The 57,134-nt window shown below is 42.0% G+C and overlaps 2 protein-coding genes across 4 annotated transcripts; both read left to right on the plus strand.

Moving 5' to 3' along the window:
- The first annotated feature begins 3,239 nt into the window (after nt 1-3,239).
- Nucleotides 3,240-9,847, plus strand: LOC112558283 (uncharacterized protein in proB 3'region-like). Of its 3 annotated transcripts, XM_025228649.1 has the most exons (12): nt 3,241-3,538; nt 4,261-4,382; nt 4,658-4,779; nt 5,181-5,318; nt 5,572-5,609; nt 5,795-5,934; nt 6,437-6,510; nt 7,015-7,111; nt 7,224-7,344; nt 7,872-7,939; nt 8,214-8,352; nt 8,710-9,847. In XM_025228649.1, exons 3-12 carry the CDS (start codon nt 4,662-4,664, stop codon nt 8,791-8,793), a joined length of 1,017 nt encoding a protein of 338 aa, XP_025084434.1. In that variant the 5' UTR covers nt 3,241-3,538; nt 4,261-4,382; nt 4,658-4,661; the 3' UTR covers nt 8,794-9,847. The 3 variants fall into 3 exon arrangements, with proteins under 3 accessions (XP_025084435.1, XP_025084434.1, XP_025084433.1); XM_025228650.1 differs by lacking the exon at nt 4,261-4,382 and having other exon boundaries at nt 3,240-3,538; nt 7,224-7,329; XM_025228648.1 differs by lacking the exon at nt 4,261-4,382 and having other exon boundaries at nt 3,243-3,538.
- A 10,323-nt stretch (nt 9,848-20,170) lies between these two features.
- Nucleotides 20,171-50,464, plus strand: LOC112556673. The gene is given in 38 exon segments (XM_025225885.1): nt 20,171-20,355; nt 22,267-22,450; nt 30,126-30,191; nt 30,490-30,723; nt 30,974-31,088; nt 31,244-31,406; nt 31,635-31,728; nt 31,925-32,045; nt 32,290-32,503; nt 32,808-33,030; nt 33,276-33,440; nt 34,502-34,644; nt 35,049-35,165; nt 35,565-35,646; nt 35,955-36,010; nt 36,198-36,347; nt 37,429-37,543; nt 37,857-38,075; nt 38,259-38,458; nt 38,706-38,898; nt 39,226-39,366; nt 42,662-43,099; nt 43,241-43,436; nt 43,703-43,985; nt 44,507-44,845; nt 45,015-45,094; nt 45,275-45,377; nt 45,533-45,686; nt 46,558-46,731; nt 47,123-47,150; nt 47,153-47,257; nt 47,456-47,656; nt 47,779-48,063; nt 48,384-48,516; nt 48,893-49,052; nt 49,166-49,362; nt 49,733-50,008; nt 50,328-50,464. Coding segments are annotated over 36 exon segments (6,066 nt in total). The 5' UTR covers nt 20,171-20,355; nt 22,267-22,279; the 3' UTR covers nt 49,941-50,008; nt 50,328-50,464.
- The last annotated feature ends 6,670 nt before the right edge of the window (nt 50,465-57,134 follow it).

Genomic DNA, 57,134 nt, shown 5'->3' on the forward strand with positions numbered 1-57,134 from the left:
TCCCTTGATCATCCGACAACAAGACTAATTTTCATGAAAATTTAAGGTATTAATTAATATAGTTAAAAAAAAAAAAAGAAAAAAAAACAGCGTTGATGTCTGTTCATTGATGTATACGATTAAAGTTACCTTGTAGCCTTAATCTCTTTTTCTTCAGGAATAAATAGAAAATATTGTTGACGGTTTCATCCATGAAAACCCCTTCTCCTCCCCTTCTGTCTGTGCTGGTCAGAGTCACACTGGCCTTGGCAGTTAGGTCAGGCCTATACTACAGCCCCACTCAATCCACCCACACATGCCACCTCTCAGACTACTCCGGGTCTGTTTTTTTTTTTTTTTTTTTTTTGGGGGAGGTAAAAAATTTATTTTACCGATTGTGGAGTTTCGGATTACTAAATTTTCTTCACATACATGAGATTATCAGGTTTTTCAATACTGTTACTTTAGCTCTTTAATCTCCGCTTGTACAAACCGTTTATTATGGTGAATATTGCAGCCGTTGTCCTCGCTGAACACTAATGTATCCCATAATGGTTATTTATGTCCTGGTAGTTGTACAAAAGAAAAAAAAATGGTTAGCACAGCATTGAGTAGCTTAGATCGACAAATGAAAGTTTTTAGCAAGCTTCTCTACGAGTAGAAAATAAAATAATCTCTTGTCTCTTTGGTCTGTCCTATACGTTCTCTGATTTTTCACTGGGACAAATTAATGTGTCTCTCTATCTTAGTATTGTAATCGCGTATCTACCGCCAGACCACAAGGAGGGAAAGCTCTTATCACCCCATGATCAGGAACGCTGAGGACACAAAATGACTTTTTGATGATCTGCTGATCTCACAAAAGACCTAAATCGCTCTCCCTCGACATCGGATGCTGGAGTTAATTCCGATCCTGAAGCCCGATGCAATGCGCGCAAAGTCAAGGTGACAGTTAAAGGTATAGTCAAGGCTGTGACGGCGGTGATAAGGCTATGGCAGGCTGTGTGACGTCAGCGAGGGAGAAGAAGTTTTGGTCATTGTTAGGATTTGAACTCAAGTGCTCGGTGGTGTATCGTTAGTTGGATTAGTGATAACAATCAAGATGGCTATAAGGGGTATAAGCAATGCTCAATCAAATCATTGCATCGGCAACATTCAACTTTTTCTACTTGAACAGACACAAAGATAGACGAGATTCAAACTGATCCTACTCGTTACTAGATTCTAAGCAGTTTTATTTTGCCTTTACAATCCCTTTAAAGCCTGGCCTGCTTGCCTTAAGGCGAGTACGTGCCACGGGTGCACGCGGAGATCACATTTACATACGTCATGTATAATAAAAAAGTCAGCAGCTGTAACAGCGGAAATGACCTTCAAATGTACACTGAAAACACTGCAATTTGTGCTGCAGACACTTTCCAGAGCCTTCCACGGGGACAAAAAAGACACTGAATCCTAATGCAAACAGGACGTTTATTACTTCAAGTCAACGCCATTCTCTTGCTTTTTTGTTTTAGTTCAACCAGTTGCATCATCTTTACAGCGGGATGCATGCCCGTTGGCGGTTTCCTCAGATCGAGTATTTAGATAGCATGCCTTTTTCAGTCACCGAACTTTCAAAGTAAGATCAGTATATCTTAAATAAAACGTCCAAGTGTTAATCGTTTAATCACTTTAGGTATAGCTAATTTGATAAACTATACATTTATCGAAAACAAAAGCATCGATCCTTATATATCCTTTTGTCAATCGAATGAAAGCTACGTGCGTACTTGTTCAAATAAATTAATGGTTATACGCGTTTTCAGTAATTTAAAAAATTTAGAATTAAGTTACAAAATGTCTGCATTATTAAAAAGCATAGAGCAGAGAGGTTTCATCAGCTTTAAACGGAAAGGTCACGCGGAACCAGATTACTTAAGTTGGCATTGCGCATGCCCAGACCACGCCTTCGCGTTGCATTATTGATATCTGCAATGCGGCAGGTCAGCGGGGTCAAAATGATGCAAGAGAAACTTCAAGCTTAGGTTCTTAGATATATATATATACGGTCTTCTTCGAGTTGTGATTATTCTTTCTTTAAAGCCGCGGTTCTCAACTTGTGGGGCGATCGAGCCCCAAAAGGGAACGTGACTTGCTCCTATCAGAGGAGGGGGGAGAAACGCGCGGCTTTATAATTAAAGCTTCATGATCGAAAGCTTGGTCTATGAAATTTAATCTCGTGCATGTCTTCCTAATCAGACTTCCAGATGAAAGAATTAAAAATTCCCCTTAAAATATCGTTTACATGGATTATATCAGGCATGAGTACTTTAGCGCTATAATTTCTTCAACAACCTAATTATAGACGCAGTAAGATCGAGTAACACACGGAAGTTATATACATAAATATATATTGATCAGAGACGGTATAACGTCTCTGTATTAATCGATGTTTCGGAGAGACAATTATAAAAGGTCTGATCCAAACATGAATTAACGCTTTGCTGGCTCAAATGTATATATATATATCGCAGCTATATTCCAAATATTTCTATTCCAAATAGAAATGGCAATTCTGACGTTTTATTTCAATGTCAGAGCATAAATAAGCGTGCCAAAATAATTTACCGTTATATATATATTCTCGTGTCTGTAACAGTATACCTACATCTCTCCGTCTTATAGATACGTACAAATGCAATGCTCTGTTATTCACCGACAGCAAGTTACAACAGCAGGAAAAGAAGGCACCAGTATAGTACACTACCAATCTAGGCTTCGTAGATTAACAAGTGGAAAAGAGAACACAAACACAGTTCACGACTAATGCGGACTTATTGACAAACATGCTAGCCACCAACAGGAAAAGAGGGCACAAACAAGAGTAGATTAAACCTGCAGCACCACAAAACACTGAGCCTCATCCCACACCTTCTCAATCCCTCCAATTCATTACCTCAGGAAAAGGGACACAGCTCTCAATCAATCCTCACTAGGATGAATAAACTGTGCAGCGGTTAGTGGTTTTCAAACATAAGAACCTAAGATATATCAACGGCTTGAATCTTCCACAAGAGACAGATAACAAAGGTGTTAAACAGGACCTAGCACAACAAAAAAAGAGCAAGCCAAGAAGTACAAATGTGACAAAACTTAAGCAGTCATTGTTTTTGCACAACTGGCCAAAAGCTGACAGTCAACCAGTTATCTCAATTACCTAGCTGCTTGGAGTGGGTGCATGCGCATGTTGGACTAGGACAATCTAAGTCAGAGGGCAGAAAAGACAGGTACTAGGCGTGAGGCAGGAGAAGACGACATAATACAAGGGCTTGTAAAATGCCCTAAAATATATAATTTTTTTTTTTACTCACAGTACCTTGACATGAGTCAAAGATTTTTTTTTCACTTTAGTAAAATTGAAAGAAATTCCGGAACTGATAGTATTCGCTTTGGGGTGTAAATCCATGTGTGTGCTGTGCGTTGGGTTATTTTTATTTATTTAAAGGGAGGTAATTCCACTGGCGGCAGTTGGGATCAGCGTTCGTCAGCAGTCGATCTGAAGTCAGTGATCAGTCGGGTAAGCCTCGTCATTCCCTATTTGTGACAAGATGATTATGATAAACAAATTACATGTAAATTTAAAAAGAAGGTTACGCTGCGTTTCACAGTTGTTTTAAGAGCAGATCAGCCATTGGAGTCTGTTGACGAGTCGTGTTTGTAGGTCAGTCAGCAGATTCAAACTGAGTCTGCATGCGAGTATAGAAACTCACGCCTGGCTTGTAGAAGAGCTAGACAAACCCATATCAATCATACAGGTGAAGTTTTCAGGTCCTTGTCAAACTTGTAGAAGACCTAGACAAGCCCATATGGAGCGAGTATCCAGCTTTGATCTGTAGCAAACCTGTCGAAAAGGGACACAACTCTCAAGCGCATCGAGCGGAGCAGACGACATGGCTTACCTCCATTGCTTGATTGTATTCACTTTAAACACCTCTGTGACCGCATTTAATGTTTTTATCTTGCCCACAATTGCCTTCCTGGCGCTGGGTTAGGTTAGTAACCACAGTAACAGGACGTATGACATTTATTGTTGTTTAAAAATAAATAAATACATTAATATTTCTGGGCCGGGCTTGGAGTCTGCTCGCCGGTCTGTATCAGTTAAAAACTTTGTTAGGCCTCGTAGAGCTATGTAGCATGTAGGCAATAATGTTTGGTTAGAACCTAACTGTAGGTTTACATTTGGTACTGAGGATATTATAGACAATTTTCATCACACATTTACAAATGTATTTTCAGCTATTTCCCGCAGAGAATTACATTTACTGGTATTTTCATCCTGCTCTGTAAATCAGCACGTGTTTGAGAGATTTTAACTGCTGAAAGTACAGAGAAATAAGCTGGTCTCGGTAAAGTATCCGGTATGTTCATACATAAATCAGATTGTAAGTTAGAAAGAATTAGAAGGTAAAAAAACAAGTGAACGTTTTTAAGGTTCTATGCAGGCAGAATTTATTTGTCTGTGCTGTTACTTGTGTTGAGTTTCATCGTCGAACACAGCAGAAACTAAAATCAGCCTGCTCTCAGAATGTTCCCTCTTCCACATATTTCTCTTTCTTTCGGGTTGTTATTATTATTAAACCTTTGCTGCACGCAGTGCTGAGTTCTATCCTTGTCTGTCTTTTTTTATTTTTAGAAGTATGACTTCATCAACGCCTGTGATACACATTGTGGAGCCGGGACACAGCTGCTTCACTGAGATTTTTCGAAAGCTCGCACCGGAGTTAAAAATCAGACCAATTCCACTTCAAGATATCTGTAAGAAAATGTCTAGTCTTCTTATTTCATCCCAGTCAAGAAGCAGAACATGTGACAAGAGAAATTAGGTGCTTAGACTCGAGGCTGCTTAGCTGATTAGGACTTATATAATAAACTTTAAACTCGCTGTCCACCTTGCAGTAAGCCAACTCAGCCAGATTACCTAGACATTTAAAGAATTATATAACATTACACTCAAAGTGACTTTAACTGTATTTACGTAGGATTATTTGAAAAAGTTTACTGATTTATTTAGAAATTTGAATAAACGTTTACCTTTGTGGTATGCGTGCGTATTCATCATCATCATCAATCATCATCATCAGTCATCATCATCATTTGCATGCATCCGTGTACAAACTAATGATGGATTTAGTCGATTACTCATTTTCCTTTTTCAGTTTCCATCTGCAAACCTGAAGACCTTGGAAATCCAGAAGAGATTGAAGTACTGGTATGCTTTCCGGTATTTTTACTAGGGCTGGCTAAAGCTGGAATTCATCTGCCTAATCTACGCTGGCTGCACACCCTGGCAGCAGGTACATGCAGTATTAAGATTAATATTCTAGAGACTATCTGGTCACTATGTACACAGCAGGGCCGTATATACCTTTTTCGTCTATTCTTAAAGATCCACCCTCCTACAACTAAAAACAAACAAAATAACAAAATAATCTCCGAATAACTGGGGCGTGGATGAATTCTTCTTTATTGCTGAAAAAAGATAGACGGAAATAAGATGTGAACTGCTAACAAAAATGAAACGATAACGTCTTTTTCGCTTGCATTCAGGGTTAGACAAGCTGAAGAGATATCTGGAAGTATCTAAAGTAAGTGCATTTAATCTTCTTTTGTAGACCTTCAGTGTAGCAACCACATTTAATGTCCTCGTAAATGCTTTCAGAAGTTAGAAGGAAAGACAGATTAAAGGGAGAGAAAAACAGGAGAAAGAGAGAGATAACGTGTGTGTGTGTTAGAGAGAGAGAGAGAGCTGACCTTTGAGCTGATGTTCCAGTCAGATTCCCGCTTTGTCTTGACCTGGGCGCCACACATCAACGCAGCGGCTGTTGCTGAGTACGTCATTGGCCAGATCCTCTGCTCCAGACGACATTTCATCGAGTTCTATGACCAGCAGCGGGCGGCAGTGTGGAACAGGTGAGGAAGTCCTGGTTAAAGTGAGGTTGTCCCCGGGACAGTCACATGCGTAGACGGCAATGCCGACGCTCTGTTACTAACACGTTTTCTTGGATTTAGGTGCAGTCTATAGCACCCTCGCTCTGTTCCTGCTTTCAGTTGTTTATCTGTTTGTCATTCCGTCCGTCCGTCCACCCGTCCGCTTGCGGACTGAACTTGCTTCATTCGCCCAGGCTGGTTAAGACAAAAGCTAACGTCACTAATGAGTTTCCCATTATCGGCCTTAAAAAGTTGTAAAACTTAGTCTGCAATCAGTTAAAATACCATCCACTCACTTCCCCGGACTTAGGACCCGTGTACAGTATTGCTATCGTAGTGTGGGCTGAATAGATGAAATCAACGTTTTCTTCAAACGTCAATGACCTCGTTGGATAAAATGAATGGGTACCCTGTCATTTGTACCCAAGGTATGGGTCCTATTGGATCGCCTATACAGCTTGCTTCTTGTTTTATTTTGTTCCAGAAGAAGCAGCCAGACTGAGTCCTTGAGTGGGGCCACAGTAGTCGTGCTGGGAGTGGGAAACATTGGTTTGCGTGGTGGGTTACCCCTTGATGGCTAACTCGCTGCTGTTGCAAATACCCCCCCCCCATATAACCGTATAAAGGACTTAAATAAATCCATTATGCAACATTTAAATTTTGGACTAGACATATGAATAAAACAAAAAATTGTAATAATTGTAAAAGATCCCCCTCTTTGAGAGGTCAGGGTTTGCATTGTGTCTATTGTCAATCGCTAGTGCACTTCGTTCTTTCACTTATCAGCAGATATACTTCGGTTGGAGTTATTTATTTGGGATTTTCTTCCTCATGCAATGATCAAAACTATTGCTACTTCTTAAGACGTGTAAACTAATAGACCAATATATGCCAGATTGCTTGTCATTTGGCATGTGTTGTGAAACTGCAGCTGTTACGCAGGTCAGAGTTAATAATTCTCATTTGTGGAGTAGTTTCTCAACTGTAAATGTTCAAGCAAAATGTAAAATTCGATACTGTAACTTCCTGCACACATTCCCTCTCTTCTGTGTCATGCTACAGTTGCAAGACTATGCAAGGCGTTTGAGATGACTGTGCATGGTGTCACCCGCTCAGCAGTGACAAGTGGACAGGGGTCGCCACATGTCAACGTGTACTGGTAGGACAATTTTTTTCTAATCTTAATCTTTAGCCACAAGAGAATGTCGGGCAGGTCAAAGCATTTGTTTCACTAATATTTTATATTTTTATTTTATTAAATATTGGCACAGGACTTCTGAGGAGATGGAGATGGCTCTGGCCGAAGCAGATGTCATTGTGAGCTGTCTCCCTTCCAGCCAACAGACAGTCAGTCTGTTGGATAACGACAGGTTACAGGTGTGCAAAGAAAAGGTATTACATCTGGCGAGATTTAGGACGTTTTCTCTGCCTTTCTCCTTCTTTGTCTGCCTCTGTCTTTCTGATATATATATATAATCAGGCAAAAGAAAGCACATAATTATGTGCTATCTAGCATTGCCTATAACTTACCCCTTCGGTAAATGCTGTTGCTCTTACACTATTTTGTGAAACAGAAAGAAAGTTAAAATGTTCAAAGTACAGATGGAATTTGAGAGATCAGAGGTCAACAGCAAAGCAAGTCCTTAGGACAGGCAGGTTTTAAAGCTAAACAGGGGCTGAGGTCGGAAGACTTAGGGTTTCTAATTTCACGGTTTTCGCTAGCGAATGTATAGTTACTATGGTAACAAAGGATGCCTAATTGTGAAGAATCGGTGCTGAGGAAGACGAGGTATATGTGTGTGTAAATTGACAGACAAGAGCAGAAGTGATATTGCTGACTGGTCTCTGAATGCTGAATGTGTATTGAAATGCGTAGTATTGGACGATCATTTATATCTCGTCTTTTCCTTCTAACACAGAAGCCAGTTTTCATTAATGTTGGAAGAGGCGATTTGATATCTGAAGAATCTGTGATCAAAGCAATAAGGTAAAGCGTTCTATTTGCGCGCGTTTGTCAGATTACTATGTATACAGGTGTACGTGTGTGTGTGTGTGCGTGCGAGTGCATGCGTCTGTGGTGTTATTCGCTTGATACTCAAACAGCCGTCTTAATACAAAAGTTTTGATGTCATCAGTTCGGCCGGCATTAAGTAACAAATAATAATAATATCAATAAGCAGAGTTATATAGCTTATATATTTAAATAACTCACAAGTAAATTATATTGCAGCGGTTTCCGCTATCTGTTTGTTTGTCTGCAGATCGAGATGGATCTCCAAGGCGGTTCTCGATGTTTTTTCTGTCGAGCCTCTACCCGCCGACAGTCCGCTGTGGAAAGAGCCAAATGTTATAATCACACCACATGTAGCCATGGATTGCAACACCCATACGAAATCGCAGGTGCCTGTACTGCTAACACAAAATTAGTCTTTGTGTTTTCTTTGTCAGCAACCCTGTTTTACCTTTTACTTTATTCCTTGTTGCATTTTGCTCATTTCTCCATTCCTCCATCCCTTACACCTGCTCCGCTTGGACGTTTATACATCCTGGTTCCTGCATATTTAATGCCTTCTCCGGAAGCCTTTCTTCTTCCAATCACTATGCTAACACCTCCATTTGGATTTGGACCAGCACATGATAATAATCTTAAAATGATTTCACTGACGACTCTTGAAAACGATTACATGTAGACTGGCACAGGCGATCACCACTAACAACAAGAGGTCTAACATTAATTTGTATTCTCTTGCTGTGCAGATCGTGAGGCACTTCTTGGACAACTACAAGCGCTTCGTGAACAATGAGCCTTTGATGGATTTCCTTGATGTTAGAAGCATATAATGACTATTTGTTTGTCCTTACAAAGATAAGATAATGGTCATGTGATATACACAATGTTGCTGACAGCTGTGTGGTTTTCACCATCATCACATCAACAAGTGTCCAGCAAACTGTGCGATATACAAAGAAATCATGATAAAATTCAGAAATTCCAGAGAATTCTTAAGAACGGTCGAAATGTAAGATTGCATGATATAAAGTTTTCTGTGATGCACCTCTTGCCTTATCCTTATCTTGTAATCATCATTTGTTTTGTCCTTAGTTTTGTAACATGTGTAACTAGGCACACTTCCCAAGCTGTAATTATCCACTGGGATTAATAAAGTTGGTCATTTGTCTTTCTGCAGATGTAGCAATATTCTTTTAACTATAATGTAATCTACAAAAAACTGGATTTTCTTTTTCTTTTTCTTGATCTGATGCCCAGAAGAAGTTAGCGCACCATCCCACGTTTGCTGTAATTGTAAACAAGTATGATATAAATATACATAGGAAAACCAAGCAATGCATTACACACAAAGGGTTCCTGCCACCTGGGATTTGAAATATCAAATAACTGCCTCCTTTAGATTCATGCATACATTGCTGTATTTCACTGCTAAATTCTTTGAGCTCATGCCTTTTCAAAACTCAGCGGGATGTGCATCGGTTGGCAGGAAAGGACTTTCACCTTGGTGTACTTTTACACTATGGGATGGTTGGGGGTTGGGGAGAAAGGAGGAAAACTGAAAACAACTCCCAACCCTGCGGACAGGTGTCACATTCAGAGCGTAACGAGATGAGATCCGAACCCTGAGTTTCTCACTGAAGTGCTGACAAGCGAGTGTTTTGACCACTACACCACAGGCGCCCGAGGTAGCACTGAGGGGGACAAAGAGGAAGATAACATGATTAGATTGATGTGTGGTACACTTGTTTCCAGCATGAGTAAATCTTTGATGGCACACTTTGTTACCCTTTTGTGGAGCAAAATATTTTATGGTGAGTTGAAGGTCTTTGTGTAGATATTTGTATATACAACACGGTTGTCCGACCACTATGTGGTTGTTTCCCTTTCCCCAGAATGCTTAAAACAGATTATTCGAGTCAGTGAGCAGAGGCTACCATAATGACACCATTGTGATTATAGCCGATAAACGAATTTATTAATACACTTTTTACAATTATTTCATCATTAGTTATCTAGTTCTTTGTTGTGATTTGTGCGTCTGTTGGAATTATGTTTTGTCATTTATATTACTTTTCTTAGTCATGACATTTTAAGAATTAAATTACAATAAGAAGTATTAAAAACTAGACAGCAGACAGCACTTAGGCAGAATGAAGAAAGTTTTGAAGAATACAATAATTCTGCTGTCAACATGTTTGTTATAAAAATAGTCAACTAAAATTGTTAAAATATTTCAGCATTTTCTCCTGAAATGCGAACACTAGCACTTGGGGGACGGGACAGGTGGGTGACATTTGGGACATAATTATTTCTACCTATGTTACCTGTAATAAACCTGCTGTCTATATGTTAAAAATAAATTTATGGGTTGATGACGAGTGTTTTGTGTGGGAGTGCGTGGGTGTGTGTAGGGGCGCGTGTCTCGTAACGACCGCGTGTGCTTTGATGTGATGGGGTCACCGAGGGGCTTCACTCGTGTAAATGTGGAAAATTAAGAATGAGGAATGAAAAAAAGAAACTTTAGCTGTCTGATGTCTGTCATTGACTGTGAAGGTGTAGTGTTGTAAGTCCCAACCAGACCGATAAAAGGTGTAACCTTTTCATGTGAAACCTGCTGAGGTGAGTCATGTCCTGGTTTTAATTTTTGTTTTTTTGGTAAGTTTTTGGAGTGTATTTTTAAAACAATTGGAGAATAGTATTATTTTATTGAATATATATTGCATATTGTTAGATTTTAAGAGGTGTAATTTTCTATCCAGATTTCTTTTTCTTTTATTCTGTTATTTTCCTGTGTTATTTGCTGGTTGGTGCGCTGGATCAGAGAGAGGGCATTTCATGTTCTGTGTTTTCGTGTAAAGATTAGCGTTGTGCTTGTCATTTTTTTCTAATATTATTTTCATTTCCTACATTCAGAATTTTTTTTTTTTTTGGGGGGTGGTGGGGGGTGGGGGGTGTGTTTTTATCCAGCCTGGACGTCTGTAGAGCCGTAAGGGACATTAACACAACGATGCAGGGGAACATTGTTGTTCACAAGTCAGTCCCTTCAAACCTTGTCACATGACTCACGAACCCCTACACCTGCTTTTAACAAGTTTTAAGTTTTTAAAGCTAAAGTTAAAAGTGGTATGAGAGTCCAAGTGACGCAAGACTGACGAGTAATCAACTGGCGTAGGAACTAGGTGGGGAGGGGGATCCCCCCTTGGCATAAAATACTGAGAAGGGCAAGAATGTGAACGTCGTTCACTGTCAGCATGGAGTCCCCCTCCAAATCTGAACATTTCTTACGCCACTGTCATCTGTTCCCAACTTATGTTTAATCAAGTTTAACTAAATGACACGACTGTATTATTCTACAAGTATCAGCCTCAAGTCGTGAGCAGTGATCACCCACCGCATCTGTCTCTCCATCGTCCTGTCGTATCGTTGACCACATCTCCCCCACGCTTGTCGTCCCGTCTCACCTCTGCGCTAATAAAAAGAAGAAAAAAAACATACACAGATAAAATCCGCGTAGGATGAGATCAGGACCATGCCGACCTTGAGTATGTAACTGCGTGCACTGTATGCCACCATGTTAATTAGCGAAAGTTTCATGCCGTATCATGTTTTCTTTGTGTAGGGTTGTACATATAGTACGACATATTGGTTGTGACAAGGCAGCAGTGTGACGCTGAGCTACATCTTTATGTTGGAAGCTTTCCTGAACATGAGTTAACACAATAGAAGGTTTATGGAAACCCCTATAATATAGTCTATTCTACTGGGGACCCGAGCCCCATGCACGAAATCTACCGTTGCATGAGCTGCATGAGGGATACATTTGTTTCTCCAGCCCTTCAGTGCAGCAGGGATTGTCAAGATCCTTATTGGCTCGTAGTCGGGGGCGTTGGTGGTGTGTCTGAAGATCTTTACGGTTGACTCGCAGGACCCATTGTGGAGTGGACAACAAGGCAGCTCATTGCCCTCGTCACGACTCTCGTTGTGATGGCCGCCAGAGTTCAGCAAGTCCACACAGAGGTGATCATAAACTAGGGAATGGCTTTATGCTCTTGCTAACCTCCCTGCGTGACAAGAAGCACCTGCAGGAAGTAGTCTAATGGCGGCATTTTCAGGAAAATTAAAGTTAGACCACCACTACCACCTCCTCCTCCATTACCACCGTTTTCATCATCTTCATTTTCATGCATCGTAAAAGGGAGATGCATGCATATTATCTGATATTCAATCTCTGTCACACTTTTTGATGTCATCATCGATTTTATTTATCATTTACAACTGCGGTTTTCGGTTTATGTGAAAGGGAGCGAGAGACGGAGAAGTCCAAACTTTCACTAGTTGTAGTTGTGATGGCGTCATTGGGGTTTCAGGGAAAGGAGATCGAGAAGGTTGATATTCCAATACAAAAGAGCACAGCTGTGAGGACGGTATGGTGGTATCCTTCTTCTTGATTTCAGCAAATACAATCCATCTTCACAATAGTAATGAGAACACAACCCAAAGTCTACTTTCAAGAGATGTGTTGTCCTTGCACACCCAACTTGCGACGCTGAGTCCACGTCTTGCCAACGACAGTTTAAACCATCATAATGCAAATATTTACTTTACCAGCTCACCGGTATCAGAAGGAAATAATGGTAGTAATTTCTAGATAAGGTTGTTTGCATGGTCAGACCACCGATTAAATTACAAATGGTGAGAGGCATAGATAAGGGCAGGAAAGTATCAGCACTCTTCATGTTTCATAAGGTCGCTGATAAAGTTCTCTCCCACCATCTCCCACTGTGAGGACATGTATGTGCCGCCATTTTGAAAGTGATCAGTCTCTGGTGATTGTGGGGGTTTATCTCAGTAAAGGAGAAATTAATGGTCAAAGAAACTGGTCAATGCGGTAAACAGGATAACTTCTCTGTACATGTGTGGTGGAGAGAGTAGGGAGAGGGGATTACAATTTTTAAAATGAGCCATCGAGTTATTAATGTTTAACTGAAACTAAGACATCTTAGAATCAAGATTTAAAATTTCAGGGAAAAAAAGAAGACGCTGGGCATAGACACTAGCAGCAGTAGAAGCAGTCAGCTGTAGGGGTTAACCGCGGTTTGTGAAAGGCGGAGCTCAACCCTTTCTGTCCGCCAACATTAAACACTGCCTCCCCTCGTAAATCACACATATCAATTTCTTCTGGCAGTTATCCTAGTCAGTCCCGAGCGGGTCTCTAACCAGAGACCTCATGCTCTTACAGTTGAGAACACCAACCAACAGACTACTGAGCGCCCAGACAGGTTTTTTTTAAAAAAATATTTTTGTGTCCTTTTTATATCGGGTTATCTTACAGATAGAGCAAAGTGTGGCGATTGTGGTGTGATAGTGTGTGTTTATGTGGGTGTGATAGTGGCTGTGTATGTGGGTGTGATAGTGTGTGTGTATGTGGGTGTGATAGTGTGTGTGTATGTGGGTGTGATAGTGGCTGTGTATGTGTATGTGGGTGTGTGTTTGGTGGGTGGTTGGGTGAGTTATTGCCCGAGCGGACAATTCTTGCAATTATTATTACATTTGACTTTTAAAACCGCGTAGATAAAATCTCACAGGAAAGACCACAAATAAAACCGAGAGTCAACAATTTAAGAAACGAGCCTCAGATTTATTTCCTTGAATGCAAATAAACGTCGTTAGTCCACTCCTCGCCATATTTGGCAAGAAGATTCATACCGATCATATCTCAGTTAAAAGTTAAAATGTTTCTTGCCGCCGTATACCGGAGAATGTTTGTTTTTGATGTTTGCTTTCTCCATTCTAAGATCTTACCGTTGTCTCCAAATGGATTTCTAACACAGACAAAACTTTGACATTCATCTGTCACACAGAATAAACGTGGTCAGCTTCCTATTTCGCAATTTGCGACTGGTCACGACGAGAGAGGGCAGAGAGAGAGAGAGAATGAGTCACGTGATTGCTTTAATTAAATCCTCGAGCAACCGTCGCGAACATCAGCTTTCGAACTGGGAAGCAACATCAAAAGTGCAAGTGTCTGAGTTATATGCTGACTCTACTGAGCTGAATGCGAATGAGTTGACTCAAATAAATCAGCAAAAAAGATGACAATAAAATGACAGCTGGAGGAGTTAATTATATAAATCAATGTAGCGGAACCCGGCTATCCTGAAAAGTATATTTCTACATATAGACATTCTTCCTTCTAGGATATACTATCAGCCATATGGGGGAGTGGAGGGCTTCCTCTTTGTCTTGAGATGGGCTCAGCCCTATCAGAGAGGACAAGAGCCCTCGACAGTCGGAACTGCACACGTCATCAAGGAATGTTTGTCAAGATGTTTAATAGCTTCCTATCCCCAACAGCCTAACGCACGAGTGTTTGTAAAAAGAAATAAAAACTTTAGTATATGTTTGAGTAACAACTTGATTAGCACTCTCAAGCGTATATTTCAGTTGATGTTTGAAATCATTTGTGTACAATGAGAACATGTTTCATGAAATTCTCGCGGTCAGTCTCGCACACAGAGGCGGAGGTAGAAATCAGGATGATGGGAAATATTTTTGGATTTAAACTAATTTCGGAAACCAACGCGATTCTGGTCAAACATATAATGTAAAAGATTTATTGGTCATTTAGTGTAAACACTTTTTCTCCGCGTGGCTGCATGTAAAATAGTTTTCCGATGGCAACACATTCACCATCACACAGTGAGCAGCATGACTGAAGCAGACTGATGACTATGAACTTGTACAGGACTGTACAGTTGGGTGAGTTAAAAACCAACACGTTGCAAAAAATAATCTTAAAATGTGATTTCAGCTAATAAAGTTGGCTGAGGCACTGACAATGGCAGGGGAGTGGAAGGCGATTACATGACATCCACCTGGTGTGCTGAGGTGTGCTCACCTGTCTGCACCACATCACCACACATTAAAGTTCAGTTTGTGATCGCCTACCCAGCCCATCCCAATACTTGCTATCATCACACCATCTGATGACAGTCTGGCCATGCAAGCTAAGCAGGAAATAACATCAAACGACAAAACGACTAGGTAAGCAGGTCCCGGGGGTCGTGGGTCTGAAGGTTCAAACTCCTCTTTACACATTCGTGTCAACACATTCAGGCTTTTCACGGTGCACTTATAGACTTCACACACACACACGCACACAAACACTCACATCACACACACACACGCACACATTTTTAAGAACAGAAGTGGTTAATAAACAGCACATCACAGTGAAGCCTGATGGTGTGAGAAAATATGGGAAAGGGTTTGTCGCCGTGCACAGCATGAATTGAACTATCTACCCCAGCTACTTATAAATATCACTCACTCACTCTTCGGGTGAGGGGTGGAGGGGATGTGAGTCTTTGTGCGCCTCACAGTGACTACCATGCCACTACATAACATGGGCAAAGTTTTGTAGGTCGGTCTGAAAGAATCAGAAGAATGGTATCCGTGTGAGACAATAAAAACCATACAATTCATTGTGTGACATAAACACAGTCTTGTGAATGCCATCTTTTCGCACAAAAGGCATTGAAATGGATACGCAAAATAAATAAACCCTGGTGCAAAAAAAAGCAAGAGGAAATAAACAGAACACAGAGGAGGGAGAGAGAAATATTATGATGTTTAGTTTTGTTACTTGTATGGAAAAAGACCCTCTCATCCTTTGCTAAAGTTGACTCCAGATTAAACACTGCACTATTGTGTGCTTGTGTGTGGATGTGGGATGTGTGTGAATGTGTGTAGTGTTGCCTACTGTCAATGAATTACTAACTAGTGGGAAAATGAGCTCTACACGGGTATCGAACCGATACGCCTCTCAGTTTGGACGCCAGAACTCTAACCAAGCGGCTGTCTGCTTTCCCCATCCCTACTTTGAATGGATTGTGATCCCCTAAGCAACTGTTAAATCATTTTGTAACAGAACTGGTAGTGCTGGTGAACGGACTTGACACATATAACTGAAGACATATGTCGCTCTCAGTTCATGGTGTTTGCTTCCTGTCGCCGAGGTTGACACTCAGCAGCCATACAGCAGGCACTAGTCACGTGACTTCAGTTTCATGGTGCATCGCAATCACAGCTCAGGTAGGTGTCCCGCGGAGACAGGTACTAACCTGGGTAAGATCGGGTGAACCTGCCGAGCCGCTGAGGCATGACGGGTAGACATACTGACTGCTGGCTCACCAGGAAGTTGAGATGTCAAGGGGTGGCAGCTATGCGAGGTCATGCACACCCAGGGTTGACATCAAGTCTACATAATCATGTTCTCCACACCACAGCATTCACCTGTGCAGCTACAAGAGGCGGAGTCAAGCCATTCACCGGTTTACAAGTCAAGCTTAACACCGAGGTTGGAGTGGAGTACAACAGCATGCATTCTGAGAAGTTCTCCTGATGCAGACTGTACTACAAACCATACAACTGTTTGTGTGTGGGATGGGTGGAGAGAAAAAAAAGCTGTCCAAAAAATATGTTAATGGTAATATTATGTTAATCACTGATTGGCTGTCAATATTGTGTTTCTTTCACTCGTGGTGGCAGCATGATACAAAAATCACCGTGCACCACGGAATAATCACAGAGCTTTAATTTAAATTTATAATAACAACTGAAGGTGTTGCACATTAACTGACAGTTTTATAAGAATTAGAGAAAACCTTGCCACCTTCTTGTTGGTTCCCCACGATGCTGCTTACATCGGTGTAGAGCAGGTTATCGGACTCCATCTCTACATTCAGTTATACCTGGGGGACTTCAGGGGACATTCCCTTTCCCTTTGTTCACACACTTATCTGATAAAAAGCAAAGTCAAGACACAATCTTTACATTTTCATTGCTCTTTGTGAGGAAGAGGTTGAAGTGAGGATATTAACAGGTATACTGTACTTAACGACTTTAGTGCTCTTTAAGGCTCTAGTGGTGGTGGTGGTGGTGGTGGTGGTGGTGGTAGGGGAGGGGACGACTTTTTCTACTGATTGGATAAAAGGCAATGTAAGGCAAAATTTTCCCAGATTCTCTAGATAGGTGCTTACAAATATCGACATGTACGAAAAAAGAGAAAAACACAAACACCAGGATTGGACATACAGATGTTTAAGTGAGGGCAATGGAAGAGATGAGATCATAATTTATTTGGGTGTGTCTGTGCTGGAAATGGTCTTGGTTTAACCCCTCCTGTGCATGGTGATATTTCTGGGTGGGTACCTCAAGAAAAGAAGGATGTGTTTACATTATCTTGCACTGAGCTTTATTTAGTCAGAAAAATATATGGACCCACCCTGTCCTAAACATAGGTTTGAAAAAAGTACCTAATTCTTGACTTGCAAATTGTGTTTCTCTTGGAGTTAAACTCCTCACACAAGAGCTCGTTTTATGAATTGCATCTTACATATTACTTATGTGGAAGTACAAAACACTTGATTGACAGGTGAGCCAGTAGAATCGATATGCAAAGTCATTCAACCCAAAAATAGAAGTCGATGGAAAGAAATTAATAAGCCTTCCTCCAAGTGATCACCAAAGTTTTTGTTGGTTTTATTTCTAGTCTAAAGAGCTCAGTAAAATATTTTTCACTCAGGAAAAATGACACTGAATATCAGAAAGTTCCACAAAGTGTTCATTTTCATCACAAGCTTGTAGATCAGTAAGGTGTCCGACATCAAATGTTGAAAGTTTTTCGGTCCTTTCTCACCTTTTTGTGACAGACGACAGAATGCAAACAAAGTTTTAGTCAACAGCCATTTGGTACTCAGTCCAAGTCTTTATTCACTGAGGTCTTCCTCTGTTTCTTCTTCTCATGGATTTGCTTCATACTGTCACTGGCGAAGTGCTGTTGATATGAAATGAAGAAAGAAAGAAATACAAGGATGCAGACAGGAATAGGTTAGTATAAAAATCTTCAAGCTCTCGCCATTCACTGCTATACTATCCTGTACTATCCTGTACTATCCTACATTTTGGACTCCGTGCTGGGCGTGGTTGTCGCCCTACGTCAGCATTGTACTCTTATGGACAAAGGAGAACCAGGAAGAGGTGCGGCATACACAAACTGAGAATACCACCCGTAAGTGCTTTCCAGTTCTAAAGACCCCAAGACATATACGACCTCATGAATAAAACTAGAGCAAAAGTATTAAATTAAATGGGCTTTTGGGAAGTGATGTCACGTGGTTGAGTGGTTTTAAGAACCAAGAGGTCTGCTCTAACGATTGCCTTGTAAAGTTATCAAACATTGAATTGTAAATGTGAAGAGCTTGGAAACCCGGGTGGCTGAGTGATCCATCTGAAAGTGCTTGAAACAAACAGACTACTCAAAACATTTTGTCTTAGGTTGCTGCGGGGGAAATAACTGGCCTATAATTCGACAAAGGGCAAGAAACTAATGTGAGCACCCGGCCATGTCCTTGTCTACTACCCAGTACACGTACACTGAGCAGCTGCTTAGTGATGCTTGACGAATTATATCCCGCGGTGTCACATGACCTGGTGTCATGGAGCGACAGTAGTGCACACCTGTAACTTACCTGTGTCTTTTCTAGAGCGCTGTACTATGACACACACACACACACGAACACACACACACACACACACGAGCACACGCACGCACACACGCACAGACATACGGCATCGTTAATGCCAGTGACAGTCATTATGACATGGAGGAGATTCAAACATGTTTACTATAAAGAACAACATGTCCAACAACAATCTAAATGCAAATGGACATCTTCATAGAATTTGAACCTGGGTACAAGGCATACTCTTTCCAAAGAGTCCTGACTCTATACATGTATAGGTATTTATACCTCCGAGAGAGAGAGAGAGGGAGACTCGTGACTATTATTTCATAGTCAAGACAGGGATTATTTAATATCTATATACTTCGCTACTTGTGTGGGTCCTTAACTTCAGCCTATCTCTTGCTGTGTTTTGTATTTGTATCTGTGGCCTTTTGTTTACTCTGTATACAATAAACATTGACATAGTGGCTGAGGTTCACTATAGACAGTAAGCATTGATATAGTGTCTACTCTGTAGACACCAGACTTTGCTATAGTGGCCCGAGTTCAGGTACACCTCCATGGTGATGAATATTCATGAGATGAGACACGACGATCAGATACTAATCGATTCATAGTGTTTCACACCTGTCCTGTGTACCTGTACCTGTACTTGTACCTGTTAACATTCCGCATGCTAAACTATACAGTCCCTTCTACAGGTGTGCTTAGCCTCAGGTGCGCATATTACTCACTGGTTGTGTTTTATAAGGTGTTAAATCTTGAGATATTATTTATCCCTCGGGTATTTGAACGTATGAAGCTGTCAATCATATGATCACTGCTCTGTTTTTGCGATTGTTTGCTGAAATTCACACAAGCTGTTCAAGTATTTTAAGGTGCGGCGAGCTGAAACGAAGCCTTTACCAAGAAATGAGAGATGGATGGGTGGATGAATACTAGAAGGATAAGTAATCACAGACGAAGTCGAAACTTGAAAACGTATAGAGATTATTTGTCTAATTTTAAACATATTCGTGTGTAGAAGGAGGAAGAAGATATCGTGTACACAAACTGTACCTGGGTGGATATTCCTGATATCCGTTTCCCCGCCTACAGATGCCAGGTGGGTGTCTTTGTATGATGAAAGCCCTGAGGACCTGTGTATGGACAGCAAACACATCCTTCATGCTCTCTACTTTTCTTCCTCGTAAGATTGCCTTCACTGCTTCTAAATTAATGTGAATGTTTATGTGTTGAGAGGAAATATAAATTCTATCATTAATTCAAGCGAAGGGGACCTTATACCCGTTAGATGAGTGGCCACGTAGAGGATAGGGGTGGGCGCTCGTCCACGATCAGATAAAGGAACTTGGTGATGAGGTGTGGTCATTGATGATCAGAACTTATCACTCCTGTGACAAAGTCAGTGAGAAAAAGCTGCCGCAAAAATAAAAAGACAAGAAAAGCACGGAGGACACTTACCTGAGGAGCAGATCCTAAATATAACTCATGTCCTCGTTGGTCCCGCCGTTGAAGAGTGGGGGCCGTCATAAGGCTACAGGGGTGGGGTGTGGGGTGTGGGGTGGGTGGGTCTGGGGGTGCATTGTCGAGTTGTCGCACCCACTTGTGACGCACAGCGCGTGAATCGTTCAGGAAGTTTTCTGTTCCAGTACACTTCATGCGTGTAACACCGGCGCACACACACTCTACCTGGGGGAGAGTCGGAGTCAATCAAGTCAGTTCTTATCGGATACACAGGTGAACACAGTCGCCACGTCTGTTGTACAAAGTGTTGTTGGTGTTTGGTTATTACAGTCTACATCAGGCCTCATCGTCATGACTGAGAACAACGGGCGGCAAGCGCCATAAGTGAAGTTAACGGTAAGTCGTCGCACCGACATCCTGTTGGTCTTTCTGGGGTTGAACTTACCTGATATTTTGACAGACAAACTTATCGGTGAGCAGGTAACAAAGAAAATAAACACCGCTGGGGGCTGGCGAGGCCGACGACTGACACAGGGAGGGTTTTATTTTATTGTGAACAGAACATGCAGGGCCGCTTGCCAGTGATTTATTTTGTAGGTGTGCAGGTGCTCGTCGCAGGTGACAATGAGCGAGAACAATTATCGAACATGTAGAGTTTCCAGTCTTACTGTCTCTTGTACCACCTTGTTAATGTCCTAAACAACTTGTGCTCCTGTCCCCAGTGTGTGACAATGACAATGACAATGATCACAATAATAATGATGACAATGGCAATGATCAACTTTATTGGTCCCAGTGATGGGAAGGTATTCTTTGAAGTGATCATGCTCGACTTGAGAAACGTGGTGGTCTTGACATTTCTTGTGTTGTTTGCTTTGATATATTAAGTATGTTTGATATCGTGGGAAAGGAAACTGAAACCACACACTCAAGATAAAGAATTCATTGGAGCTTTCTACATTTATCCACAGGCCTTCTTCAGCAATGAGAGCACGTGACTGTTGTAGGCTTTGAGATGGTCAGGTCCCTGACTAAATAAGACTGTTGTAGACTGCCGGCAGTTGCTCTCTATTGAGAAAAGGCTTGGCAGTCCCAGTGTAAGTGGCTTTCATCCACCCCCTAACTTCTAGGAACCCCCGAGCTTCGCGGTTCAAAATGGTGGCATCATCCGGGAAGAGGAAACACCCGTTATATTGCAAATCTTCCTCCAGCGGCGAGGACTCCTTCGATGTTCTTACATTCCTACTTTTAGTTTTATTTCCTCCATTTCCCGCACATAAGCTTGGTGACAATGATGGCCCTGGGTGTGATAGATGGTCCCTGACTCCTACAGCTTGTCAGTCTTGTCTTTGGGTGCCACTGTGCTGAGAATGGTGTTACACATCCTGACATGGACACTGACTTCAATTTTCCATGATCGTATGAAAATGGCTTCTGTGACACCTTTGAGGTACGAGATGGGGACATTTTGTGAATGAAGGGCTGGGAGCGGTCTTCAGGCTTCCAGGTAAATTCCATGTACATCTGAGGTAGTCAAAATGTCTGAGCACTTCGTGCTGAAGGTGTTGAAGTTCTCCATCCATTCTTGGTATGAAGGAAGCCCCGAGTGGACTATTGTCACGATAGTGCGTGAAAATTCCGGGTGGACCCGTGCATCCGACGATATTCCAATCGGGGATTGCCTGCATACGAGACCAGAACTCGTAGCCAAGGCTTTCTCCTCAAAATCCTTCATGAGAAGCTTGTTAAGGTTAACGATCTCATATGTGATGGATAATTTGTATACAACAATGGATTGGAGAAACATATCTTCCTTCTGTGTCTGAGAGGCCTCAGAGCTTCGGCAAGTCTGGTGTAAAGACGATACATCTTCCTTTACTGGTCCTCGGGTTTAGTGTCATACAAATCTCCATCAGTTTAGTATTGTCTCTCCATCGGCATTTGGGTAGGTCTTCCTGTCCTCCAGTAGTTGCAACACCTGATTGTACAGGCACGTGACATGTCAAGTGTGAAGCAGCTTTTGTTTGCAGGTATGATCATGACAGGGTTGTCCTTCCCTGTACTGTGACACCTTGGACTCGGGGAAGGGCTTAGTCTACTTCAATATGCTGATGCTCTCCAACAGAAGGTCCTTCTGTTGGGTACCAGTGTCGATGTTGTTGCTGTCATTGAGATCAACTCAACGACTGGTAACCTTTCCGGTGCCATCGCATAGTTAAAGCATTTAATGTCTTGGACATTTTAGTCTCAGAAAATGAGTTGTCCTTCTTTCTTCTTTCATTTTTTCTTTGATCGATCCGGTTGCAGGTAGCAGCGCTGTATGGACGTAAGAATGGACATACCGCTGGCAGACTACGGCGATGACGATGAGGACAGCTACAGCAGCAGCCGCGACACCTCCGTCAGAAGCGACCTGTCAACCCTCTCTCACCTGACAGTGGACTCCGTGCTCGACGTGCTGGAGAGCCGCTACGCCGAGGATGAGATTTATGTGAGTACCCACCTGTACCCGTTACATGAGTTCTTCACTTCTCCCTGCATAGAGTACCCGTACAACCTGCCGAGCCATTCGTGGGTGTATAATGTAGGGTAAGGACAGGTAAAGACTCATTTCTGGACTAGGGGCTCGGAAAGAGGATTGGAGTTAACCAATGTCCAGGATTAGGGGTGGGCTAGTGGAGTAGGGTAGTAGGGTAGAGTGAAGCACATACCGAGCTGAACGTGGAGAAGGAGGACATTGGAGACAGGGTGGGGAGAAGGACAATGAAAGAGGGTGGGCTAACAGGGTAATGTGAAGCAGATGCTGAGTTGAAAATTGAGAAGGCGGACGTTGGTGAGAAAGACAGTTGACTTTGACTTTGGAGAGAGAGAACATAAGAGGGGGGCAGTGAGAAGGCGAGACAAAGATAAAGTGAGGACAGGACTTGCACCTACATGGTAATGAGTTGCCGCGGTATTCACAACACGCTTGTATCGAATTACATTAGTTTTCTCACTGTGTCTTACACCGGTTTTCTCGAAACACCTGTACCTGTAGAAGTCAAGGTAATCATAGGTAATCATAGCAGTGATGGCAGTTGTTGTGATTCCTGTAATCAGGGTAATGGGGGTGATGTTAGTGACAGATATTTCACGTCTTCCGAGGCACTTCAAAATTTATCTCAACAATATTTACTGGGTGTGAGGGTGTCGATAAGTTGATAACGGAGAGGTAAGGAAGGGCAAAGGTGGGTGGGAGGGCACTTGACCAACTTTGTGCTCAACAGGTGGACGAGCAGCGCAAATGGAGGATATGGGGAAATGTTCACAGTCTCACAGCCTGGGGCAGATGGAGGGGGAAAGGGAGATGCAGGGAAGTACATGCATGACGTATCACGAGCACGTGCGTGCGTTACCAATGTCGCCTTGTGTCTGGAGACGGACAGCGCGAGGGCAGGACACGCGCACCGCCACCTGGAACGATCACGTCACACTGATGACGTACAGATTGCAGGTGTCTTCTGGACACGTGACTCAGATCACGTGATCCTGCAAAATCCCAGCGCTTCCGCAGGAATGGTCTGTCATTGGCCTCATTCAAGCTTTAAATAAACACAGATCAGCTTGTTTCCTAGAAATGTCTGCTCAAAACAGAACGTGCTGTTTACCCTCGAGTCGACATGCACCCAGAATCGGAAGTCCCTCTGCTATCGTCCCAAGTACTCGTGAGAGTGAGAGATGGACACCTTTGGATGACAGGTGTACGTGGGCGATAATTTTCGACTGAGAGCAGCCATCGAAGGGATCAAAGGTCAAGGCACGAGGTTTCTGGATAACCTTTGAGCACTGAGGGGGTGTATAGATGTCAAGAACGGGGACAGCAATCAGATGAGATTGTGTCAAACATGAGAAACATCCTGAAGGTAGAAATCCCCAAAATAAATTGACCCTCGGAATTACTTTCTAGACATAAAAACCCCAAATCAACAGGTAGCTCGTTCACAAAGATTGTCTTCCTCTTTGTTCTCGAACAGAGGTCAGTAGGGAATTGAACCTTTGGAGGACATAATAACTCATGCCGACAGGCCCATTCCTCCTGATTGTAGACATGTCTGACTTGTGATTCACTTTGTCTTGTTTACATTCTCAGACACGCCCACTTGATATCTATCAACATCCGCTGTTAGCTGTCAATAGCTTTGGGTTTCAGGGTAGGTGCAGTTTGCCCACCTCCACAAGTTACATTGGTGATGTCCTGGTGGAGGTTCCTGAATGTGTCGTATCTCGATAGTCCCTCCCTTCCAGTCAAACTGTGCTTAGCGAGTACACAGAGAAAGACTGTGGGAGGAAACTCGATATATGAGAGAATTGTCACATGGAGAAAACTGAGCGTTTAGCTGCATAGGACACAGCGGGGTGCACGGGTGGACGGGTGTACGGGGGTACGAAAAGCAGAGTGAGCATGAAACATTTAGTGCACTACCTTCATGGTACACTGACTCAAGACTGATAAAGATCACAGATGAATTCAATGTACAGCATTCCGATGAAGGGCAGACTGGTATGTTGTATATCGGGGAAACTCATTCGCTGTAAGATGATTCTCACCTGTCTTAACTACAATATACTCTGTTGGTAGTTTTGTGTACCACGTTGAAATCATAGGTAAACTGGTGTAACTAATACAAGACTAGGATATAAGTTATCAATGTATCGTCTGCTCATGTTGTTATCGATGTATACGATGCAGTCCGTAACTCAATGGTTAGCGCCTGTCACCAATACAGTGAAGATTGGCTTTCCCTGGTTCAGATCTTGTCTCGGGCTCAAACAGCTTTTTTTCCCTCTGCGTGTGACATTTGCTGACAGGGCTAAACTGCTTTGCCATGATATAACCTTAGTCGCTGGCTTGGCACTAAACACCAATTCTCTCTCTCCCTCTCTTCCCCTCTCTCCCTCTCTCCCTCTCCTTGAACATTGGATATCTTCGACTGAGTTAATTACACACCGCTGTACATAATTAGTGTTCATGGTATGCAGATGTACTGCGCACATGCACCAACTTAGTCACGTGACTTTCTACAAGGATGTAACCGTAACTTGCTGGTGATTAACAGGCATACCTCAGTCAGGATGTGACAGGGTGCACCCTTAATGTCCATGTCAAATCCCGCCATCGTATCGCAAGAACATTTCATTAAGAATTTAAATATAGCACAACGGTCAACATTAAGCTGACGTCACGGGATTCGACTACAGGGAAGCACGAACTTGTATGACTGGACTGATGGCAAAAGATTTTTTTTCCCCCAGTTAACTACTAAAACGAGGCATGAGACTACAAAGCTTCCGGTTTAGTCACATTCTTTGTTTAGGCTCGCCGAGACTAACAGCGGAGAACTTGGCAAGAGGCTAAACGTTGGTCTTGGCAGACAGACAGTAGTCCACCTGTACATGTCTGTGGGGGAAGGAAATAGGCAAAACATTTCCCAGTCAGTGTTTGAAAAAACAAAACTTATATCGTGACTGACATGTTAGTTCTGCGCTGCAGGTTTCGTTCCGGTGAGTTGAAGCGGGTAGCAGAACACCGTGCGCACATCTACACAAGTCAGCCTCTTGCCAGAAGAAAGCACACAACCGAGACAGAAGTAAATAAAAAAAAAAAAAATCCACCCAGCGCAGACATCATTTAGCAAACTCAATCTCAGTACAAAGCCAGCCAATCAGAGTCAAGCTCAGGAGAAATAAGCCAATGGGTGAAGTGCTGAGGAGCTGTGGCATTCAGACGCCGGGGATAAGTACCAAGCCCTTATGACTTGCACTTATATTTTGTTGGATTAAATTTTTTTTTATATATACTTATCATTACCCAATAGGAGTTGTGCAAGGTGTGCAGTCAGTCATACAGTACATTGCATACAACGAGCGCCACCTTGCCAGTGAGTCCACAAAGTCCTTCACAACGGCTTTGTGTCTTGTGTTGCTGTTGGCTTTTCTCAGAAATGGTGGGTGGTCCTGTTAGCACCTGTCACCAGTACAGTGAGGTGGCTGCAAGGGGTTCAGGTCTCGTGTCGGTCATGCTGTTCTTTCTGCATGTTGTATTTGTTTACAGGGCTGGCTTCTTGCCTTGGTTGCTGGCTCGGAGTAGGACATCAATCCCCCAACTGTCTGTAGCCCCATTGCCTAATCAGGATCTGTGAAATATCAGTCTGATTGCTAGGAAGCTAAAAAAAGTATCCATGTTTTTTTTTTAAAGTTAAGCGTGGAATGTATTAGTTGGAATGCAGCAACAGTCCGTGTCAAGGACTGAGCTGGGTGATGTCAACACAAGTTGGGCGATGTGGTCAACATCCTACCTGTACAATGTCGTGTGGTACACCTGCATCCAGTTTCGCTGTTACATAATTTTGTTCAGGATAATTTAGGTCGTCTGACTGCCTCGTGGTCGACATCCAACCTTTAATTGCGGGTACTTCTAAATCACGGATCTGTTATGCAGGTTGGCTCAGTGTCTTGCGTGGAAATTTCATTTCTAGGAAAGGTATGCTGCAGATCTTTACTCCAGTAAACATTTCCAGTCTCATGGAGCTTCACAATGTATATCACCGTTCCTGAACATGTTCTCCAAGACTTGAACAGTATTTACCTTTCCTCTGTTCTCAAGACACGCTTTTACATACATGAGTATGAACAGAAAGAGGTCAGCAATGTAGACATTTGTAGGTGGATACCTTTAGGTTGTTAGCCCTCAGCCAGGTGAAACATGGAACCAGAGTTTATCAGGTTTATCGTACCCAAGATCTGGAGATGTTTGTGTGCATGTGGATGTTTGTGTGCATGCGGGTGTTTTGCATGCATGGACCATGGGGTGTTTGTGTGCTCGAGAGGTCTGCACCCAGATTCGTAGAAACATGACCTTAGCCGAGCTTTACTCGATCATCAGAATAATTTGCACTCCACCTGTCTTTTAATTGCTGAGTCGAGCATGATGAGTGATACCTAGTCCACGATGTAGTTCGTGGATTATTATGTGTTATTTTTAGCACTGTGTCTGACACGTAATCCTCACGTAAGACAAAGTCTGACACGTGAGAGAAGAGGTTGTGTGGACAAGGAAGTCTATTCTCCTGTGCGTAATTGTAATGAAAGCCGGAGAACTAGGTCTTGGCACAGTGCCTGGGATGGATAAATGTGGAATGTACCTTTGTGGGGGGTTGAATGCACACACACCACACACTACACACACACCACACACACACACAGTAGCGTGCGCGAGACGAGATGTGAACTCCAGCCCCCCGATTCTGTGTATAACCTCTTCACCCTGTGCTACTGAGGTCACCACTGAGTCTGACTCAGGTTGAAGTAGCATGGCAGTGTTCGTTAAAGACCAACATCTATAGTTTGTGTTTTTTGCAGATACTAAAGACATAGATGGATATAAGTCTAACCGGTAAATTTTAGCTTCCAAAACCCGTCCTTTGGCGAGGAATATGAGACAGACAAAGAGAAGGGATTTTAGTCATGAGCAGACGACAGAAACAGTGCCAGCATGGTCGGTTGAAGAGATGGTAGCAGAAAAAACACACAAATATATACAGTGGAGTTTGTAGAAGAGTTAGACAGAATTTATACAAGAGCTTGTAAAGTGCACTAAAATATGTTTGTTTGCTAACAGGGCAATGGCACGAGTCAAAGATTTTTTCACTTTAGTAAAATGTAAAGGAAGTCCCGAATAGTTTATGGTTTTGGAAGTTGAATTTTAATGTTAGTTTGATATCGCCTACATCTACTAATATTTGAAAAAAAAGTAAACCGTTCAGGTTTGGTCTTAAAGGTGCGATTTACATGGAGAGACTGATGATGGAAGTATAGAAACTCATTAGCTGAAAGGCCTGGATGCCAAACCAACCAAACTAAAAAAGAAACCCAATAAACCAAAGCAAACAAAAAACTTGTCATGCTTGTATCACCGAAAAGCATCGTTTCGAATCGCACCACACCCTGACCCCACCTTGTACCTGTCGGTACCTGGCTGCCCTCTCCTGTGTTTGTCAGCGTGCACAACACAATAAACATTAACATCGGCGTGTGACTCCTGCGAGACAGTCTGTATCAGATACCGGTCCTATGGTCGGTCCTCGTCCATCCTCACCTTCTACCCTCAGGCCTGATTGCTGTATCAAAGCATTTGCATGCAAGTGTTTGTGTGTGTGTGTGAGTGTGTTTCTCCATCTATTGAATGAATAAACGACGACGACAACGACGACGACGACGATGTCAATGATGACGAATCTTCAACATACAAACTGTTAATCTCTTCATCTGGTTGTCTCTGGCGGAAAGATTCGCTCGTATTGAATCGACTATTTGTTTGTGAGGCAAATGAGTTGACAGGTATGCAAGGTATGCATTACGATCATCATGGCGGACGAGTATGTCTGTGTTGCTCTGCTCCAATCACACGTAGGCCGCGTGCAAAATAGACCTTTATGCGTGACCCCGATGACCTGTGCTTCTAGTTATGCCTGGTGTGAAATAACAACTGTCTGAGCTCAAGATCCGGCTGTAGGTAGTCTCTGAGGAGTGCGACACGCGAGGTGGAGAAGGAGAAAAAAATAAGCTGGATGTGTTTGTGTGTCTGTAGTGGAGGGCAAGGGACCGCAGCAGGGGCTCCTACCCAGCTCTGAGTCACAGCACCCTGCAGGCACTCATAACTTATCGGCCTGATAGTTCTGCTTGGGATAAGCGATGTAAACCTTGTCTTCTCTTTCTTCCTAAACCGAGGAGAGAACTCTATTGGCCTTTGACTGGCTGGGTTTTTCTCCCCACCCTTGTCCATCCATTCTCTATTTTTGTTTCGTGTGTGTGTCCAGTTTGGCCATAGACTTTCAACAGAAACTGATATTCGTTCTCCTCAAATCGAACCTCCATTACCTTTCCCATGAACCACTTACTGACGAGGCAAGCTGTTCTTTCTTTTCACCTTTCACTGTTCTCCTGTAGACGATGATAAATGTTAGTGCTGACGATGACAGGTCTGTGATCGTCGATAACCTGTCCACGTGCAGTGTCCCAAGTAATTGCTTTTGCTTATCACGAAGTTGCTGCCTGAAGTGGAGGGAGGTGAACATCAGATAAGGGGTTAACTTGCCCTGGTGTTCAGCACCACTCGAAGTAGAGCAGGTCAGAGTTCACGGAGCACTGGAGTGTTTTTAGCAATAATGTATAATGGTTATCGCGTAAAAAAATTGGAGGAAAGGCCTGAAGACTTGTCAACAAACTGAGTGCAGACCCTCGAGTAAACATTACAAGTCAATAACAGCTCTGGGCTGAGTGTCTGTCAGCAACATTGTTGGATCTCTGTGGAGGTAAAACAAATTAGTCTTCCACACGGTCGTGAAATGTGACAGAATAAAACATTAGAAGTGATATCAATCTAAAATATAAAAACAGTGTTGGAGAGGTGTCTCACGCATACCTTGATAGCTGTTGCCAAGAAGAACATGTATGAAAGGAAGATTGCGAGGTGTTGGACTACCTGGTCCGACATGGTCAACCGTCCTTCCCTCCCTTGCCCATGTCTGCCGTGGGGAGGTCCTCATGACGAAGACATAGTCATCAGTAGGTGACCTGCCACTCAGTGGAAAGTGCAACAATGGGGAGCGGGAATATGAAAAATAACAGCTGCATCTACTTCTCTGCTACAGCAACTGCTTGTGTTCCTCTTGCTACTGATAGTATCATCTCCAAACCGATCTCAAACAATTTTGAGAGATACACAAATAATTGCCTGGATGGTCGAATAATCTCCCCTTTCCTCCCTGTATATATTAGAAGTAGAATGAAACTTTGTTTTGTGTTGTCTTCTTGCTGATGGCGGAAAGCCATGTAAGTATAACTGCAAGTACACGTGCCCATGCACATCCAGTGTTGCTACTACCAACATCAAATAAAGTAGTAGAAGAAAACTATGAAAAGCCAAGCCCATAGAAAAAATCTTGCAGTGTGTGTGCAGGTGATTTGCAAGTGTCATCCAGTCATCAAAATTACCATGCTAATATTGTTCACATCCTGGAATGTGTTGTTGACATACGTGTTACTTATGTGTTAAACTGGAAACTATTATCATCGTCGTCAGCCTCACCAGACAACAGGACTAACCATTCTGACCATTTCTGTCTCAGACCAGATGCGGCGATGTCCTCATCTCCATCAACCCATTCAAGGAGCTGCCAATCTATGGAGAAGAGGTAGGTTTCACGTTAATTCAGCAAATTTGTCATTAATTTTCCAGCTGTCTACTGATTTTATTCTAAATAAAGTTTATAATATATGACACTATGATGCCCATTGCTTGGGGAAAACAGCAGGTGCTGAAAAACTCCTCTCTAGAACTAGAATGTGTATATATTTTAAAAGCAAATGATTACCATTTATTTAAGGAGAAATTATTCTTGTTACCTTGAAGGCAGTTCTGTGTTGAAGTATATTCCAGTGACACCCAGAAGCTGTTGCCCACAGAAGTTGTATTGTAGTCTACCTGTGCAGGTGCACCAGCAGTACCGCCCCAGTGAGCAGGTGCTGGGTGTGGAGCCCGAGGCGCACATCTACTGGACCGCCCAGCTGGCCACCAGCAGGCGCGCGGCGCAGAAGACGGACCAGGTTGTCGTGGTTACCGGCGAGTCGGGGGCCGGCAAAACTGAGGCCACCAAGCTGATGATCAAACACATTCTGTACTTGTCGGAACACCGCTTAGAGACACTGCCAGACAACATCAACAAGGTATTTCTTGGACGAGTTAGACGAGGAAGACTATGGACGATGGAACGGACGCAGCAAAGGACAATGACAGTGACGATGACAATGACGATGACAATGACGATGACGATGACAATGACGATGACAATGACAATGACAATGATAATGACCACTCTGTGTGTGTGTGAGAGAGAGAGAGAGATTGGCGGGGAGGAAGACACCAATTAATGACAAGAAAGACATTTTAATGTTCAGCCATTATTTTTCCTTCCAGGTCAACCCCCTGATAGAACTGTTTGGGAATGCCAAGACCATTTTAAATGTCAACTCAAGCAGATTCGCAAAACATTTGGAAATGAAATTCTCGGCAAAGGGTTCAGTTACTGGAGGTAGGTTTCAATTCTTCTACCAACTGTTTTAGACACGTGTTGTTTGCTTCCTCCTACTGGGGATACTTTTTGCAAGATGTTTGAAAATTTTGTGAATGTTGGTTTCTGCTCCAATAGTTTTTATTTGTTTGTGACAAATATTTCGCTTTTTATAGCTTTAATTAGGGACTACATTCTAGAGAAGTCCCGTGTAGTGACCCCTGCTAGTGGCGAGTCCAACTTTCACGTCTTCTACACATTTCTGGACGAAGTGTTCAGCAGCCCTGATCTTCAAGAACAGTTTTTCATGACAGGGATGAACCAGTTCACAGACTTCAGGTCAGTGGCCGAAACACTCATGGTTTCATGCTCAAGAACACGCATGCACACATTCCCGTTAAGGTTATTCTGACTGACAGTTTATAGAAATCGACAAAGTCATCGATGGCGGCGGTGGTGGACAGCGGTCAGGGTTCGAGGATGGCGCTGATGGTCGATGATGATACTAAGGATGACAGAGATAACTGTAGTCGTAGTTGTAATTGTGAAAAAACATCTTCCTTGCAGAATCGTTCCCAAGAGCTCCTGGTTTCACAACAGTTCCAGAATGCAGAGCCATGATGTGGTGGCGGTGTTCAAGGAACTTGGCCTCGAGCCAGAGGTTAGGCTTCTGTCTCTTTGTTTCCAAACAACCTCGTAGATTCTAGCACTCGTGGAAGGTCATAAAGAATGATCAAGTATCAAAAGCTGAAGACATTGACATATTTTATAAAAGTCCTCCACAAAATGTGTTCTTGATATCGATTTTGTCCAGAGCAAACACAGATAGTTAATTACTGTAATTAATTATTTGGCAGGAAGTGGACAGCATAAGAGCTGTATTGGCCGCCATCTTACATTTGACTAACATCAAGTTCATCGAAGCGGAGGGATCAACAGATGCGGTGGAGGTGGAAAACGAAGATACAATGAACAAAGGTAGCGACCTTGAAATGGGTTATGACGCAAGACAATGTCATCATTATCATCTGTATATCATTAATAACTCATCACCACTAACCTTTCAAATAACAGTGATTAGATGACATGACACAAGCCAGAATCATCACCATGTCAGCAAATAAATAAGGACAGAATGGAGATACCAGGTCCATGTTAAAGTTGGAGAGAGTGAGAGATGAGTAGAAAGCATAAAGCAGATGTCACTGTGTTTTGCTCACAGCCGCCAGCTTGCTCTGTATTGCACCTGAAACACTGGCCAAGGTGCTTCTGACCACCAAGAAGACCTTCAGTGGCGAAGAGATCGAGACGGTCAAGAACATGGCGGCGGCGGAGGAGGGTCGAGATGCTCTGGCCAAGGCTCTGTACGAGCGACTATTCGGGTGGCTCATCAGGCGAATCAACATGGCGCTTTCCTCCGACTCCCAGAAATCTCAGTAATAACGGTTCCTTACATACTTCTCATACTTATTCTAGGCTGGATACAATTTTTCTTTCTTTCTTTAACATAACAAGCACTATTACCTATTATAAAATGGCTTCCAGTCTTCACCATTCAGATATTGTGTATACTGTATTTATTAGTCATAAGTTTTCAACGCCAATTTTACTGTTTTACAAATTATTTCTGAGAATTAGCCTTGACCACCAGCGATTCTCTTGCATGTTCGTGTATGTGAAGGCTGGAAGGTGTCTGCTAGAGGTCCTCTATACCTTTGTATCTGTGTTTTTACTACCCAGGGAACTAGGAGCTAGCATAGGGTTTCTCGACATTTGCGGTTTCGAGGACCTGAACAACAACTGTCTGGAGCAGCTGTGCATCAACCTGGCCAACGAGCATCTGCAGCAGTTCATGAACAACAGGATCTTCCACCAGGAACGGTCTCTCTACTCTTCGGAAGGAGTTCACATCGACATCAAAGACGTGCCATCCAACGAAGCCATCCTGAAAATGTTTAACGAGGTCGGAATTATTTCATAGCTTTCGAAAATTACCAAACTCAGATGTTCATTTTGTAAGTTAGGGATTACAGAAATGTACACATTGAAGGCAGGTTTCCTATTCTGTAAATTTTCTTTTATTTATTATGTTTGGAATGTTATAGATTTTTTATGTTTATCTTAGAATACTAAAGAGCGGATGGATGTATTGTGAGAAATTATTGAGTTCATAGCAATCGTCTTTGACAAGTTCTGTCTTCATTGTAGCCTCCGGCGGGCATACTGAACCTGATCAACGAGGACACCCGGGTAGGCATGTCCTCGGACAAGAAATTAGTGCTCAAACTAACTCAACGGCATGGTTCCAACACCGCCTTCATGTCCTACAAGAACGACTCGCCTCGCTTTGGCATCAAACACTTCGCGGTTCCGGTGAGTGGCGACCCGCAAGGACACAAAGACTTCATGGCTGTGACTGTGCACACCTGTTCTTTCTTTGCCTTCCTCTCTGTCTATCCAATTACCTGCCTAATTGCTTTTTTGTTGACCTCATTGTAAGTCTCGCCAGCAGTTCACCAGGGTGAGGTACCCGTTATCTCGGAGGTTTTGTTGTAACGTACACGACGTGCGTGTCTGGGCTGTGCGTTCCTCCAGTTCACTCAGGTGTGACGAACTTCATGCAAACCTGATGCGCCGTGCGCGTGACATTCTTCAAGCGTGATTAATATGTAACACTCTGAGGTCAGGAATAATTGATTGTCTTCTGCCACTTTGTAGGCGGGGCTATGCAGATTAGTGACGTCACTTCATAGAGGCCACGCCCACACCTTCATGCTTATTTGATTTTTTTTTTTTTTTGTTGACTTGGAAATATTATCTCAGCTTTTGTAAGATTGAGCTTCTTTGGTGTTTTACAGTCTGATTCAGTAGAGAGAAGTTTAATGTTGTTGAATATTTGGACTTAAATTAGGACTTTACAGGTGTGACATACCTGTCGGTTACTAAGTTACTCGTCACCTAGTTTGTGACATGTCAGCATATAGAGGGTCTATCACTTTTCACTGGCATGCTTGGCATAATTTATTTCAGTTCTTAATGGTACCTTAATACATCCTGTTGGGCGACAGCTCATAGTTTATATGTACTTCATTGTGAGGACATTCTTGTTTGTCACAAGGCTGGAAAAACATTTCAGTGCTTTAGTATCTCGTAACCGAAATGTTTGTGTGGGGTAGGATTTCACCTGAACATTTTTTTGCCCTTCCAAATACACAAAACTTTGCAAGAAAATGCAGTTAGTATCACAGCAGAACAACACGAATCCTATTTCGCATTTTGTACAGGTGTGTAGCGTACAGGTGTGTAGTGTACAGGTGTTAAGCACACAGGTGTGTATAGTACAGGTGTGTAGTGTACAGGTGTGTAGCACACAGGTGTGTAGTGTACAGGTGTTAAGCACACAGGTGTAAAAGTGAGCGACTTTACCTTTTCAGGTGTGGTACAATGCAGAACAGTTCTTGGAGAAAAATCGAGACATGATCAGCGTGGACATCAAGCGGTCGCTGGTATCCAGCACCAATGTCTTCGTCAGTGACCTTTTCCAAGTCAAGAAAAGTTCAACGGGAACCATCTCAAAGTGAGATTCTGATGTCGTCTGTGAATTATACACGCGCTGCAAATCATTTCAGTTGAACAATTACTTTAAGTGTTGATTATGTGTTAATATACCCAGATTTCCTGCCATACCTGTTGGTGTGAAAACTACAAGGCTTGTTGACACAGATGACTAATTATCCAATCATGTTCACTATTTCGGGATATATATTACTGTCAGACTTACTCTGAATGCAACACTGCAAATAAAATTATGTTAAAGGTGTGCAGACTGTGATCAGATGCATAGATTGAGTACAAAAGTGATGACAGATGATGGGATAACGACTCAGTTAATGATTCCCTTCCCTTTAGTAACAAAAAGTCTTTAATAAGGGTTTCGAATTGGCAGTTGTTAACATCTCTACGATTTTTTTCCTTCGGCAGGACGCCATTTGAGTACCGAATGTCCCAGAAGCAGGACTTTCTGTACACACGACCAAACCTCAACACGAAGCTCAGTTCCTCCATCGTCCGGGACCTTCGCCAGAGCCTGAAACACCGGTGTGTTTTCTGTATCCTTCTTCCCCCTGTCTGTCTGTCTGTCTGTCTGTCTGTCTGTCTGTCTGCCAGCCTGCCTGTCTCTCTGTCTGCCAGCCTGCCTGTCTCTCTGTCTGCCTGCCTGCCTGTCTGTCTGTCTGTCTGTCAGAGAAGCAAGCTCCTACTGTAAGAATGTGATGGCAACTTTCCTGTTGGTCACATAAAGAAAACACTTTCATCTCTAGTACTACGTGAAATTTACGTTGCATTGTAGTAAGCTATCCACTTCATTGCAAAGAATGCGGTTATTAGAGTGCTCTCTTTCTGTCTTTGCTTGTGATTTTAAGAATTTTGTCTTCCTTTTCTGCTGCTGCTGCTGATATCCTCCTGGATTTATATTGTCAATATTCATTTTTGTGGCAGTTTTGGGGATCACGTCCCTAAAGATAAATTTGCTGACAAAGAGGGCCTGGCAACTCACAATACTGTTCTGGACTACTTCAAGGTAAAAATAAATAAAGTGTGGAGGGTTTTTGTCTTTGTCAATCTGTAAATTTATCTCTTTAATTAAAACACACAGACACACAGACACACACACATAATCAGATACGTACACACGTACACGCACGCACGTACCCACGCACGCATCTGAACAACCATACATGCAAACCCACCCACTCACACTTGAGCGCAAATATAGAAGACAGATGATGGAGGTAAAGCAGAAGATTTTCTTTTTATAGAGAACAAACAATTGTGTTTTCCCTAAAAAGTAGGAAAGACCGAACTTCTCCATGTTCTGTGTGTGTGCAGGCCTCCATGGGGGAGCTCCTGGGTTTAATGAAGCAGGCTAATCCCTTATTCGTAAAGTAAGTGTGGCCTTACTTACATCCTCCTCCTCCTCCCCTCCTCCTCCTCCTCCTCCTCCTCCTCATCATCATCATCATCCACGATGTGACGAAACATGCCAAATAACCATTCAAAGGTGGAGAGCCGAGTAGTTAGAGTAGCTTTTGTTATTGTTTCTTCATTTTTTCATGCGTGAATCGTCCACAGGTGTATAAAGCCCAACGATGAGCAGAAGCCAGATCAGTTCGCCAAGAAAAAGGTTCGCCAGCAGCTGGACTACAACGGCATCGCGGAAATCGCTCGCATCAGGAAAGTGTGGTTCCCCGTGCGAGTGACCCGGGAGCAGTTCCTCAAGAGGTCAGTGACCCTGCAAGACAAGAGTAAACATTGTGGTGCACGTGTGAGTGGGTAGGAGGGAGGGAGAGACAGAGAGAGAGAGAAAGAGCGAGAGAACCTCATCCATGCATCAGAAGTAGCTGATGTCAGAAATTTCCAAGATATAGGATCTGATGGTAGCATCACCTTCCATTGTGCCATTTAGCTATAATTATGTCTTAGAAAATGCAATGACATTTGACCTAACACATTTATTCATTTATTTATATTCGCGACCTTTACACACGGCTTCTGTGTCAATAGTCCGGACAGATCCATGTTGTGAGCAATTCTGTTTGTTAGTGGTGAGATCGCCTGTCAACAAGATATTCAGGATCTTTATATCCGGGATATATATATATCTTGTCTCGGTAAACACATTGATAGGACTGGTAGTCGGCAAGCTCTCTCGGGTGTCTCGGGTACTTTAATCTCTTTCCCTTTTATCACATTCCCCTCCCCCGACCTTTCCTTAACACGAAATCTTCACTTGCTATTGTTGACTATCAAACCAACCCACATTTTTACGATCCACCTTCTTGAAACCTTTTTGCTTACTTAAATGATTAGGTTTGTGAAGAGCAAGTATTTTAATGCTAATATCTTGTCTTTAAAGTACCCGGGGGATGAAACATTTTTTTAATGACTGGGTTAAATTCAGTGCTCGATACTATTTCTCAAAAATCTGGCTGAATATTCAATTTCGTTTTCAAGATACATACCTACAAACATCACTATTCGCAGAAAGAGGTCAACACAGAGGTCAGATTTTACATTATGCCTCAGCCAATGGAAGGACTGGGATCGTATGTTAATTAGGCTATCGATGTACAAGCATGACGTCACGATTTAGACCTCGTTCTGTGCATGTGATGATGTTTGTAGGTGTGTATCTCGACAGGAAAATTCACCCAGATTTGAGGAAACGGTATAACGGAGTAAACTCTACCAAATGATTAGAAAAATACCTTCACCCCACCAGTCCTGTAACTAGACTTGCAGCTACCTGTGTCTACCTGACAGGTGTGTGTGTGTTTGTTGACTTCCTGTTTGTCTTTCTTAGTTACTGCGAGCTCGCGCCGGCTTCTAAAGACGAGAGGGACAAAAAGACAGCCCTGAAGATAATCTTCTCCCAGCTGGCCATTCCTGACTCAGAGTTCATGATTGGGCACACACAGGTACATCTGGCTTCCAGTACTTTGGTCTGTCTGATTCTCACTAAGGCCTGATTTCAGTGATTAGTTGAAAGTCAGGACCTGAACTACACACGTTTGACCGAAACATTCAATGCTAGAGAAAGACAACTAGAAATAATAAGACAGACTACAGATTCTAATATTTAAAAATGGAAATTTTGATATGCATTTGCTGGAAAGTGGATGAGTTTTATTTGAAGGTCTGGTGTTGTAGGTGACAGGAAAGTAAGCTTTTCAGATTTTGATAAATTATATTACAATTATTTTGAACGAGACCGCGAATTGTGCTGTGCAGGTGTTTCTCAAAGAGCCAGCACTTGCAATGCTGGAACAGAAGAAGGAACAAGCGCGGCAAGAGCAAGCACGGAAGGAGAAGGAAAAAGAAAAAAAGAGAGAAATGGAAGAGAAAAGAAAAGAAGAAGAGAGGAAGAAAAAAGATGAAGAAAAAAAGAAAAACGCCAGCAAGCTACGCAATACAGACACTGGACTGGCACCGAACGTCACTCCCTTTGGGGTGAGCCATTTGGAAATACGGGTGGAGCTTGGGTCAGGGGTTGAGGTCTTTATAACAGACACATGGTTAGTTAAGGAGTAGCTCTCTCTTAACTGAGTTTTATTTATTCGCGAACCACGATGCAAGGTGTGATGAGTATAAAGACACTTGACAACTGATATCACACTCTCCCGCTTCTTGTAGATGGAGGTAGTTCCCGAATTGCCGACACCCGACTCATCGACGAGAGATGACTGGAGGAAAACCCCTGGTGCCACCCCGAGTGCCTCTCCAGACAGCACCCCTACTACCTCTGCGGACAACTCCACCACCGCCACCCCGCAATCGTCACAGAAAAACACGGATGATGGCGACACCACACACACCCCGAATGAGACAGGCTAGTGAGTAGTCATCGATCATACGGGTGGCCATACATCATTACAGAGCTTTGCAACTTTCTGTGTGAAGTCCTCTTACCATGTCCACAGCTTCCTGTGGGATTTTATCACGTGATTACAAAAATAGTTCATGTTTATGAAAAAATTTTTTTTTACCTAATTCTAGAGGGTTGAGGTTCAGAAATTCTTACTGTCAGATTATTCAGGGAGGCTTTGAAGCACGGGTAACATTTGTTGTCTGTTGTCACAGCTTCTGGGACATCTTCCGAATCGTGGCTCGTGAGAAGCCGTCCACCGACATCCACCACATGCGGGCGATGAAGATCATCAAGTTTATTGCTTATGTCTTGATTCTCCTCTTCGTCCTTGTCTTCGCAGTCATCCAGAAAGTCAGCTTGATGCTGCTTGTTTCTGGTTCTAATAAACAATTCGCAAATTCTCCCGTAAGAAATTTTTCCAAATTCATAAATTAACCCTTTAAAATCCGTTTTAGGTTGGGTATACCAAGAGGCTGATTTTCTCAGCATCAATGGAATTCTAGCTATCAATAACTAGACCCATTTTCTTTAGTATTATTTTTTTAAAGTAAATTTTTGTTAAACGATCGGGTATTTTAAAAAAAATTGATGCAACCTTAGATTTGCTATTTGGTATAAGCAGATGTTTTGAGGGCCTCGAGCCTGACATTTAACCTGATGACCCGTGTGTTATGGATGAATGCGTTCACACGTGGATGCGAACCCGCTACCACAGGTGCATGATGTGTGCAGGTGGAGGTTAAAAAGGGGAATGCAAACTACCTGCTGCTGACGGTGGCTGCCTGCATCCCCTACGCCCTGACATTCCTCAGCTGCGTGGGCAAGGCGCTCTTCGGCAACTACCGCAAACCGTCGTTTGGCACCTGGCTGTGGGTAGGTCACGTGAGCTGTTCCAGACTAGACTGGTTGTGAGCAGTGCTAGACCCTTAGTGTTACATAATGGACGCCTGATTGTAATGAGCTGTAATGTAGAGAACTTCATGGAGATAAACAATCCTGGCAATTACACACCTGAAACTGACCTACTTGTGAATACCACTGAAACTAGCAATAACTATCTCAACAGTGAAGTAACAGAGAGTGAGGTTGCTAATTGCCTAAAAAAGCTAAAAGGAAATAAAGCTTGTGGAAATGACAATATAATAAATGAATTCTTAAAATTTTCTCAACCAAAGACTCTGACCCTATTCACAGCCCTCTTTAACCTCATATTAGCAACAGGTCATGCCCCACAGAATGGGCAACAGGTATTATAACACCAGTTTTTAAAACAAAGGAGAACAAAGTGATCCAAATAACTACCGTGGCATTACAATCCTTAGCTGTTTTGGTAAGCTATTCACAAGTGTCCTTAATGTACGCTTAAAACATTACTAGAGGAAAATGATCTCATAGGACAGGAACAAGCAGGCTTTCGGCAGGGTTATCCACCTTGACCACCTATTCACCATGCAAAGCATCCTCGAAATTTTACTAAGTAGGAAAAAACGAGTTTTCTGCGCGTTTATAGATTACCAGAAAGCATTCGACAAGATAGATAGAACTTACTTGTGGGAAAAATTGCTAGATCTTGAGCCAAGGGAAGATTCATGAATATAATCAAGGATATATACAAAAGGCAAAATCCTGTGTTAAGATTAATGGAAAACCAGTCAGAGTTTTTAAAAGTAGTCATGGTGTCAGACAAGGGAGAACCTATCTCCTCTATTATTTGCAATTTATCTTAATGATCTGAAAACGCATCTCTTAGCAGACTCTGTTAGTGGTCTCCCAGAACTAGCCAAACTGACACCAAATAACCTCACCCCCCAAGAACTGATGTGCTTCTTAAATTATTCATACTCCTATATGCAGATGATACTGTCATTTTATCCGAAACACCAGAAAATCTACAGAATGCTTTAGACAGCATGAAAAAATACTGTGACAAGTGGAACCTGACAATTAACTCAGACAAAACAAAAATAGTTATTTTCTCTAGAGGTAAAATAAGAAAGAAACCAACATTTGTTTATAACGGTGAGAAACTTGAAATAGTAGATTATTACTCCTATCTTGGCCTGAAACTAAACTACAATAACAAATTTCTAGTAGCACAAAAAGACCTATATGACAGAGCCTCAAGAGCCATGTTTGCTTTACTGAAAAAATGTAAAAAGTCACAGCTACCACTAGATATTCAACTCGACATGTTTGACAGAATTGTTCTTCCAGTACTTACCTATGGTTGTGAAATATGGGCATCAGGAATTAGTGACATTTGTGGTAAACTACAGCTAAGATTTTATAAAATGGTCCTCAAAATAAGAAAGTCCTCCCATCTTGTATAGTGCTTGGAGAATGTGGTCGCTTCCCTGTTAGTCTTCTTATTAAAAGTAGGATGCTTAGCTTTTGGTTTAAATTGACTAGCAACAGTAATAAACTATCAAGCACTACATATAGAATGCTCTTAAATCTACACGAAACAAACATTCTTAAGTCTAGCTATATCAGTACTATCCAGACAACGCTGCAAGACCTTGGCCTAAGTGGAATATGGATAAACCAGAAAAGCATAAACATAACAGGTGATTGGTTCAAGAAGAAAGTAGATAGGTCCCTACAGGACCAGTATATCCAGAATTGGTTAGGGGAACTAGACTCCAAACAAATATACTCAAATTATAGAATGTTTAAAAGCAGCTTCTTACTAGAACCCTACTTAAAAATCCTACCCCCACATGATTACCTCCCTTTAATAAAATTTAGGTCATTGAATAACCACTTTCCAGTGAATAAAGGTAGGCAAACAGATATCCTAGAAATGAAAGGTTCTGTAGACTCTGCAACACCAAGGACATAGGGGATGAATTCCACTATCTTTTTAATTGTAACAAATTTGATACCCAGCGAAAAAATACTTACCAAGCTACTATACTCGTAACCCAAATGCTTACAAATTCCAATCTTTATTAGCCTCAAAAATAAAAAGACCTCAGTAGACTATCTCAATTTGTAAAGATATTACTAAGAACAGTAAATTAGTTAAATTGATAAAACGTGTGTGTGTGTGTGGGATATATTGTACACAGGGATGGATGGGAGTGCATTACCTGTGATAAAGAAATAGTAAAGAATACAGAACACCTGCGAAAGAGAGTGAGGGAGAACAAGAGAGTGGTTATCCTATGTTCTGATATGTCCAGATGCTTTAACCTACTCGATTACAATATCCAAGTTTACACGAAGTGCTTGGAAAAAGGAAAGAATGAGTGGATGATTTTGAATATATGTAAATGAGAGACACCCTATATTTAATGATAAGAATGTGAATGTATATGCATTGATACTTCCTAATTTCTCAATACCCCCTGGAGGGCGACAGAATAAAAGAATCTTGAATCTTGAATCTTGAATCTATAATTATTGAAATATATAGAGATATTGCAATGACGAATAGTGGAGGACGGTTTGAAAATTGTAAAAGCATCCCGTATTTTCATGATGATGATGATGATGATAATGATGACACATGGAACCTATGGAACACACACTTTCTTGTTGATGACAATCTGTCCTCTATATTTATAAATGTTGATGACAGTCTGTCCTCTTTCTATATATATGTTGATGACTGTCCTCTCTCTCTATATATATATATGTTGATTACAGTCTGTCCTCTCTCTCTATATATATATGTTGATGACTGTCTTCTCTCTCTCTACATATATGCTGATGACAGTATGTCCTCTCTCTATATATATAGAGATATAAATGTTGATGACAGTCTATCCTCTCTCTATATATAGATATACATGTTGATGTCAATCTGTCCTCTATATAGATATAAATGTTGATGACAGTCTGTCCCCTCTCTTTCTATATATATATATGTTGATTACGATCTGTCCTCTTTCTCCATATATATAAATGTTGATGACAATCTGTCCTCTATATAGATATAAATGTTGATGACAATCTGTCCTCTATATAGATATAAATGTTGATGACAGTCTGTCCCCTCTCTTTCTATATATATATGTTGATTACAATCTGTCCTCTCTCTCTCTATATATATATATGTTGATGACAGTCTGTCCCCTCTCTCTATATATAAATGTAATTACAATCTGTCCTCTCTCTATATATATAGATATAAATGTTGATGACAGTCTGTCCCTGTTTGCAGGTGTTCATCATGGAGAGCGCTCATAGTTTCGGTCTCTCGCTGTTTCTGTTCCGCATTCTGACGAGCGCGAGCACAGCTCACGGACTGTTGTTGATGTCGCTGGTGGGGTTGCTGCCCGCCTTCTTCAAGGCCGTGGCCAGCGAGAACGTCACCGGCAGCGGCCGCCGCAACCCCACCAGCACATCCCGCTACATCAGCATCGTCGTCGACGTCGTCATCTGCCTGACACTTCCGGTCACTGTGTGGATTTACGACTTTGTGAAAAGTGGAACGCAGTGGATTACTGATTCTGACAGCAAGATGTTCAGCGGCTACACGGGGCTGACCATCGCTGGAGCTTTCTTCTTCATGGGCTGCGGCCACTGGGAGAACTTCGTGGATGGGAGGTTCATCGTCCGCTTGAAGGACCAGAACATCTTCAAGAACTTCATTCTGAAGGTAGGATCGCTCAAAATATTTCCTAAAATGTTTTTTTTCGTGATAATCAAACTGACAGAGCTAGCGATGCAGCTTTTAAAGACATCCACCCGTATGCATATAGATGTTATGGATATAAGTATATAGATTCTCAATTTACAGAGACGATATGACCTGGAGAGAGGGCGCTTCATCCTGATGCTTGTGGTCAGCCTGTGGAAAATTGCTGTCACGATTGGACTGGGGTACATCTTCAGGGATGTCGGTTACCTTGACTACAGAGAGGCGTTCGATGCCCTGAGACCAACACAGCTGGAGTGGACAGCCATTTCTCCCATTATTGCTTTGACCCTTTGTGGTTAGTACTGGGATCATGTCATTAATAATGGATCATTATATCCACTTCATCAATCTGTTTCAAGATATTTGTCTGGTAACTGAATAACTTTTACTTTAAATTATCCTAAATACTTTTATTTTCGATGTTGACATATCACTAATTGGTTTTCTGATATCCGAAATGAATATTTATTAAAGACAATGACAGCTGTGACTAAAAGTGTGAATATTTCTTTTCAAAACCCTCGCTGTCATCGTAACCAACACCAATATCAACATCAACAGCATTCGCCTGCTACTACTTCGCCTACATCGCCTGCAAGCTGTGGATGCAGAAAGTGTCGTTTGCTTATCCTCTGTCCATGGCCACCCCGTGTGCTTTCCTCGTCTTCTACATCAACAGTCAGCATCGTTTTCTGGGTGCGGTGAGCAAGCTGGAGTCCAACTGGCCGGAGATCAGCACCCAGTGGAAGACCCTGGTGGTCAGTGCTGTCTGGTGGTTGGCCCTGTTGGTGCTCACCCGCCATGTGTGGTTCCCTCGTCAGTCCCGACTTGCCAAGTTCGAGCAGTGAGTCACATGTTCCCATATTCCTGCTAATAATTAGTTTAGTCCGCCTGTCTACTATTTTTTTATCCATTAATACTTTTGTCTTTCATCTCACTTTCCTTATTCTTCCTTCCGTCCTCCTGTCCATTGTTGCTTCATTTAGCCTCTTTCTCAATGGTTGCTATGTGTTGGTATCACGACACATTATTACTGTGTATTTATGACACATTTCTGATTACTGTCTGCGAATTCAATGTATCCTGCTGTATTTATAGTTATGTGTGTGGATACAGCATACTGTGATGATGCATTTCGGGTAAGAAGCCGATAAGAGAGTAGTTAGAACACTAACGTCCAAACCCAGTGAAGCGCCGGTTCGATACCCGGCTGGCGCAGCAAACTTACCCTAGTCGACTCAGCATTTAGTAATGTGGTCGTTTGGGTGGCTGATAGACACAGTAACAAACATCTACCAGACAGGCGGACTAGTGCCAGGGTCTAAGAATACACAAAATAACAGCAATGATTTCTCGTGTCCTCAGAATGTTCATGAACCCTCTGTACTGTGGGATCATGACAACCGAAGCCTTGCTGCTCAACCGCCGGCGCCACACCCTGACGGTGCTGAAGAGGCGAGACAAGACCACCGACAAAGTCTACTTCAGGCTGGCCACCTCCGAGCAAAAGGACAAAGGTCACGGCAGTATTGGCAATGAAGACTGTTACTCAGAAATCGGAGACATGTCGGCCGCCAAGTCCATAGACCCCTACAGCACGGTGCCAAACCAAAAGAAGGAGGACGTCCCCATGATCTACGCATGCGCAACTATGTGGCACGAGAACCGACGAGAAATGATTGCTTTGCTGCGATCCCTACACAGGTGAGAGAGAGAGACAAAAAGAGTTTGTCGGACGGAATGCTGTAATTTTATTTTCTAATTTTTAAGTAAGAAAGTTGTCTTGACTTCTGTCTAACGGCCTTACATTTCGAATCCTTTTCTGAATTTTATTTGTTGTATTATTTCTTTCTTTCCTCTGTTTTCTTATCAGACTGGATCACGAACAGTGGATGCGAAGGCAAGCTCAGGAACTGGCTGGAGTTCGTGACCCTGACTTCTTTAACTATGAAGGTATTAATGTTTCTGTATTTATAACTAGTCCCGGAGGTAAATTGTTTTTTTGAATAGTTTTCATGTCAGATTAGAGTCTTCTCGAGGTAGAGAACTCGAGACACAACTGTTATTGATAGAGAAAAGCGTCTCACATCATTGACTAAGACCAGAATGTGAATGAGGCTATTCTGTCCACAGCTCACATTTTCTTTGACGACGCTATGACGATTGATGACAACGACGAGGCCATCCCCAATGACTTTGTCAAGCTGCTCGTGGAAGTCATGGAGGAAGCCGTCAGGTCAGAGCAAAAGTAGAATTTCTGGGGTCCATCTCTCTTTATCCCTTCACTCACACACTCGCACACAGGACATGTCCACGCGCGTGCTCGGAGCTGGCACTCATGTTTCACACCTGTCCACACTGTTCTCACCTGCTGTGTTCTGAATGTTTCAGCTCCGTCCACAGACGGACAATGGAGGTCATGGCGCCCATCAAGATCCCCACACCATACGGAGGCCAGTTATTATGGGTGATGCCTGGAGGAAACCTGCTGTTCGTCCACATGAAAGACAAGGCCAAAATACGCCACAGGAAGAGGTGGTCACAGGTATTGCACATCTTTGTCATCCTGCCACTCGCTCCTTCACGCCCCGTTGATTCTTCCAGACGTTTCTAAAACTGGTAGCTTGACACTGACCTTGCTGGGGTCATCCTGGTAGTTTCATGGTGTCGGTCTAACGATGATTGGACGCCATGTCAGGTTCTTGGAACGTGAAGGACATTTTTAGTGACGTCTCTGGCTTCTTGTTAGTCACGTGACGCTAGGACTGAAGACATGTCTTTGGGTCCAGTAAGTTAAAATAGAAAACATGTAGTCAGTACCCACAGTCTGATCCTTTCTACATGACAACGCCAGACTGCAAAAAAAAAAACAAAAAAAAAACAAAAGAGCAAAAAAAAAAAAAATACTAAAAAACAAACAAACAAACAAACAAACAGACAAACAAACAAAAAACGAAAAAAAAAACGAAACAAAAAAATAAAACAACACCCCCCCAAAAAAAAGAACAAAACAAACCCACAAAACAAACTAGACAAACAAAGAAAACAGCAAAAAGCACAACCAAAACTGTTACTCTATCGAAATCACCCGTCAACCACTATATTCCTTTGATTTCCATTTAAATATTAAGCACTATGGGATACTTGTGAACAAGAAATGCTTTCAAGAAAAGAACGACCAGAAGTTTACAGACTGTAGAGATTCAGTTCTGTAGATGTGTACACAGGTGAACATTTATCTCGTTGGTAGTATTTGTCATGTCTATCCCTGCCCTTCTGACTACAACTGTTGATTACTAGCAGAAATATGTGATTTCAAATTGCTGGAACTTTCAGGACACGCCATTAAGAACTCTGACCCCACGACCCGTGCATTTCGTTTGACTGCTGCAAGTGACGTGTGACACCTGTTGCAGGTGATGTACATGTACTACCTGCTGGGCTACCGACTGACCCGACAGTGCGAGGAAATGATCGTGGCGGCCCTGAGGGACGGTCAGGTAGATGACAGGAATGGCTGGAGACTGGACAGGGATGAAATTGTGGGCAGCCAGATCTTTGAGATTCTCGACGAGAGTGTCACACGAATGGTCAGTTGTTGTTGTTGTTGTTGTTGTTGTTTTTTTTGCTTTCTTTCTTTGTTTGTTTGGTTTTTTTTGTGAGGGGGAAATACCGTAAAACATTAAAATGTAATAGCTCTTGCAATAAAACGAACACAGCTGATATTTGTCAGCAACAGACACTACCGAAAATATACCAGCCGACAACTAGGCATCACAAGGTGTTTGCAGTGGGAATGACAGAAGGAGAGCAAGACAGAGAGAAAACAGAATGAAAGAAACAAACGAATGCAAGGCAATTGGAACGAATCGACGCACAGATTAGACACGTAGAACGGAGCGACAGGTAAGACGGACTGACCTGGACAGACACACAGATCGGTGTGACAGTGAAACTACTTGTGTCTGTCTACCTGTCTAGTCGCACAACACCTTTGTCATGGCGCTGGACGGGACACGGACTTCTCGCCAGGCTCTGTCCACATTCTTCTCGATCGCATGAAGAAAAACCCCAAAGTCGGCGCCGCGTGTGGTCGAATCCATCCTATTGGGTCAGGTAGGCTGACTCCTTTACTTCTGAACATTTGGAAATTCTGTTTCAGACTCTGGTCCAACTTTTTAGTCTTTGGACAACAACTACTCACATCCCTATGTCAGTTAAGCAACAATTGCTCACCTGTATATTAGTCAATTAGTTAATTAATACTTGACAAACTAACAAACTGATTAGTGTAAATGTTTTAAACGGCTTCAGGTCCAATGGTCTGGTACCAGATGTTTGAATACGCCATCGGCCATTGGATGCAGAAGGCCACTGAGCACGTGCTAGGCTGCGTGCTGTGCAGCCCCGGATGTTTCTCCATGTTCAGAGGCTCCGCCCTCATGGACGATAACGTGATGAGGAAGTACACCATCCTGCCCACCGAGCCCGGCCACTACCTGCAGTACGACCAAGGTGAGCCCAAACTTCGGAGGCAGACGATGCAATCGATGAAAAGGCCGATGATGTAAATTTTGTTTTCGTATCCCAATGCTTAGGGACAAGAGTGACCGTGCAGCTGTTTACCTTGTGTGCAGGTGAGGACAGGTGGCTGTGCACGCTGCTGCTGCAGCAAGGTTACCGAGTCGACTACGCCGCGGCTGCTGACGCGTGGACGTACGCACCGGAAGGCTTCAACGAATTCTTCAACCAACGGCGCCGTTGGATGCCGTCGACACTGGCCAACGTCATGGACCTGCTGGCCGACTACAGCAACACCGTGGCCGTGAACAGCAACATCAGCCTCCTGTACATCGTCTACCAGGTGGCACTCATGATCGCCACACTCATTGGCCCCGGGACGGTTCTCATGATGATAGCTGGTTAGTGTGTGTGTCTGCCTGCCTGTCCTCCTGTCTGGACGTATTTCTGTCAGCATATGTACAGGTGTCACGAACTAGACAATGGTTTTGTCTCAGAATCAGATCACGAAATATTTTCTCAGAAAATAAACTTTAGACGTGTTTTCTGTACAGAAGTGGAAATAAAATGTTCGAACCTTACATTCGAAATATTTTGGGGGCAAAGATGGAAAACAAAAGAGAAATAAGAAAATATTCCTCTGAAGGGAGTCTATGTTCAGGTGTGTTCTATGTTCAGCACTCATTGTCCTTGCTCACCTGTAACTCAGCTGTTGTTTCAGGTGCCATTGACGTAGTCTTCAGTGTGGGTCTGGTGTGGTCCTATGTCATCGCCATCATACCCGCGGCTATCTTTACCGCTGTTTGCATGAAGGGCAGTACTAATGTCCAACTGTACCTGGCTGGAATTCTCAGGTCTGTGCGTCGATGAATGGTTTTATAGAATTCTGTGTACAAAAAATAATAGGAAAAATACACTTCCCTTTTCTTCCTCACTCTGCATGCCTCACCTTCCTCATCCTTCTTCCCCAGGCACCCACGTCACATCTGGTCAGTTGTGCAAGTATGTTTGTCACAATCTAGGAAGCTGTTTAAGAAGCTGTGGTGGATCTAGAAATATGCTGTTTGTTTTTATCTGTTCATCCGACAAATATTTTTCGTATTTTTTCTGCTGTGATGTCTTGTGGAGTGCTGATTAGTGTGCAGTTATGTTCGTGTCTTGACAACTGTTCATATCATATTCTTTTCTTGGTCTATGTGGTTGATGATGATTTTTATTTGTATTTTCCAGTACGTTCTACGCCTTTGTCATGATGATAGTGTTCGTTGGTGTCATCATCACCGCTGTAAGAGAAAGCATTTTTCACCCCAGCGTAATCGTCATCACCATTCTCATCATCATTTTCATCTTCGCTGGACTTTGTCATCCACTGGAAATGTACTGTCTGCCGGTAAGTACACAAACTACACTAAAATTTATGCTTTTAAAGACTTGTTCATTCAATAGAATATGTGGAAGTGGTTGTAGTGGAGCTGACATCGGTTCTTTCCTCCCTTGTTGCAGCCTGGTGCGATGTACCTCCTGTGTATTCCCTCCGGATACCTGCTGCTCGTCATCTACTCGCTCTGCAACCTGCACGTGGTGTCCTGGGGCACCAGAGAAGTTGCGAAGAAGAAAACAAAGCTAGAGCAAGCAGAAGAAGCCAAAGCAGCTGAGGAGAGAGCTAAGGCAGCTCAAAAGAAGAAAGGATTTTTCAGCAGGTCTGGAGTTGATTCAACTTTTTCACCAAAAGACAAAATATTCTGCTGTTTGAAGAGTTGTTTTTTTAAATTAAGGTTCTTTTCGCAGTTCTTTTGTGAAAAAGATCGGGCCTTGTCTTTTTCTTTCTTAGGGATATTCTTTCATTTCTGACACGAGCTAGTAAGGTCACGATGTTGTTGTTGTTTACTGACACGAGCTACTGAACTCTGATCTTCGAACGAGATTCCTCGTAATGTTTTTGTATGTTGGTCGCCATTACACATTCAGGGTTAGTTAATCGACATTGTTGACTAACCCACCTTTTGGTTTGCTAACTGCTTCTTCCACACATGAACATACAATGTGCATTATTGTTGGTCTCCTTCACAGATTCTTCTTCTCCTCCTACCTGACGGAGCTGAGAGAACTCCTGCAGAGTGTCACCAGCAACATAAGTAGACCTGGAAGAGCAAAGGAAGACGACCGATCCATTCAACTGTTGGAGGAAATCAACGAAAACCTAAAAAAACTCAACAGGGATAAAGAAAAGGACATACTCCCTCAAAGTCTTCCAACACCTAAAGTGCACCGGAGGTGACAATTGATATCGTTGAACCCATCGCCAAGTCGGAACCGGCAAAGGAACCAAAGACAAAACACGTTCAGGTAACAAAACGGTCCGATACTTGATGCACCCGCCTCCTATTTTGAGGTTGACATTTTCTCTGTGCTTTCTGCAGAAATCGTGAACTGAATAATTATTTTCTGTCAAATTTACAGCTTTTTATCCAGGATGGTCGCGAGTACTTTGCTACAAAACCTTTAAGACGACAAAACAAGATTTTGCAAGAAATGTTAGTAGTTCTCACTTTATAGAAAAATAAATCTTCCCATTTAGTATTGCGAGGGGTTAATGAATAAACCTTGTACTTGTTTATGTATCTTACAAATTTCAGGAATTAAATGACAGAATCTGGTGTTACAGATTTCGGAAGAGGAACCCAAGATTCAGCGGGACGAACTCGTAAACCCTCGATGGATAGAGGATGAGGGGATTGGCAAAGGCTTAGAAATGAAACTCTTGGAAGAAGAACAGAAATTTTGGATAGATTTCATCGAGAAATATTTAAAGCCACTTGATGCTGACAAAGAAAAAGAAGAGGATATGAAAAAGAGTTTGAAAGAGCTGCGCAACTCCGTCTGTTTCGCCATGATAATGCTCAACTTGCTGTGGATGGCCATCAACTTCATGTTTCAGTACACGGCGCCTGTGGTCCTCAAGTTCCGCATCGGTGGTCAAGACGTCAAAGTGGACATCCTTGGCCTTTCCTTTATGATTTTTCTACTAGCCATTCTATTCCTCCAGATCATTGGCATGTTCTTTCATAGATGGGGGACACTTCTTCATCTTTTGGCTTTCACTGACATAGAGCTGCTACCTTGCTGTAAGAAGAAAATGACTATGCAAGAAGGGAAAGAGAAGGATTTTAAAAAGATTTACGAATTTTGTCAAGAAATGTACAAAGAACCACTTCCTGACTATGTCGAAGATAACGCGTCCTCCAAACCCGACTTAGCTAAATCCATCAAAGAATATATTTCGCAAACGATGAGCACTTCTGTGAGGATGCAAGACAGCAGCAGGAGCGAGTTGCGGTCTCCGGGTTTGGCTACCTCTCGAGCAGTAAACCTGTATCTGCGTGCCACGCGCAGGGTGGATGATTCAGATTTGGAAGCTCAAGATTTTGTCACTCGATTTAGAAAAACAGTCCGTAACTCTCGTCCACAAAGCTCCTATGTACCAGAAGATTACCCCGATGATGATCTCCCAAACGGTAATATAGGCAGACCTCCCTTGCCGCCGAGACAGGACACCCTTGGCGGCCCACATCTTCGCAGACGATATGGCAACAACTTGCGGTACACGGTCAAGGATGCCATCGAGAGAGTGAGGAGAGAAACGGGTGTGTCCGTGAAACCAGATCGACAGGACCTCAACATGAACCGACCTCTGTCTCTGGGAGCCACTCGCTCCACCCTTCAGCCGGTGGGGATGATGGCGCGATCCTTCAGTCGCCGCATGCAACTGTTCGAGCAGTATCGAGAGGGACCAGGCCGAGGCTTTGAAACCGATATAGATATTGTCTAGAGATTTTACACCCTTGACAGGTATTTTAGCCATACACACCCGGCGCGTGTTGTGCTTGCTCAAGCCTTGGTGTCCTGAGACAGTGTGTAAAACATGCAATACATTTTCAAGACCCGGTGTTCTGAGGGAGTTGTATCCATGATTTTTTTTTTTTAGACCGGTGAAATCCTGACAATTAACAAGAACCGTTGCTCTGAGAAGACTTTGTAGATACTGAACACGGTTACATGAATGCTATGACAAAGGTGCTGCTAATAATAGTACAAGATACACAGTCCAGAATGTGAGGACAACTTTTAAAATGCTCAATGATCTGTGTCACAGTTTATACAGGATTTAATGTTTGAAACTAAAACGGAGAAACCTGACTTGTCCTCTAATGAGAATGTTCTTCTGTATATACAGCTACTGAGTGAGTGAAATACTTACATGTATATATACCAGTGTAGCAAGGACCCCCTTCTCCACCCTTCCACAGGTAGAACTTTCTGTTTCTGAAAGTGTGACGTGCCAATACACGGAGGATTGAGTGGGCGATGTCAAGTCCCATCAGTATTTTACTGGTTTTGACTGTGCAAAGTACAAATAGCTTTTACATTCATGCCTGTATTCATCGGTGCCCACCTTCATCAACACACACAAATACATAGCACACACATACACATGGTGCATACGCAAAAATTATATATACATATAGATTATTTAAATTTTAAAACGCGTTTTTACTTCAGTGGCTTGAAATATTATATCTTCTCCTTTATGACAGTATTTCAGTAATTAGCATCGGTTGTTATTAGAAAAGCAACATCCTTCAAATGTTTTTTTCCTCGAGAAATTATTTATTCTTACCACGGTATGGACATCAGACTGAATACCTACTGTACAGTCTCCAGTGTGATATGGTTAAATATAAATTCCTAATGCTTTTGTTTGTATTTATTCATAAAATAAGCATTACAAGGTAACATGTGGAACGCACAAACAATTCATTAAAGGTACTTTTGGACAAGGAACAGTCAGTTGTGTACAGACTTGGACACACAACAGTTGCAAATTACACAAACAGCTTTCCCACAAGGAATAACTGTAGACTGCTTGAAAGAGATTTTCCCGACAAGAGCAAGGGAAAAGCAGCCGAAAGGTGCACAAAGTTACTTTAAAGAACAGAGGACATAAATAAGCCGTAAAATCAAAGCTAATTTAAAAAAATAACTTTAAACCTGTTCTGATAAAGCAATTCATGACAAAAGAAGAACCTGTACTCTCTGTCATAATTGCAGCTACGTTTGATTGAAATGTATTAGCCTGTTAGCTTTTTAAATGTGGAAAATACGAATTAATCTGTGCATATTTTTTTAAAAGAAATGAAAATAAATCATCATCATCATTGCTTAAACAGCATTATGTCTTGACTGCCGAGCATATGCAAGAGCAATATATATTGATACATACTAGCATAATAAATGTAGAATCTTTTACTTACAGTGAAGTATAACGCATACAACATATTACAAATGTACCTCGAAAGATATATTGAATAATGTAATATGTTGGTAAGCAGATGCTTAGGTAAAAGTATGTTGGCAACGCCAATTAATATGTGTGTAATACTGCGGGGAAGAGCTTACAGTAGTGTGAGAGTTTCAGGGCGAGCATTTCGTTTTAATCCAATTAATTAAACATTATGTATTTGTGTCACTTTTATGAGAACTTACTAGTATGACAGCTCTTGTACCCCACAATGGTTTCTTGCTATACCTGGTTGTAACTGCAGTTGATATGCAGCTCATGCCTGTGTTAATCATTGGTATTGCGTATTTTTGTTGAATGGGAATTGTGGCCAGATGTCGAGTGTTTTTGCGAGGGTGTGGGTGTGAGCGTCTCATGATGGCTGTTTTGTTTGATGTTCCGGCACCATTGAGGGCCTTCACTCGTATGAATGTTGGAGTAAGATGGAAAAAAGAGTAAGATAGATTTTTGCTGCCAGTTGGCTGTGACGGGAAAATAACCCATTTTCTCCAGTGTTGTGCTTTAAGCTCTGAAGTGCTGACCAGACATAAATAGTGTACATTTTTCATCTGAAACCTGTAAAGATGAGTCTGGCTCGGTTTTGAATTTTGAATTTGTTATGCACGCTTTCGGATTTATTATGGAATAGTAATGTGTTGAAATAATTGTTAGAGTTTTAAAGGGGTGAACTTTTATATCCAGGTATGTTTGTTTTTTTGTGCTATCTTCCTAAGTTTGTCGGTGGCTGGTAATCTAACTTGAACCGAATCTCAAAAGGGGAGGCAGGTGTGAAAAGACTGGGTGTATCGTAGTTATTTGGTGGAGGTCCATACCTGACGGAGGTTGCTTCAAAAACAGACAAGCACTTAAGTTAACATTCATCAAAGACTTTAAACACGAAAAGGAGGATTTACTGTTATGTTTTTTATGTATAATTCATTAAGTTAATAATTTCGTTTTTTTATTTATTTTATATTATTATATATTCATTTTTAAATTCAGATTTTTTTTTTGTTTTAATCTAACGCGTATGTCTGTTCAGCCCTATTTGACACCTTGCTTATCCTTCAGAACTTACTTTATTAGTATTATTTTTATTATTGTTTTATGATTATAATTATTTTATTTATTATTAATTTAATATAAATTTAGGTTGCTATGAAAATATCTCCTAGATCCACTGAATTTTGTGTCCCATCTGCGGCCTGTCTATTTACAAAATAAATAAATAAATCAGTGAACCGTCTAGACCTTTCTATAGCAAGTGCAATGAACCTACCTGGAATGAAATAGACTTACCTGGGAGGAATTGACTTTTGCTGTGGGGCAAAATGACCTATGACCATTTCTTGTATGAAGAATGCAGGAAGAAAATTAATGCTACCACGAACTTGTATTACTAGTTCCATGTATTACTATATTTTTCAATCAAATTAGTTTCTCATTTTTCTTTTTTATATTTTGAAACCGATGTATTTACTTTCACTTACTATTTTTGGCTGTTTGTGTGTGAAAAATCACACTCATGAAGTTACTTTTCGCTAATTTTAATGTTAAAAACAATATTTTTTATTAGCCACCGATTCGTGGCTATGATGGTCATGACGAGAACGTACTGTGCATGCCATTGATTCACCATCGATACTTTAAGAATTAAAGACCATACACTTATTCATGGGCGCAGTACACACTCGATCTGTATTATAATAGTAATCACTTGCGAAAAAAGCTAATCACTCTACCAGTGGATGAAACTACTCGGGTCAAAGGACAAAGGTAGGCTGCGATCTGGGATGCTGGAGACTATTTAGAGGTCTCTTGTTGAGAGCATCCTTACATTTAACATCGCTGCCTGGTATGGTCACCTCCTCGTCAAAGACAAGGCGAGGCTGACCAGAGTCATACCCCAGGCAAATAAAATTATTGGTACATCACAGCTGCCACTTTCTGACTTGTACCTTCATGCAGTCAGAAATATGGTATAGAATATCATTTCAGACCAAACACATCCTCTCCATCGCAAATTTCCTCTACAAAGTGCTTCGTGTGCGAAAAACTGCCTTTCAGAGGTCCTTTGTGCCAGCAGCCATCCAATCGGTGGATCGAGGAAATCAACAACGGAAGAACAAAGTTCGTATTGCAAGAAGTATAACTGTTAATGAAATTTTACTAAAGCAATTCTGCGGTGCTAATAAATATTATTCTATTGGACACTCACGATTAATGAGAAGGTTGAGCCGAACCTGTGTGCGATGTTCGTACCACTGCTATTCGCAGCTCAGCCTCTGCGTCCACACGATTTCTGTATTTAGACTTCAGTGCTGCCAATGCTGAAAATCCTTGCTCACACGTATACGAAGTTGAAAATGGCAACAGAACTTTCATTGCTTTCTCAGAAAGGAGAGGATATTCACCGTTGATGCTAATCCAGAATGTTGGCACTGGTGTTGTTTGGAAGACCATTTCAGGGATTGGTCACTCGAAAGGACGATGAGCTGCTCTTCTTCTTGAGGATCAGCCAGAAATGGATTACGAATCCAATCGTAGCGAAATAATGCTGAAACCTTTCTTGCAGTCCGTTTAGATGGGCAATACCAGCCTTGTATCAAAAATATTTTCTTGGCGTATCTTTTCGTCCACAACGAAATTTTTCGGACGAAAGCATTCATCTTGTCAGTTGTTTGTAATATGGTGATTATAGAGTACTAGGACTGAGCACGTGCGAATGTGAATGATGGACGTTTCCTGAATGCGTGCCTTTTAGATGTTTAAAAAAAAAAGGTGTGACTGGATGCCCCCGCACCACTCGGTTACACAATGTAAACTAATGGACCACCTTTGCGACCCCCTTGTAGGCACGTCGCGACCCCCTGGGGGGTCGCGCCCCACAGGTTGAGAACCGCTGGTCTACGATATTACCTGGCATCCCTCTTAGGATGTTCACGTGTATGTGTGACAGGGTGTGCGTGTGTTGAATGTCTTGTATGGATACGTATGTCCGTTATGTTGTGTGTATATATCTATATATGCTCATATTATGCTTATTGAGAGCAAAAAAAAAAAAATGTCTGTCTTGGACTTCCTCAGACAATAAAGTTTTGTTTGATTTGATTAGTTTTACTAAGCAAAAGAACATTTAATAAAATCACAGGAGAAATTGTGATGCCTAGTTAATATCTACTGCAGGCGTCAGCATTCTTCGTCTTTTGTGACTCATATTGATTAGTTGATAAACTTATTAAAGAAAAATTGTTCTTAAAGTATATTGTGTCAGCAAATGGCATCTAGCACATTACAAGCTAGAGTAATGAATCGACATGTTCGATCGATTGTTATGAGCAAGTGCATGATCGATAAGCCTTAAGTTAGGTCAAGTCGAAAAGTATTTCATTTTAGCCAAATATCACGAGAAAGCAAGACACAGGTTAACCATTAATTTAATCTGTCCTGGTCGTGTACACATATCTCACTGCAACAATGTATCCATGAGCAGAAGATCAGTTTCACTATGGGACAAAGTGGTGAGAAACAATTAAACGACTGCATTGAAGATATGTTCTGCTTTTTCATAAAGAGCATGCTCACCTCCTGAACATGCCTTCTGAACGATTTCATGAAAGGCATGGTAACAAATACCTGTGGATAATTAGATTACAATGAAAGGTAAAATCTCAACATCGTCTTTTGGTTCCGTCCCGTATACAGTTCAACAGTCCTGGGCTAAAAGGCATCCTGTGAACTCAACAAAACCACTCAACCATGTCTGTTCACGCTGTCATTAATAACACAGAAATGTTCAAAAAAGGACAAATAAATATGGACATTTAAAAAGTTTATAACAATTCCCAGGTCAGCATGTTCTAAGCCAATATACAACTTAATTTATAGTAGGTCTAAAAGACATTAATAAATAAGAACAAAAACACTTTTAAACTTTTTTCCCTCTGCATTTACTGTTTTGCAACACAAATGGTTATTTGTTTATTGGTTTATACCAGGAAAGTATTAACATCTTAAACAACACAATGTTAACATAAACCATTACGGAGAAGATATGTATAGCAAACGTTTAGTCTCTGTATATCTGTGTAGATATAATATAGTTTCACTTTATTTTATTATATGGTGCCTTTT

Source organism: Pomacea canaliculata, linkage group LG2 (assembly GCF_003073045.1).
Source record: "Pomacea canaliculata isolate SZHN2017 linkage group LG2, ASM307304v1, whole genome shotgun sequence".
In the NCBI taxonomy this organism is placed as follows: Eukaryota; Metazoa; Mollusca; class Gastropoda; order Architaenioglossa; family Ampullariidae; genus Pomacea; species Pomacea canaliculata.

Bases quoted from the DNA above. Each gene is read 5' to 3' on its own strand.
- LOC112558283 (XM_025228649.1), top strand. From the start codon at position 4,662: ATGACTTCATCAACGCCTGTGATACACATTGTGGAGCCGGGACACAGC. The intron at 6,511-7,014 runs GTGGGTTACCCC...GTCATGCTACAG, and splicing joins GGGAAACATTGGTTTGCGTG to TTGCAAGACTATGCAAGGCG. The intron at 7,112-7,223 runs GTAGGACAATTT...ATATTGGCACAG, and splicing joins CCACATGTCAACGTGTACTG to GACTTCTGAGGAGATGGAGA.